General features: G+C 39.2%; 1 protein-coding gene and 1 long non-coding RNA gene across 3 annotated transcripts; one reads left to right on the top strand and one right to left on the bottom strand.

Annotated features, from left to right (window-relative positions):
- Positions 1-24,897: 24,897 nt before the first annotated feature.
- UBLCP1 (ubiquitin like domain containing CTD phosphatase 1) lies at positions 24,898-45,048 on the bottom strand. The gene is made up of 11 exons (XM_019965336.2): positions 44,903-45,048; positions 41,128-41,325; positions 40,254-40,345; positions 39,576-39,661; positions 39,378-39,493; positions 38,285-38,383; positions 35,947-35,984; positions 35,287-35,385; positions 32,349-32,465; positions 27,824-27,951; positions 24,898-26,000 (listed from the first exon to the last, which is right to left on the bottom strand). Exons 2-11 carry the CDS (start codon positions 41,279-41,281, stop codon positions 25,973-25,975), a joined length of 957 nt encoding a protein of 318 aa, XP_019820895.1. The 5' UTR covers positions 41,282-41,325; positions 44,903-45,048; the 3' UTR covers positions 24,898-25,972.
- A 149-nt stretch (positions 45,049-45,197) lies between these two features.
- LOC139184215 (uncharacterized) lies at positions 45,198-65,472 on the top strand. Of its 2 annotated transcripts, none has more exons than XR_011567781.1 (3): positions 45,198-59,571; positions 61,981-62,068; positions 63,823-65,472. It is a non-coding gene; the product is annotated as an uncharacterized lncRNA (long non-coding RNA). The 2 variants fall into 2 exon arrangements; XR_011567780.1 differs by having other exon boundaries at positions 62,943-65,472.
- Positions 65,473-72,089: the final 6,617 nt, after the last annotated feature.

Here is a 72,089-nt window from a genome sequence, read left to right as displayed (position 1 = left end):
CACCCCACCTTGGAGCAATTTCGTTTCTGGTTTTGCAGAATGGACCCTTTACCTTTATAGGAAAGTCGGTGTCTTGCTGACCTCAGGAAGTGTCGCTGTGGTCTGACCACAGGGGACTCTGTGAGGGCACTCAACTGCATCATGCCCCTTCAGGGATGGGATATTCTTGCTTCACCTTCTAACCTGGAATCGATCCTACTGGTTTCCAAAGCATCATGAAAAAAATTTCCCAACTGGTAGAGCCATAGGCAGCCCATCCCATAAGTCCAGCTCTGATGTTTATTGAGGGTTTACAGTGTGTCTGGCCAACTGCTTGGGCCCTGGGCTTGAGCAGTTCCAAAAATCCTTGTGTTGCTGCCCCCAAACAGTCCCCACTCCTGGCAAAGCTTATAAGACTAAGATGAAAAGTTAACTTCAACACCACTAAGTGCTAATATGTTCACTGTATATGGCGCCCTGGGGTGAGAATGAAGATGGATCGGTATAACCTGGAGTCACCCAAGAAGGCTTGATAGAGAAGGGGATGTGCCTACTCTGGGCTCAAAGAATGGCCAGGGCCTGCCAGTTCCTCTTTTGTTCCTCCCATGGAAAGAACAAGTGGTGGAGTTAAAGAGAATGGTGTCCATTCTCTATCTTCAAAAGCCACATGTACACATCTGGCTACCTTGCAATGGCAAGGTAATTATAATAGGGATGTTTATTTACATTCCTTATTTTAAGTGTTCCCTGAATCCCCAACTTCACTACTCTCCTGGTCTGGACAGATGTTGTGAAGTTTCTGTCATCTTAATCCAACATTTGAAACATCATCTTGTGTGATATGCCCACTCTTGAAAGCACATGACTGGTTAATAGTAACTATATGTATCCTCCTGAGTACCTTTCATCTAGAGATACCAAAACACTTACTGGGCACTTAATAAACAACACTAACCAAGAAAAATATAATTACACCTCATCAGCACAGAGACATGGGGACCTTTCCCAAAACTTCCGGCCAGCCTGGGGCACCACTCAGGTGTCCTGGCTCCACCAATGCCCAGTGCTTTCCTAACACAACCTCTTAGCAGTTGATTAATTTCAGTTACATATAAGTTATGGAGAGTTTTCCTCTTGGAAAGATACTCTCCAGGACAGTCCTTTTTATTGGGAAAATAGCCACTAAAAATTCATCAAATGTCCCAGCAAAAAGCTCAGGATGGGGAACCCAGAGCCTGGGTCCTGGACCTGGCCAGCCCTGCTGTGTGACCATGTGACCTTTGGCAGAGCACCAGACATAACCAGTTCTCACTCCCAGAGGCCTTCTCCCCATGTACCTCCTCAGCTTAAAGGTTGGGAAGCTAAGTAATCACTTTTCCAGTTGCTCTTGCTTCTTAGCAAGGCCATGAGACCCAGTTCTGGCCCATGAAGTAGAAGAAAACTCTTCTGGGGGTTTACCTGATTTAAAAAACCAGAGCCATGGCTAGGATCTCCCTTCCCCTCCTTCTTCCTCTCTTGACCAGATGAAATTTAAAATGTTTCAGAGGATACCTTGAACCCAGGATAGAAACCATCATGCTAAGACAGTAAAGAGAAAAAGACTCTGAGACCCTAGTGACATCATCAAGGAGCTGAACCAACCCAGACTTACTGTTGTGTTAGAAAAGCAGACCCATATGTGTGGTTTTTTAATTCTGGTAAAATACAAACAATATAAAATTTACCATTTTAACCATTTTTAGGTGCAGAGTTCAATAGTATTAACTACAGTCACACTGTCTTGCAACCATCACCACCATTCAGCTCCAGAACTTACTCTTCTTCTGAGGCTCTGTACCCATTAAACAACTCTGTTTTTAAAATAGAAAATGAATAAACTGAAAATTAAATAAAGACATCCTCCTAAACATTCAGATCCCCATCTACAGGAGGCTGTTGGCCAAGTCAGATAAAGGAGCCAGGTCAGCACAGGAAGGAACTGGCATCAGAAAATCTAGTTCTACTCCTTAGAGTTGGCACAACCATGGGGAGGCCCTGGAGGACTTGATCCTAATGATGCCACGTGGGATCCTGGTAATACCCTACCTAGCCTGGTAGGGTTGCCATGGTCAGGAAGCCTGCTTCAAGGACAGCCTGAGTGTCAGCAGGATTCACATGGTGGGGTGCAAGAGGAGGAAATGAGGGGTTACCTCTTGAGGGTTAAAAGCACTATGAAATGAGATCATCAGTTTATCGTGATCAGTACAGTACCCGGTCTACCATAAGCACCCAGAAAATTGAAGTTATTTCCACTGACTAGCTCTGTGACCTTGAGCAAGTTACTTAAGCACCTCAAGCCTCAGTAAAATGAGATAATAACGCTTCCTATCTCACAGGGAAGTTGTGAGGATTAAATGGAACAACACTCAGAAAATGCTTAGAAAAATACCTGATCCATAGAAGTACTCAATAAAAGCTTGTTGTTAATAGTCTTAGCATATTACTTATCACCTGAAAGAAGCATAATTTATCACTCATGCTTTGGGGAGGTGGTAAGATGGAGGAGTCATTGCTGGGAGGCCCTGATGTCTCTAAGAACCAGGTTGGGATGGAGGCGGTATTAATCAGCCAGTGGGGAAGAAAGAGGCAGTTCAGCCCCTTGAGACTGAAAACAGTCTTCAGTGTAGAATGCCTTTCTTATAAATAAAGTTGCAAAAACATCCCCATGGGGGATACCAAGATGCAATGAAAGCAGTTGCTGCCCTCAGGGATTGTAGTCTAGTGAAAGAGAAATGGGCCAAATACAGCGACTATATTAAAATACAGGCTAGCTAGCATAAGAGCATGTACACCCTAAAAATTTCTTTTTATAAAGGTTTACAGCTTCTAGGAAGAACCTGTCATTGCTTTTCACCTTCCTGGATGCAATAATTTGGCGTAAACCTACCAATTCACTTCACCTATAAATCAGACTGTAATCATTTCTTTCCATTTCATTTCAGTACAGCCCATCTTCAGGACAGAACCTGTGAGCAAAATATATTTGGACAAGACTTTCTCCAGAGGGTCATATTATACCAAGGAAATGAATTCCCTCTCTCAAGCTCGTAAAATACAAAAATAAAATCAGCTTTTGGGCTGAAGGCAGAAGAGACCAGGCGTGCATACTGAAAAGCCTCCTTATGTGGGAAGCAGAACTGATTCACATTTTCCTTCATGCAGGCCTGGGTGCCAGGGCAGCGGTTGTGCCCAGCCTCTCACCAGGTGGATGCCCATGTGTGATGGGCTGCAAGGCTCAGCAGCTGCTCACTAGTCTCCCATTTCCTTTTTTCTTTTTATATAACTTTTTTTTTTTTTTTTTTGGAGTTTACTTGCTTTACAACACTGGGTTTGTTTCTGCTGTACAGCAAAGTAAATCAGCTATACATGTACATATATACATATACTCCCTCTTTGTCACTGCAGAGCATTGAATAGAGTTCCCTGTACTCTACAGTAGGTTCTCATTAGTTACCTATTTTATCCATAGTAGTGTATACACGTCATTCCCAAGCTCCCAATTCATCCCACCCTTTCTGACCCTCCTTGGTGTCCATACATTTGTTCTCTATGTCTGTGTCTCTATTTCTGCTTTGCCAACAGGTTCATCTGTATCATTTTTCTAGATTCCACATGTATGTGTTAATATACAGTATTAGTTTTTCTCTTACTTTGCTCTGTGTGACAGTCTCTAGGTACATCCACTTCTCTGCAAGGGGCACAATTTCATTCTTTTTTAGGGATGAGTAATATTCCACTGTATATACATCTTCTCTATCCATTCCTCTGTTGATGGACAATTAGGCTGCTTCCATATCCTGACTATTGTTAAGTAGTGCTGCAATGAACACTGGGGTGCAGGTATCTTGAATTATGGTTTTCTCTGGGTATACGCCTAGCCTGAGACTTCTATCTCCTTTCATAAGGAGCACAAACTGACTCTCCCCTGCCCTCTATCCCAATCTACCTGGCATCTTCCCTGACTGCTTGCTAACTTGAGCAAGGGGGGCTCTAGGGAAGTGAGCATTCTTCCTGTGGTCCTGGAATTTGAGGGAGTAGGAAAGTTGCAGGACAAATCTTAGACAAATTACAGTGTCCAGCCAGCTTTATTCTCCTCACACCCACCAGCCGACATTCATACAGGTGGGAGGGAGTTAAAGTGGTGGCAGGGAGTGTGTGAGAGGATTGCCAATGGGGTGTGCACATGTGACCCAGGGCTCAAATCTGCACACACAACTTGCTTACCAGTGATGTGCTCCTAGGCATTTCCTTAATCTCTTTTGGCTCAGTGTCCTCACCTCTAAAACAAGTATGCTGGCAGGGCCATCACCTCCCACAGTTACTATGAGTGTTACCCAAGACCAGGCTCAGAGCACCCAGCACTCAGCAAGTACACAACAATGTTAGGTACACTTGCTGTTTTTCTGAAGTCAGACCAAAAAGAAGCAACACTAATGCCACCTCATCTTCCCTCCCTACGGCAATGAGAGCAGGTTTGGGACATGTACACAAGCCTTCCCATTCTAATTTGTGAATGTATGTCCTCCTGCCCATGAGCCCTCTCCTAGGTACATTGCCAGCTCACAGCAGTGACACCACCCCCAAATCACAGCACCCAGAGCAATGCTCCATTTCAGCAAACCATTGCATGGGTTTCCATTCAACCTTGTGGAACCAGTGGTGGCTTGCCCCTTTCTCTGAACTCCCTCTTTTTTGTGTTTTTAGGGTCCTTGGAGGCTAATCAGACCAATGGTCCCCTAGCTTGTTTGAGCCAGGATCTCTCTGGTCAAATGGAAATCTTAAATGAATTTCCAACATATACAGGGACGGGGGAGGATGGGTACCAAAGGGGCCTTAATTGTGTCTGCAGTATTCTAATTCTTTACAAGAAGGATATATTAGTAGATTTCCTGCAAAATTAAAAATTAATTTTTTATGAAGTCCTACATGTAAAGTAGACAAAAGCAGAACTGGCTGAAGCTTCCCACCCACTCAGTCTCACCTACCTACTCACCACTGAGAGCCTGGGGTGTCACCTCAACACCCCTAAACTCTACAGGGCATCGTGTGAGAACCTCTAGTTTTATAGGTGAGGAAACTTGAAGACCAGAGAAGGTCACTTGCCGGGAGCCGGCATATTGCATATTGAGTGCATATTGCATATTGCATATTGAGTGCAGCACTTTCCACAGCATCATCTTTCAGGATCTGGAATAGCTCAACTGGAATTCTATCACTGCCGGGAGCCAGCATGAGGAACTCCGCCCGTGGCAAAGGTCATGAGGAAGGAGGCTCGGCATATGCAAAGGCGGGATCGAGCCTCAGGAGTCCCCCTGGAAATTCTCAAGCATCTACCCCCCAAACCAGAGTCTGCCTACTTTCTGCTTTGTGCTCTCACCTACACCTCTGACTTTACAGGGGGCTGTCCCCTACTACCTCTCTCTGAAAAAAGAGTTAACTTATAGCTCCAGTTAATAAAGTTCTGGGTGTGATAGTGTTTCAACCTACAAACTCCTTTGGAAGTCCTCTAGCCTGCCTGAATAGGTTTTTCCAACCACATGTGATTGCTCAGAGCCTCCCAACTGTGAGAGGCATGAGATGTTCTAAACTGTCTAAATACAGATTCCTTTGAGCAGTTAAAAGATGGATTAGAAATTGTATTGGTAAAGGGTTTTTCACTTATTGGGCCAATGTTTGCTGCTAAGTCTCCATATCCCTTACCTGCTGTGTCCCTGGCAGTGTATTGATTAATATAATTAGTGTAAGTAGTAGCCTCAATGTTTGTAACCTTGGACCCTTGAGTTAATTCTTTTTCTTGTTGTAGCCCACCACACCTTTGCCCTATAGGAATGCAACTTTAATGCTTTTGGAGGGTGGCGCCTGCCTAATCACCTTTAGAGAAAAATAAGTTTTCTGAAGAAAGGGTCTTAAAATGTTAACAGGCCTCCGGGCCAGAAGATGATGCAAATCACCTAAACTTTTGCATATGATAAGTTTGCAGGAAGAAAGCCTGGCTTACTGCATGACTCTACCCCTTCCCCCATTATCCTCTATGCATAACTTAAGGTATAAAAACTACTTTGAAAAATAAAGTGCGGGCCTTGTTCACCGAAACTTGGTCTCCCCATCTCGTTCTTTCTCTCACCTTCTGGCTGAATTATTTCAGCCTCTTTTCTCCACTGAATTTCCTCACTGAGCTATCCTTATTTAACCACTCTTTATATCTTCAATTAATGCTTAATTGATCTATTGTTTCCTGATGATCGCCGATGCCGTCTCTCCTTCGAATACCCTGGATCAGCCGGGGCTGGACCCCGGCAGTCGCTGCCTGCCCAAGCACTGATTAATGTCAGGGCTCACACTTGAACTTGGGTCTCCTGACTCCCATTCTGGCAGTTTTGTTATATTAGGTTATAATTTCCAGAAGACTGCTATTAGAATGGCCAACCTATTGCTAAAGAGGGAGGCACATTAAAACCTAGGAGCTCCCACAAGCACTTTAGGACTAATGAGTTTCTCCAAATAGTCACCATGCTCCTTGGAATATGGTGTCCAGGACCCAAAGAAGATCCTCTACTCCACTCTTTGGGAGAGTGGAAAGCAAACAACAGGGCATGTACCCTATCAGACAAGAAAAGTCAGAATGTGGGCTGTCATAACACTGCCACCAGTCCTGGAGTACCTTACTGCTAATACAATAAAGTGCCCTCTCCTCTGAGCTGGCTTTCCAAGTGGAGATTTCATCTAGATTTCAGGCTAGATTTCAGCCCCAACGTGCTCCCTCCACCGGGGACTTGTGTGCAGTACACAACCTGCCCAACCATACATAGCAATTCTCGTCATGGTAAGAGGAATAGGTGCTTAGTTAGAGGAAACTGAAGGAGAGGGAGAGCTTTCACTCATTCATTTATGTAGCCAATAGTTGCTAAATGTTTACTGTGCCAGGTACATAGGTGCAGGAGAAAGTATGTTAGTAAGGTGGACAGGTCAGTTGCCCTCCAAGATCTTACAGCCTTGAGAGAGATGAAGATGAGGCCACAGACAACCACAGTGTGCTAAGTGTTAGCACAGGAAAGAAAAAGCGTTCTCTGGCATTACAAATTATGATTCTTCAGGCTGCAAGAAAGACTCTACTAAAAAGTGGCTTGGGCAATAAGGAACAATAAGGGCAACCCAATAAGAACCGTGGAGGTAAGTAGGAGTGGGATGCAATTCAGCGATTTTGTGACATCATCAAGAACTAGGACTCTTGTGAACTCCCTCCTCTACTAGTTCCAGTGTGCTAGCTTTTGTCCTCACATGTGACCTTCATGATGGCTGCTGCAGCCCCCAGCATCATGTCCTCACACTGCCATGCCCAAAGATCAGAAAGGCAGTTCTCTAAATTTTTGTGTTTTTTTTTTTTAATCAGAGAAGACAGTCTTTCCCAGAGTCCTCCAGCAGAAGCACCCATACCCTACCTACTTGAGAGGCTGGGGAAGCAAAAATCTGGCATTTTCACCCTCCAAAGTGGGAGGCAGTCTCTGAGAGCAGAAAAGTACTATAGCTAAGAATGGGAAATGGTTATTGGTGAAGCAACCAGCAGTGCCTGCCACTGGAGCACAAGGCAGGGACATAGACCCTAGATTTGAAGGTGGGCACCTGTAATAGGCAAAACTACCCGCCCTCCCCGCCCCCCCCACTAAATATGTCTGTACTCTATTTCTCAGACCCTGTGACTGTGATGAGATTATCCCAAATTCTCCAGGTGGAACAAGTATAATCACATGAGCCCTTAAGAGTCAAAGAGTTGGAGAAATGTCTATTTAGACCTCCCATCCATTTTTTTTTTATTGTATTGTTTGTTGTTTTGATATTGAGTTGTATGAGCTGTTTGTATATTTTGGAGATTAATTCCTGGTCAGTTGCTTCATTTGCAAATGTTTTCTCTCATTCTGAGGGCTGGCTTTTCATCTTGTTTATGGTTTCCTTTGCTGTGCAGAAGCTTTTAAGTTTTATTAGGTCCCAATTGTTTATTTTTGTGTTTATTTTCATTACTCTAGCAGATGTGTCCAGATGAAAGGAATGGAGACACAGATATATGGACAGAAAACAGATATATGGACAGAGGCTGGGAAGGCGAGGGTGGGACAAATTGGAAGACTGGGATTGACATATATACACTACCATGTGTGAAATAGGTAGCTAGTGGGAACCTGCTTTATAGCACAAGGAGCTCAGCTCAGTGCTCTGTGATAACTAGAGGGGTGTGGTACAGGGGGGAGGTGGCAGGAGGTCCAAGATGGAGGGGATATATGTATACATATAACTAATTCACTTCCGTTGTATAACAGAAACTAATGCAACACTGTAAAGCAATTATACTCCAACTTTTAAAAAACAATCAAAAGATGGCAGTAGAGGGAGAAGTCGAAGATTTTTGAAGCATGAGAAGGGTTTGACCTGCCATCACTGGCTTAGATATAGAGGGGCTACGTTTCCGGGAAATGGGGATTTCACTTCTACAACCACAAGGAACTAAATTCTGCCAAAATCCTGAATGAGTTTGGAAGCATATTGCTCCTCAGAATTTCCATAAAGGAATGCAGCCCTGACTTGTGAGACACTAAGCAGAGAACCCAGCCAAGCCCATCTAGACCTGTGACTTCTGAAATCTGTAAGATAATAAATGGGTATTACTGCAAGCAGCTAAATACAGGCATTTTGCTGCAGAAGCAATAGAAACTAAAACAAGATCCCAAATGAGAATGCACACATGCTGTGACTTCATGAATTAAGAATTGCCAGGTGAAAGGGCTAACATGAGCACAAGTCTAGAAAAGGGAAAGACATGTTTGGAAACCAGCAAAAATTCATTTCAACTGAAGCATAGGAGCTTCGGTTGCACAGAACCATGAAAGCATAGGGGCTAAGAGGAGAAGTGTAGGAGAAAGATGAAAAATAAAGACAGGCAGATATTTAGGAACTAAACCAGGTAGGTCCTCAAATATCAAGCATGGGCTGCATCATGATGACAACAGAAAGTCACTGAAGGGTTTTAAGCAGACAAGTCATGAGGTCCAATTTCTGTATTTACCAGTTCATTCAAGTTGCTACATGGAGAACAGATTGGGAGATGGCATGAGAGAAGGCAAGTGAACCAGGTAAAGGTCACAGCTGTCATCTGGGTGAGAGAATATGACAATTTGGACTGGGAAATGAGAAGAGAGGACTACTTTGAAAGAAACGATGGAGAGAATTGATAGGGTTTATTGCTTGGAGTGGTGAGAGGCAGAGAAAGGAAGGATGAAAGGATGAAGCCATTCATTCATCCACTCATCAGGTCATTATTTGCACTTTTCACAGTGAATGGTCCAAGACTGAGCTAGCTAGACACAGAATGTTGGTTCAGCATAAACAAGCAGTCCTTCTTTACATGGAACTGAGAGGTTTCTGATTTGATCAATTGGGTCACTGTTGATACCATTCTCTGAGAAGGGAGGAGAAGGATTGAGTTGGGAAGGAATCGAGAGGAGGGAATAAAAATGATGAGTTCCACTTTATATCTGAGAACATATATAAGGGACAAGTAATTGGAGCATCCAATAAACTTTGGATATATGGGTCTGGGGACTTCCCAGTTGGCTCAGTGGTAAAGAATCTGCCTGCCAATGAAGGAGACATGGATTCAATCCCTGGTCTGAGAAGACCTGCTGGAGAAGAAAATGGCAACCCACTCCAGTATTCTTGCCTGGAGAATCCCATGGACAAAGGAGGCTGGTGAGCTATAATCTATGGCGTCACAAAGTGTCAGACACGACTTAGCGACTGAACAACAAGAATCCGGAACTTGTAAGTGAAATTTGGGCTGGAGATAGGGAGCTGGGGATCACCAATATATACAAGAAAAATTACCTTCAGTTGCTCAAAAGACAATGCCTATGAGGAGAAGGGTTAAGAATTAGGAAATGGGGATTTGCTTTCAAAAGCTTTAATCTCCACTTTTTTTTTTTTTTTTTTGCCTTGGGACCAACCCTGAATGAGAGACTAACTGAAACCTGGGACTATCTTCTTCATCAATTTATACTGGCTAAGCCTGGCACCAAAAAGCCCAGGGGTGCTCAATAAAGGTTAAATGAATGAAGGAATGACTCAAGAAGGCAAACAAATGAAACCCAGTGGACTATTCTCTCTCAGATTCTTTGCTCTAAAATAGATGAAACACTTGCTCTCCACTTTTTAAAGTAGCTCCACTGCCCTAGAATGCAGTCTCCCATGTATTTTAATAACTGAATTTAACTCCAAATATTCCCTTAAATTAGTTGCTCACTTTTAAAATCAATTCTCTCCTTGAAGGCTAACATTTCTTTCTTGGGAGACTAAGACACAGGAAATACAGTGTCTCCAAGGAGGCAGCTATTTGATTTCACCAGGCTGGGGTGGTTGTGGGGGAATGAGCAATAAGGAAACAGGAGGGGGCATCCAGCTGTGCACTTGGCTATTCTTCACCCTTGGAATTTATATATGATATGGAGAGAAATTGGACTTCCCTGGTGGTTCAATGGTAAATAATCTGCTTGCAGTACAAGAGGTGTGGGAGGAGCCACAGGTTCGATAGGATTCTGGGTCGGGAAGATCCTGTGGAGAAGGAAATGGCACCCCACTCCAGTATTCTTGCCTAGAAAATCCCAACAACAGAGGGGCCTGGTGGCCTACAGTCCATGGGGTTGCAAAGAGTTGGACACAACTGAGTGACTAAACAACAAATGGAGAGAAATTGACCAAAGGTAACCATTTCACATTCTGTAAGAAATCTTCAGCATTGACATCCAGAAGTGTGTGTAGTGGATAGGAATATGGTGGTATCAGAATATAGAGGCTTTAACCCACCCAGCATATACTAGCTGTGTAAGCCAGGGAAAGCTACTTATCTACTCTGTGCATCAATTCTCTCAGCTATAAACTGGAAGCAATAATAACACCTCCTGCAAAGTGATGGGGTGAAGATAAAATGAGATAATGCAGAAGAGCCCAATGTTCTAAGTTCTCAGTAAATGTTAACTAGTGTTATGGGTTTGTTAGGACTGATGTAACAAATACCACAATCCAAGTGGCTGCAACAACAGAAACTTACTGTCTCACTGTTCTAGAGGCTGGAAGTCCAAGATGAAGCTGTTGGCAGTGCTGATTTCTTCTGATGGTTGCCAGGGAGGATCTGCTCCATGTCTCTCCCCTAGCTTCTGCTGCTTTGCTGGCAATCTCTGGAGTTCCCTGACTTCTGCTACATCACCCCCATCTCTGCCTTCATCTTCACATGGGATTTCTTCTCCCTGTGCGCCTGTGTCCAAATCTCCCCTTTTTGTAAGGACAAGTTGGATTAGGGGGATACCGAACTCCAGTATGGCATCATCTTGACTTAATTACATCTGCAGGGAAGGACCCTGTTTCTAAAAAAGGTGACACTCCTGAAGGTATTAGAACTTCAACATGTAAATCAGGGTGGGGGGCAAATCCAATAGACAACAGCTAGTATTATTACTGTTAACTTTAATACTATGCTCAGTTCAGTTACCATATAAATATATCTATCTTTCAAGTTGTTATTTTGAATTCATTTCAGACAGAAAAAAAAAACTTCAAAAATACTATGTTGCCTTGTAACTATTACCCAGCTTCTCCTAATGTTATCATCCATAATCTTAGTATAAGAATCTAAATCAGGAAATTAATGCTGATACAGTACTATTAACTAATTCATAGACCTTATTAAAATTTTTCTAATTGTCCCACTAGTGTCTTTTCTCTGTCCAAGAATCTAATCCAGGATCCAATACTGCATATAATATCATATCCTCATAATCCAATCTAAACTGTTTGGTCTTCCCTGCTGTTGCTGCTACTGCTGCTGCTAAGTCGCTTCAGTAGTGTCCGATTCTGTGCGACCCCATAGACGGAAGCCCACCAAGCTCCCCCGTCCCTGGGATTCTCCAGGCAAAAACACTGGAGTGGGTTGCCATTTCCTTCTCCAATGCATGAAAGTGAAAAGTGAAAGGGAAGTCACTCAGTCATGTCCGACTCTTAGTGACCCCATGGACTGCAGCCTACCAGGCTCCTCCGTCCATGGTATTTTCCAGGCAAGAGTACTGGAGTGGGGTGCCATTGCCTTCTCTGTGGTCTTCCCTAATCATTTGCTATTGCTACAGTTTGAAGAGCAATGACCAGTTATTTTGTAAAATGTCTCTCAATTTGGGTTTACCTGATTATTTCCTTGTGATTAAATGTGGATTCTGCATTTTTGCCAAGGATCCCACACAACCGATATTGTGGCTTCTCAGTGATCTTGTCAGGCGATTCAGCATCACTCAGGGTTGACGTACTGGAGCCTTAGGACCGCTCAGCACCTGATGTCGGTGGTGTCCGCCAAGCTTCTCCACTGTGGGGTTCTATTGTTCCCTGAGGATTAATATAGCTACCTTGTGGAGAGATACTGGGAGGCTATGTTAATATCCTCCTTCTCATCACACTTTCACCCACTGATTTTAGAATACAGTGATGATACTTGGCTGCAGCAATAGTTTTGCCTAATGGTGATTACCTATTTCCATCATTCTGTCTACATTTACTGATTATAATTTTACCATAAAGGAGGCTTTCTCTTCTTCCTGTATTCTTTTTAATAACACATTCCTACATTTGAGGTTATCAGAGGCCACCAAGTTAGTTTCTTAGGGTTCCTTAGTATCTTATTCTTGGGTCTGCCCATTACTGAGGTATTCACTTATGTGCTAAAACAAACAAAAAAAAATCTCCTTTGTTTTGCATTTAAACCTCATAGTTTCATTTCCCATTAATAGAATTTTTGAGGGAAGAGTATGCTAAATGCTTTTCAGGGTGAAGAGGATGTTTAAATTATTCAAGAGAACTGCTTTTAAACAATTTGGATGTACCCATTTACACATTAAAATTAATGCTAACTAGATATAATTTTCATCTAGTCATTAAAAGAAATCCCAAAGCATTCCAGAAATCCTTATTTAGCCTAGTGTCATACTAAGTACTTGAAAACAAAATCACTTTTCTTAAAAAAAGAAAAATCATGACTTTGCCTTTTATGAAAACATTTATAAGCACTAACGGTGAAGCTGCTGGCTCCTCTTTCCAAGCACCCACTTCTTTTGCTTTTCCTCATCTATCAGGCATCAGAGTCTTTTCTAATGAGTCAACTCTTTGCATGAGGTGGATTGGGGGCAGGAGGAGAAGGGGATGACAGAGGATGAGATGGCTGGATGGCATCACCGACTCGATGGACGTGAGTCTGAGTGAACTCCTGGAGTTGGTGATGGACAGGGAGGTCTGGCGTGCTACGATTCATGGGGTCGCAAAGAGTAGGACATGACTGAGCAACTGAACTGAACTGAATCTATCAGGCATTCATTCAACAGTCATTCACTGAGAACCTATGGTATGCCAACCTCTTCTCTAAGTGCTGAGACCAAAGACCTGCCCTGAATACCTGCCCTGTGGAGCTTCCAATTTCACGAGGAGATAAACTACAAACAAAACAAAAAATCCCACTGCTTTGAAGAAACATGAAGTGAGCTCGAGTGAGGAAATAGAGGACAATACGGTAAGAAAGCCTCCATTCAGGTAGGGTCAACCAGTGGGATGACCCCTCAGACAAGGTAGGACATGACAGAGACTGAAAAGAAGTGAGGGAGAAGCCCGGGGTGGGGGGCAGAGAGGATTCCAGCAAGTGCCCCAGGTTTCAGTTCTGTCTTAGGAGCAGTGATTGGGTGCGTCTGCCAGTGGGAGTGGTTGTGGTGTGTCCTTCCCCAAACTGGTCCACTGATGCTCTATTTACAGACAGCCTTCATCTGTTAAGTCTTCAGCTTTTTGTGCCTTCCAATTTCCCTCCCTTCCCCTGCTTAATTTTTTTAACATACAGTTTTGAAAATCTTTCCTCATCTGGAAGAATACTCCATGTAACTAGATAGATAACTAATATAGATACATATAGGGTTTTGGTTTATTTGGCTTCACTGTGTGTCAGGCAGACAAATTTGCATTTAGTAACAGAACTTCACTGGATAAGAGAAACACTGAGTACTGACCCCCCAAAAGACTAATATATAGAAATAACAAATTTGTGACTTTACACTCAGCCCTAGATCCACAAAAAGAACCATTTCACTTTTAAATAATGAAAAAGTTATTTAAATATATAGAAACAAACTCTCATATTAGGCTTCATTTTCCTAACTTCATAAACTGAAGCTACTAAAACTTAAATATCAAAATCTTTTGACAGCTATAATGAGTATAATTCACACAGCTGTGCAACCGACTACTTAAAGCATAAATTCAATGGCTGTAGCATATTCACAGAGTTGTGCATCCATTACCATTGTCAATTTTAGAATATTTTCAATACTCCATAAAGAAACCCAGCACCCCTTAGCCATCAGCCCCAATCCCACCATCTCTCTCCTCCCCCTGGCAGTCCCAGGCAACCACTAATCTACTTTCTGCTCTGCCTCTGTGGGTTTGTTTATTCCGTTTCACATAAATGAAATTATATGATACACAGTTTTCCAACTTCCTTCTTTTCCTTAGCATGTTGTCAAAGTTCAAACATGTTATAGCATGCATCAGTACTTTACTCTTTTTATCACATTGTGTTGATATGCCACATTTTATTTATATATTCATCAGTTGATGGACATTTGGGTTGTTTCCACTTTGGGGCTATTTATGAATAATGCTGCTCTGAATATTCATGTACCTAATTTTAAACTTAAGTAATTCTGCTTTAGGGCTTAGATGCATCCAAGGAAAGTGAGTATAAAACAAACTTTATCAGTGATTGCCATTCTTAAATCATGTTTTCCCAAGGAAAACATTCCCTAACAGCCTGATTTGAAAGCATTAAGTCTCTCTGAAAAAACTGTTTGATCCTTTCACACAAACATATTTATTGCATGGCTACCCAATGCAACATACTGTTTATGCTGGATTGATAAACTTGAACTATTAAACAATGTTTTTCCCTGTATTCCTTTGCACCTCTTGTTCTGCCCCCTCTTTGAGCCATTCACTAAGAAATATGTGGGGAACGGATACCTCAGAGAAGAGCAAAGTAATCAGCTTTGGGCTTTTGAATCTCAAAAGCCAGGCAATAAATTTGGAAACACAGGTGATGAATTAGATCAAAGCTTCCTCCCACAAAGATTAGGTTCTTCTGGAATTGAGGGAGTGTAGTAGGAAAATGCAATGGCACCCCACTCCAGTACTCTTGCCTATAAAATCCATGGATGGAGGAGCCTGGTAGGTTGCAGTCCATGGGGTCGCTAAGAGTTGGATACGAATGAGCAACTTCACTTTCACTTTTTACTTTCATGCATTGGAGAAGGAAATGGCAACCCACTCCAGTGTTCTTGTCTGGAGAATCCCAGGGACGGGGAAGCCTGGTGGGCTGCTGTCTATGGGGTCGCACAGAGTTGGACACGACTGAAGCGACTTAGCAGCAGCAGCAGCAGCAATAGGAAAATGAGCCCAGGATGGGGACAAGGAGAATTCCATGAAGGTTCATGAGATCAGAGAGCAAAGCAAATGCAGGCCTCTCTTCTCAGGTAGTGTCCACGAGGGGTGCCATGATCTCAGAGAAGAAATGGCTGTGTGGTGTGCCTTAGGCAGAGAGAACCTAGACAGCCCCGCAGAGTGATACTGTGGCTCAGCTTCCTCTTCGGTGAAGGGAGAAGGCTGACCTGAAGAAGGCTCCTGAGTGGCTCTGAGGTACCACAGGGTGTTGGCTCCACAGAATGACTCAAGGCTGAGGGAAGCACAGGAATTCTGTACATTCAGCAGAAGTTCAGACATAACAAGGAGCATCCCTGGACCTGGCGTGGAATGGGAGTTAAGGTGGCAACAACTCATGTGGACCAGTGACCAAGGTCCAGAGCAGATTTCGGAGACTTTAGCAAATACAAGTGTGGCTAATTGAAAACCTAGAGCAGACCCCTCCCCATCTCAATCCCATGCCCCAGGAATGTTGTCAAAATCCTCATTACCTGGATTACAAGATTTTATCCCTTCTGGAGATGGCTTATCTGTTTTCACTGGCCCCCCTATCTTTGCTACCTGCCTGTCTTTGAGTCTGACCTCACCTTGAAAGGGGAAGGAAGGGAGCAGGGCACAACCATTAAAAGAATGACAGAGCCAGGACACAACAAAAACTGGTTAGAACCAATGAGGCCCAATGGGGCAAAGGACTTGACTTCTAGCAGACTCTTCCCCAATACAGCCTGGCAGATACCTTGTTGCAGCCTCGTGAGACCCTGAACAGAGGATCCAACTAAGCAGTACACAGACTCCTAACATCATGAGGGACTAAACGGGTGTTGTCTTAAGCCAGTAAGTTTGCAGTAACTTGTTATGTAGCAATAGGAAACAGAGAGGTTGTGTTTCTTACCTTAGACCCTCATATAAGTTGTAGCACTGGAGATCCAACCTGGGTCTGTTGACTCCTATGTTATTCAGAGCCACCTGTTGCATTTATGTGGTGCTTTCAAGACTGTTGCAGATCTCAGCCTGACTCCAACATAGGACTCAGTTAAATTCCTCTAATTACTCAAATCAAGACCTTCCCTGACTTGGATCACCTGCAGGACCTCTCTACCTTCTCAAGTAGGCTGCGGCTGCCTGATGGAGTAATGATAATATGGGCCCACCTTGGGAGCTAACATTTGAGAAGTGTCGGTGGTCAGTGGTCCTAGCAAGACTTCCTACAGGCCAGGGCCCCCATGCACATTTCCTGCACCCCACCGTGGGGCTGGATGTGGGGGTGCTTAGTTAGTTGCTCAGTAAACTGGATGGTGGCAGGCAAATGGCAGCACTTTGTTTTTGATGATTTGCTGCTCAGTGGCATCTACATGATACCTATCAGTGTCCTCTTAGTCAAAAGAATCATCTAGCCTTGAGCTCTCAGAATTCCCTAAGAATATCAGTTTATGAGAAGGAATTATGGAGTTTAGACAGGTGCTGTGCACTTTTATTATTGTTTGGTAAAGGCATTTGTAAACTATATGAATCAATTTACTACTAAAGAAGATACTAATAAATAGATGATAATCTCTCCTGTGCATCATGAGACATAAATGTATAGCAGAGGAGCCATCCAACATTGCATCAGTAACTAGAACTTACAAATTTCATCTTTACAATAAGCTTTCATGAAAATATTGTGCTTATTTCAATATACATCCCTCAAAGGTAGATGGAAAAAATTAACATACAGGGATGCAAAAAGGGAAATACATATAGTCGTGAGTCTCATTATGGTTGAAAGCATTTAGAGCAAATGTTTCAAATAATGACATTACATAAGTGTATATTTTATGGCTTGTTTATATATTCATTAGTTAACTCATATTTGTCTTGTATCTACCAGGCCTACTATGTACCTGGAAAGAATTCAAGAGGAAAAGAAATATAGTCTCTTCTTCCAGGGGCTTTCCAACTATCATTTAAGTGCAGTTTAGTTACTCAGTCATGTCCGACTCTTTGCAACCCCATGAACTTCAGCATGCCAGGCCTCCCTGTCCATCACCAACTCCCGGAGTTTACCCAAACTCATGTCCATTGAGTCGGTGATGCCATCCAACCATCTCATCCTCTGTTGTCCCCTTCTCTTCCTGCCTTCAATTTTTCCCAACATCAGGGTTTTTTCAAATGAGTCAGCTCTTCGCATCAGGTGGCCAAAATATTGGGAGTTTCACCTTCAACATCATTCCAACTATATGGATCTGAAAATAACCACATGGGCTAATTCAAGCACATAGAGCCCCTAGGACATATTTTGACATTCTTGTACACATATTCCACCAGCACACATGAACACTGACAAAAACCTGAAGTACATCACAGTGTTAATCATGGCTACCTTGAGGTGGTGAGATTTTATGTGATCTTTAAAAATTATATGTACTTCTTAAATAAAATAGCCCTTAAAATGAAAATAATCATGCATTGCTATTAAAGATCTTTTAAACCACTAGGTCTAGGAAATTCCCTACTGGTCTAATGGTTAAGACTTGGTGCTTTCACTGCAGTGACCTGGGTTCAGTCCCTAGTCAGGCAACTAAGGTTCTGCAATCTTCGTGGCCTAAAAAAAAAAAAAATTAACAACTAGGTCTAATGTTAACTAAACAAACCCACCAAACGATGCACATCTATTCCTCCTGAGCAGAGCCACTTAAGGGAAAATAAAGAATATTAACATTCAGAAAATGAAGATCATGCCATCTGGTCGCATCACTTCATGGGAAATAGATGGGGAAACAGTGGAAACAGTGTCAGACTTTATTTTTCTGGGCTCCAAAATCACTGCAGATGGTGATTGCAGCCATGAAATTAAAAGACACTTGCTCCTTGGAAGGAAAGTTATGACCAACCTAGATAGCACATTCAAAAGCAGAGACATTACTTTGCCAACAAAGGTCCATCTAGTCAAGGCTATGGTTTTTCCAGTGGTCATGTATGGATGTGAAAGCTGAGCGCAGAAGAATTGATGCTTTTGAACTGTGGTTGTTGGAGAAGACTCTTGAGAGTCCCTTGGACTGCAAGGAGATCCAACCAGTCCATTCTAAAGGAGATCCTGGCTGTTCTTTGGAAGGACTGATGCTAAGGCTGAAACTCCAATACTTTGGCCACCTCATGCGCAGAGTTGACTCATTGGAAAAGACTCTGATGCTGGGAGGGATTGGGGGCAGGAGGAGAAGGGGACGACAGAGGATGAGATGGCTGGAGGGCATCACCAACTCGATGCACGAGTTTGGGTGAACTCCCAGAGTTGGTGATGGACAGGGAGGCCTGGTGTGCTGTAGTTCATGGGGTCGCAAAGAGTCAGACACAACTGAGCGACTGAACAGTCCCACATTCTTTTTTTTTTTTAATGTCTTGGGAATTCCCTGGCAGTTCAGTGGTTAGGACTCTGTACTCTCACTGCCGAGGGTAAATACAAAACAAAACAAACAAAAATGTCTTCTTAAAGTTGAGTGATATATACAATAGTGTTTAAGTGTTCCTTCATTCTCCCCCACTAGTAGAGGGGAGTAAGTTCAGGCTTATTTTCTGTTTTTAACTAAAATTTCAAAAACTTTACAGCTGTGCCTATTCTTAAAGATCTGATTGTAATACAGTACATTTGAATCCGTTTGCAGATGAGACTCCAGAAGGCTATAAGAGGGGGTTTCAAGAATTTGGAGTTGAAGAAATACCTGGCAGAATTTAGCCACAGGCTTATGGCACACACTGTAACCCCATTAGATGGTGCAGAAGAAGTGACAATATATTGAGCATAAGTGCAAAATACTCTGTAAATGGCATTCTTGGCTGTTTGTGTATGAAATGGTTAGAAGGGGATGTTCTCACTGCAACTCCACAGAAAAAGAGGAGGCAGTCTTTGATCCATCTTCCTGAGTACTCTCTTGTCACAGGCCAAGCATGCTCATGCAGGACACCCATCCTAGGTCTAATTCTGGACAGCACTGAGGCCTGCTTCACTGCAGGTAGTGGGTAAAGTGAGAAAGGCTCTTTATGTGTTGGCTTTGATATGTTGAGTTATCTATTCTTCAAATGAAATTTCTTACCAAGTGGTAAAGCCCAGAGGGCTGAGTTTGCTATAGGTTATCTTATGTTGAATCTGCATAACCACCTGTGAAGTAGGTTATTTTTATACCAACTTTACAGATTAGGCCAGAGAAGGCAACAGAACCCACTCAAGTACTCTTGCCTGGAAAATCCCATGGACAGAGGAGCCTGGTAGGTGCAATTCATGGGGTCGCTAAGAGTTGGACACGACTGAGCGACTTCCCTTTCACTTTTCACTTTCATGCATTGGAGAAGGAAATGGCAACCCACTCCAGTGTTCTTGCCTGGAGAATCCCAGGGACGGGGGAGCCTGGTAGGCTAACTGTCTATGGGGTCGCACAGTCTCGGACACGACTTAAGTGACTTAGCATAGCATAGCATACAGATTAGGCCCAGGGACTGTGGCTGAGAGGCCATAAAATAACTCCTTGATTCCTCCCACCCCCACCCCCTCCCACTGTTCACACATTTGTTTAATCTCCAAATGTGGGAGGGATCTGTTGCTGGACTCTAACAGAGCATTGCAAGAGTGATGGGCTGTCACTGCCATGATAACTCCATGTCACAGAGACAAGGCTGTTTTAGCATGTGTAGTCAGAGACTCTCCCTGCAGGTTTGATGAAAGAAACATCCTCGTGAAACCTGAGAGGAGACGCACAGTCTGTGCACTGCTGTGTGCTCCACATGGATCACGCCTAATATCACCTCCATCACTGGAGACCTGGCTCCTGGCACAGGGCCTAGCACAGAAGACAGGCTCAATAGGTAGTTGGCAAGTGATGCAATGAAAGAGTGAAAAAATGCCAATTTTCCTTTGGTCACTTTGAAAATTTTCACCTGGGTAACATCAGTAGCCTCCTGATACTATCCTTTTATCCTTTTCCCCCTTTATAATCTGTTCTCCACACAAGAACCAAGATGATCTTTTAAACAACAAATCAGGTTCTAAAATTAGATCATAGTGATGGTTGCACAACTCTATAAATATGCTAGAAAACATTGAACTGCACATTGAATTCAAATGGGTGGATCTTAAAGAGTATGTAAATTATATCTCAATAAGGTTGTTTAAAAATTGTCATTCCCTTGCCATATGACTCAGGCAACTCAAATCAGGGCTGGGTAACAACCTAGAAGGGTGGGGTGGGGAGGGAAGTGGGAGGAAGGTTCAAATGGGAGGGGACATGGGTAAGCCTATGGCTGATTCATGTTGCTGTTTGGTAGAAATGAACACAATACTGTGAAGCAATCACCCTTCAATTAAAAATACATGAATTTTTAAAAATTGTCATTCCCTTAAAATCTTTCACTTATTCCCATTTCACTAAGAATTGTCACTGGGAATTCACCAGGTTACTTATAGTAGACCTACACAATCCAACCTATCCCATGGGCTCTGCCTCCCTCTCCATCCTCAGCTCTCCTCAGCCACCGCTTGCCTCCCACCAGTCCCTGAATCTGCCCACCTAATTCCTGCCTTAAGGTCTCTCACTTGCTCTTAGCTTTGCCCACAATACTCTTCTTCGCAGTATTCTGAGTAATGCCTCTTATTCAGGTGATCCCACATTAGCCCCTGCTACTGTCAGTCACTACTCTACAACCCCACCACCCCACACACTTTTTATCACGTTACTATATTTTTATAGCACTTCTTATTCTTTGAAAAAAAAAAAAAAAGGTTTGAAATTGTTTTCCTTACTGGAATATAAAGTCTTTGGGAGTAGAGAATCTTGTTGTTTACCTTTGAAGAACACATCGGAAACACACAATAGGTACTAACAAATCCATGCTAAATGTTGATTTCCTGGTCCCTCCACAGTTTATTCTGCCAAAACTAACATGTACCCTAGTATCCTTGTGTAAGAAAAAAAAATGTTTAAAAAAATTCAGTGCTTTGGAATGATATCCTATTTTTTACAGGCATGGCAAAATTAGCAAGCTTCTATCTGGGAACAGCTGGGTTCAGTGAAAAGATTAAAATAATGTTAATATTCCTCTATACAAGACATATTATAACACTGTGAAAGTTTCAAACATATCCAGCAGATCATCCATTCACACCATTATTAAGTGGCATTTGCAGACTAAAAGCATTTGGATATCTACAAAAACATCTGGATCATAAGAAGAGTTTCCTCATTCTACTTTCATTGATTATTTAGAACTTTCAGAAAGCCAAGGTAATATTGTAAAAAATAAACCTGAGAAAAGTTTTCCTTTTAATACTATATTCTTGTTAATTGTAATTTCAAGAATAAGATAGTTCAGTCACAGCCACATGTCTGAACTACTTTTAATAATATCTGATTCACACAAGCCTTTGCTACTTCAAAGTACTTACACATTGTCTCATTTGACCTTTGCAACAGCCTATGGGGTCACATCATTAAAATTTTTGTGAAGAAGGGAAAGCTCAAGGAATTAGAGACACTTGCCCAAGGTACCAGTAAGGAGGGATTCTTTTCTGACATTTCTCTTGCCCTTTCTTCTTAAGGAGAACATAATTTGTTATCCTCACAAATTATGCAACAAAAAGTGATAGCTATCAAAAGTACTCCAGGATATCAAGAACTGGGAACAGTAAATAACACTGCTATGAATATTGGGCTGCATGTACCTTTTCAAAGCAATCTCAGTGTCCATCAACAGATGAATGGATAAAGACTATGCAATGAATAATGAATGAATATACAATGGAATACTACTCTGTGACTAAAAAAGGAAATTTTGCCATTTGCAACAAAATGGATGGGCTTGGAGAGCACTATGCCAAGTGAAATATGCCAAACAGAAACAATACTTTATGATACCACTTATATGTGTAATCTAAAAAATACAACAAACTAATGAATAAAACAAAAACAAAAAACAAAAATTCAGATTCACAGATATAAAGAACTAGTAGTTAAAGCAGAGAGAAAGAAGGGGTGGGAGGCAACATAAGTGCAGGGGAGACAAAGGTACAAACAATTAGGTATAAAATAAGTTCTTATACAAGGGTATATTGTACAACATGGGGAAGACAGCCAATATTTTATAACTATAAATGGAGTATAACCCTTAAAAATTGTCAATCACTTTATTACATACCTATAACTCATAAAATACTGTACAGCAACTATACTGCAATTTTAAAAAATCTCAAAGGCATTATAATGAGTAAAGAAAAAAAAAAGACCTGTGAACAGAATTGAGAGAATTGCATTCAATCAAAAATTGTTACTTTAATAACCTATGCATTCATCAGTTTGGTCTTTAGCATCACAGATTAGACACATATACAATCTAATTTGTGTTTCTTGTGGCTATATTGACTTATACAGTATCTCTGGTTTTGGTATTTTTAAAGACTGTTTCCCCAGTTTATACAAACTCTAAGTTCAACTTTTCAAAAGGAAATCTGTGTTTTAATAAGTAACACTGTGTATCAGGAAATATCCTTAAACCAGCATTTAAAAAGTGCTTGCTTACATCCAGTTTTGGGAATTCCCTCTTGGTCCAGTGGTTAGGACTCCATGATGTTACTGCCAAGGGTGTGAATTCAATTCCTGGTTGGGGAACTTACACCCCGCAGGCCATGTGGCATGGCCAAAACTCAGAAAAAAAAGAAACATCCAGAGTTTAAAAAAATCACTAGAGTGGGAGGTTTTAAAGATCTTATGTTCTACATGGAATCTCATTGACCTTAAGTAATTGACACCCTTTTGTAAACCTACAGGATGCCTGATACTGATTTCTTTTCCAATTCTTAAAATGCATTAGTTTCTCAGTCTTTGATAAATCTATCCAACTAATTATCAAGGATTTCCCCTTAAGTGCTATATACTTAGCATTCCCACAAGACCCACACAGCTTTTTCCAAAGTTAATCCTAAAAACTAATATATCCTTACATAAATACCTAAGCATTTAATCTCTAGAGACACCACTTGGGCTGCTATTCCAGCTAAAACATTAATAAATTTTGATGTACCAATACTTTAGGGGAAATTAACAATCTGTCCCTATGAGAGAGTTCTATTGATTATCTGGGATAAAAAAAAACCTCAACCAGTTTATTTACTTTTTACGTTTTACTACTATTCTTGGCAATTGTCATCTAAAAACCAAGCAACACCCTAAATGATCTGCCTTTCCCATGGTGTTTTGCATGGTCTTCTTCTTTCCCAGTCTCGTACAGCTTCACCTCCTCCCCACAAGACAACCATCTTCTATGAATGAAAAACAAGATGCGGTTCCTTAGTATTTTGACTTGCTTATCTATTGTCTTTATACAACTAACTCCTACAGATAACATTAACCCAATAACTTGATTTTCATAAAGGACCTGAGGGGCTACCAGGTCTCAAACAGCCCTATAAACCAAATATTTAATGATGTTCTGCAGTTTTTAGATTAAATATACTTTGTTAGGCACTAATGTCTGAAAGTTTGGAATATCTGCATATATAAAACTAACTTTCTATTTCACTAGAATATGCATCTGAATTAAGCCATCTCTTGGTTCTGTTGTGTACACCACATACACAGATACATATAGATACATCTGTTCAATAAATCATGAGATGCTGAAGACTAAAATTCTCACACTACGAATGTATAACCACACAAGCACATGTGATTCCAATAAGCTGACAATGACAAGGTTCACTCAGGACTGCTTAATTTAACATATCCACTAATAAACTTTGGTTTAGGATACAACCTAACGGCAGAAAAAAAATTTTCTTGAATCCTATTCTGCTTTGCTTCCTGAAGCTTGCTAAGTTTTATATTCTAGTTTACACTGATTTAGAAAATGTTTGCTCTTTATCAACGTATATAAACAGTTTGAAGTTTTCAACTTTCTTAAAAAGATCAAGCCCTTTCCATGCCTAACTTAGAATAATAAGCTGCTTTTTACAGTGGGAAAATGTGCCAAAGAAATACTCTAAAAGATTCTATTCTATCTTTAAATATTTAAATTTAGCCTAATTAAAATGCTCTCATTGAATCATTTTAATTAAGGGTTCTCAAATGCTTCTATACTCTATATCTTTATAATAACCACCCCAAACAGTTTATCTTTCTGAAAACATGGTGCTTATTAGAAATAAGTAAGCTAACTACCTAATGAGTTGCTAAAATCAACTCCAAATGCATGAATAGTGATAAACACTTTTAAAACTATACACATTTAATTTTTTTCAAGAAGTGCCTACCTGAACCTAGTGTTTGTTTCATGATTCAACAAAGAGGCAAAATATCTGGGATAATATAGAGCAGATAACCAATGTCTTAAGAAAAGAAATTTATTATTTACACCACTGAAATAGTCCCCCATAAGAACAATATATACCATGTTTATTTGAAAGAATCAGATTCCTTTCAAATAGAAGAAGTCTATAAAGCAATACTGTCAACACAAAACAGTGGTCACATTACATATCTGCAGGCACAAGCATTGCAAATAAATTTTTTTTCATCTTATGGCTAGGTATTTTCACTGAAACACAGTGTCTGCACTTCTACAAGACAGAGCTGGAACAGAACAAAAACTTTTTGTTCATGCTTTTCAGGGCTGAACCAGTGATACATCCCATTTGAAAATGTACTGCTTTTAGGACAATGGTTTGAGGCAGGAGTGCTTCTACTTGGCCACCACAAAGAAACACACTCTAGTTCTGGACTTCCATTCCTCAGTCTTATGTTTACTATTTGTCATACTATGACATATGTGTATCACAGCAGACGTTTTCCAGTTTTACTCAAAGAACACTGACACACATACAGACCCAAACGAAACAGGTCAGAATTTAGAAATGTAAGTAGTGGAGTAAGAAGATAAATTGTGTTTATGACAAAGGAATAAAAAAAAAATCTTGGTGATTTTAAGCAAACCAAATTAAGTTCCTTACTAAAAACATTTCTTTTTTTGGTTTTAAAGAGAAAAACAGTAGTTTCAAGATGGGTTTGGGCTTAGACAACACATTGAGACAAAAACACAAGACATACTTGTTTCCAAAGTCACAAAATAACATTGTTAAGTATACATTTCTGCCACTTCGTGTGTGTGGCGGGGGGGGGGGGGGGGGGGGGGGGGGGGGGGCAGTACTCACTACTCTATGCTGGAGAAAATATTTTTTAAGAGTTACAGTATATTCATATGGGGGGAGCTTTTTTCTTTTTTGGCGTATTGCTATGATCTTCAAAAAATATAAAATTAAATTTACAAAAAAACTGGAAGACCAAGTATAAGCAGTTGGTATTTGCTGCAGTGTCCAGCACTATCATAAAGATCTTTAGCATAAAAGCGAGAAGTTGTTCCTGGATAATCAAGTATCTTCAATAACTGCCAGTACAGCTTGTAACTACTGTCCTTGCTTCTTTGAGAGATACCTGCAAGAAATCAAAATAAAGATGTCTAAGCTGTATTACACTGAATTCAAGTTAACAATCTAACACTCCTCCCCAAAGAAAGTTGATTATTTTAATAACAAACCTTTTCAAGATAAGTAATAACTGTTAATAATCCCTAACATGCATTAGGAGAAGGCAATGGCAACCCACTCCAACACTCTTGCCTGGAAAATCCCATGGACGGAGGAGCCTGGTAGGCTGCAGTCCATGGGGATGCAAAGAGTCGGGCACGACTGAGCGACTTCACTTTCATGCACTGGAGAAGGAAATGGCAACCCACTCCAGTATTCTTGCCTGGAGAATCCCAGGGACAGAGGAGCCTAGAGGGCTGCCGTCTATGGGGTCGCACAGAGTCAGACATGACTGAAGCAACTTAGCAGCAGCAGCAGCAGCAGCAACATACATTAATTATGTGCCAAGTACTGCTCTAAACACATGCATTAATTTATTTAGTCCTCACAATATTCTATGAGGAGTTTTCAACGAGAATTTATTTCTATTTTACAGTCACAAGAGGTTAAGCAATTTGTCCAAGTTCATACAGCAAGAAAGTGGTGGAGTTCAGATTGAAAACAAGACTCTGGAGGCTGCACACTGTCACTACATACTGTCTTACTTCCAAATGTGAAACCAATGTATTAGCCAATATTCTAAATTTCCCCCAAAACTCAAAGTCCATTTAATGATCTTCCTGCATAAAGGTAGTCAGCCAAAGCTGCTAAAGAACTCTGATCAAGAGTGTAAAGATGTTAATTCACTAAACAAACAAATTTTTCTTCATATTATTTTATAGGAGTGTGCAAACAAACTAAAATTTTTACATCTCTATTTCTCCCATTTATGAATTACTATACTCAGAGCTATGGGGGTGGAGAAAGAGTTCTTAAAATCAGGAGATCTAGATAAGTCTTGATGGTAAAACTTGCTCACAATGGTGTCTATTATTCCTATGACTTAGTTATTACACCATTTATAGGAACTGGGGATAAAAATGACAGTCCTAATATTATGAGACTCTAGTAAGAAGCATATTACAAGTTTATGTAAGTATCTAAGTATATCTAAGTAAATAAGTGTACGAGTGATCTGAAAAGCCAAAAGTGTAATTCAGCCAGAGTGTTATATTACATGAAGTTTCTTTTGTTGCTGTATTAGTGAAATCCAATCTTTAAAGATCTACTTTGAAAAGAATACTTGCAGTACATAATCCTGTCCACACCTCCAGAGGTTTATCCTACAAAATCTTGATGTTTACATGCAATCTATGTGTAGATTTGTATTTAAATTTGTGCTCAGAAAAAAAGACTAGAAGACAAGACATCAAGCTAGTATCTTTCATAATCACAACTGTTTGCCTAAAGGAATTAATTTTCTAATTTTTCTGCTACAGAGAGGTTACTTGTAATTTTTAACAAAAAACATTTTAGCATATTTTATTTTATCCTGACATTACTTTACAGTATGAGAACAGGGACTACATTCTCATATGATTCATAAAAGAGTGACCCACTAAATGTTACAAAATAATTAACAGGTAGCATTAAAAACATGCACTAGCCTTTGAGAGCCTCTCTACTAAAGAAGTACCGAAGGTCTTAAGAGATGTGTGTTTATGAACAAGTTAGAGGTTAAGACGAAAGCGAAAAACAGTTCCAGGGGAGATGTCACTAGATTACAAAACAGCTTTAGAATTTACCCATTTTAAATAAAAAATAAGAGTTATGTGTATACCACAGATACCAGATAATTTTTTCATTCATTAACGTACAGATGAAATAAATGATTAAACAAATGACACTTACCTTTCCCAGTATTTGTGATTCAGGTCCAAAAAATCATCTAGTTTTGCTATTTCCTTGAGGTATTGGGTTAATTTTAAAAGTTCTTTGTCTTTATCTCGATTTAGGTGTGCTTTCATAAAAGGTCTTATCTATTAGAAAACAGACATTATCCAATAATTCACATTGCAGTAAGAAAAATAGTACAAACTTGTACATTTAAGTTACAGTCAATGAAATTAATATCACCAAGGATGTCAATACTAAGAATTACTTTTATATTATCTCACTGACAGTCATGGTGTGTTTATAATAGAAGAGCCCTTCCACCTAATTTGTCTTCTATTAGCCTTTCAGTCTGAACTTGACAACACCAGCTATCTTACAGCACTTCAACCCTACATGGCTTCTCTACTTTGCAGAACTACTTAAGACTTTTCCCCCTTCTATCTAGTTGCTTCTTACTAATTAAATAATCTCATCCACGTCACTTCATTCATTAAAAAGGTACACAATACAAGCTTGATTTATAGAAGAGTGAGATAAACTTTTTTAAACCATAAATTTATTATTACAAATAATTTCAAAGACCAAAAACTGATAAAAAACTATCAGACAATAAAATGCAATATTACATATGCATTTAACCCCAGAAGTCCTCCACATAGTTGTTTTGTTATTTAAAAAAAAGAAAAGAGAAAACATTTAAATAAATTTAAAAAATCAACTTTGTATTATAATACTAGAGAATAAAACATCATTATCATATATTAGTATGGAAGAACAAACTAATGATGAAAAATAAATGTCTGATTATTTCACATCAGTATTTTTCTATTAAATTTTTATATAACTAAGATATTATGCATTGGTATAACCTGTTTTCACTCACATTTTATCATAAGTATTTTTCTTTATTATTAAAGTCTCTATTAAAATATTTTTAATTATATGAGTTTTTCCATAAAAAGTGGTCATGGTTTCTGAATTTTTAAGTTCAATATATTTTATTATGATAAAAAGTTCATTTCAAAAGCATCAAAGTCAGGATGATGGACAGGGTTGAAGACTATAATTAGTAAGGAATTTTATATCTTGACTTGAATGGTAGTTACACAAGTTCTCTGTAAAATAATGTTAAACTATACATTTTATGTACTTTTCTTTATGTTAAAGTTCTAATAGAGTTCTACTTTTTAAAACAACCTGCTCATCTATATACCACTCGATAGCATTTCATAAACCTTTAACTAATTTTAGATGAAATAATGTCTAGGATTTGCTGCAAAATATCAAAGAGAGGAAAACAGTTAAGGTATAGAGCAAACATTCATGAATTAACAAGTTGTTTAAATAGGATGATGCATACATGGGGGTTAATTTATACAATTCCAAGCAGTTCTATGTTTGAACTTTTCCATTATAAAAAAAAAATTGTTTTTAATCAAACATACTCCTATAAGAAGTGAATAAATCATTTTAGTAAAATATTAATATATCCTTATCGTGACTGAGAGAAAATGCACACTGGTCAATTTTACATAGGGACATTTAAAAACATGACATTTGATCATTGTTACATATTGAGAACAATGAGCCCATGGGAGTGTTACTGTGTCAATCAAGAGTAGAGGTTTAACAAGAATTTTTATATACTGTGTCATGGGAAAAACACAATAGCAGCTTGAAACCAACAGAAGAAAATACTCCCATACATCCCAGGTTCTACTTGCATCAAAACAGCTTAGGGCCAAGGACCTCCACAGCTGTGAGTCAGCGGGTGGCTGACTGGCACCAGTAAGAGCTGTCAGAATCTGCACAGATGCAAGCTCTTGTAGGAGATCCTACTTCCAAACAGGCAGTGCTGCTTCACAGCAGCAGCAGTGACTGCTGGAGATCAAGAAGAGTCTCCGCAGGGGCTTGTGTAAGCTCTGCAGCTACGTATAAACAGGCATGATATCAGAATGTGGTGACATGAGTTTTTGCACAATCCTGGGCAATACTGTAATATTTTAAAGTATTTCCTCATGTAACTAAAGGTTGTAAAAGAAACACACTAACTTCTAAACTATTAACATACAATGTACCAAAGTGATTTCCAGTGTAAAAGCAGGAAAAGATTTAGACTGAAAGAGAAAGTACAGATTCAGTGCCTAATAAATAAGACTTTCAACCCAAGGCCCTGCTAAGCTACTTTTACTTTCTAAACAATTGAATTGGTCTTAAGCACTATTAACAAAACTAAAATAACCCAAAGATTCTAGATCTAAAAGTTAAACCAGTTAAGTGGAAAAAATTGACTTCAACTGTTTCAGTATAATCACTGTTCCATTCTCAAGAATAATCTAAGTGATCAACATATATTATCCCTACTGCTGCATAACCAAAAAAACATTTTTAGGAACTTAAGGATATTTAGATGATCTACATTCTCTTATATTTCCACTTCCTTATATAGATAATAAAAGTGAAGTTCAGAGTAACTACTGTTTATGCATGACCGAAACTCAACTTCCTTAAGTTCAGTACTATATTTATAACTGACAAAGCCTCCTATGTTATATTTCAAACCTTAAGATTAACAAACTTTTATTATAAGAAGTTAACTACTTCAAAAATAAGCAGTCTTTAAAATCTCTGTGAAATCTTTGAGATTTCTACCAGAAGTATTATGAAACAGTGCTAACAAACACATAGTTTAAGAGTATTTCTCAATTTCAAAACCACTTCTATGTCAATGTGGGCAGAACATTAATTACTACTTTCTTAGAAGGAGTTTTCAAAAGGAGACATGAGAGAGATTACCTACAGAATGCTTAAAAATACCTCTCCTGAATTAGAATTTTTGGAGGTGGAAACTAATATATTTTTAGGAACTCCTTCAGTGATTCTACTGAGTACTCTGGTTAAAAAAAAAAAAAAAAATCTTGCTCTAAAGTACTAGAAATTTGTATCATCATCTTGCTGTATCCAGAGATGAGGAGGGCCCAAATGTTGGCTGGGAAAATGTTTCTTCTAAAAACACACATGAAAGTAATATTTTTTTTTTTAATTTAAGCTCTTCTCAAAAGTCATTCCCTGTCTTACTTACATGCAGAATCTAAGAAAAAACAAAAACAAAACACACACACAAAACCAAGCTCATACCTAAAAGAGAACAGAAAGAACAGATTGGTGGTTGCCAGAAATGGGTAGGTGGGAGAAACGAAGAAAGTCAAAAGGTACAAACCTCTAGGTATAAAATAAGTCATGGGGATATAAGGTAGAGCATAATAACTATAGTTAGTAATACTGTATTGCATACTTGAAAGCTGCTAAGAGAGTAGATCTTAATGTTCTCATCACAAGAAAAAAAATAACTCTGTATGGTGACAGAAGTGTGGTGATCATTTCACAATTTATACAAATATCAAATCATAAATTATATTGTACACCTGAAACTAATATTATACCTCAACCAAAAAAAAATTTTAATCATTCCCTGAATACCATGATTTTACCTCCTTTCCAGTACAGATACCATTGGTTTCATACAAGATTCAGCTTAGACCAACTGAATCTTTGCTCAAGACTGAAGAATGTACTTTTGTGTCTTACACCTGGTAAACCACACAGGGGAAAAGCACTTCTCCTAAAGCCTCAAACAGAAATCATTTTTTTTAAAGGGGAACATAACCACCAATCTATCCCTAGTACTTCTCTTCCAAGTCAAGAGTTTTTATATTTGTGACAATTCACTGCCTGGATTAATAAAAATTCCCTCAACTATCCTTCTTGTACACCGAAGACCACATCAATAGTCTGCAAGGATAGCTTCAAAATGTATCTGCTTCAAGTTTTTCTCTTGTCTTTTAAAGTCATCAAGAATTCAGCTTGTGGAAAAGTTGAGGACTGAGATTAAAAATATCTTAGTGTCAGGATTTACACTTCAAATGGAGATTTCATTTGCATTAGTACCATAATATCAAGCTCTCTTTTCCATTTTCATATTGTACTGACACATTGGCAGTCACAGGTACCGAAAACTTTAAGTTTCAATTTCTCTCTCACCAATTTTACACTGCTCACACGGTAAAGAAACTGCCTGCAATGAGGGAGACCTGGTTCGATCCCTGGGTTGGAAAGATCCCCTGGAGGAGGGCATGGCAACCCACTCCAGTATTCTTGTCTGGACAATCATCATGGACAGAGGAGCCTGGCAGGTTACAGTCCATGGGATCACATAGAGTAAGACATGACTTAAAGACTTAACAACAACAACAATCCTTAATCCAACAATGTCTGATGCTTTCACTTTTGATGCTGAAAGTCAATGTCAGTAAGCTCATGTTGTTCCTCAGAGCTTAGTGAAAATAAAACATCTACATGAGTTGGTTAACTAAGGAGATACCATGCGAAAGAGAAAATGTTCAATTTTATACGAATTTTTCTAAACATGTAAGTTTTTCTTGCCAACACATTACCTGAAAAAATTTATGAAATTCAATAGTGCTAAAGTTCTACTACATATACCAGCATATATGAGAATAGCAAGTAAATTATGTCTTACCTTTAGTCCATTCTGTGGGTTCATTAGAAAATTTCTTCCTATGTCATCAAACATGATGGTGTTTTTCTTGCTGTAAAACTCCGAAAACTTTCCCCATATAACACCAAGAGGCTTTACCTTAGAATAAAAACTTAGATTTAACTTAAATTTCATTAATAGTTCATCCTTTCTTAGAAGCAAAAATACTGCAAAATGCCTACAGAACTATGCCAGTGTTCCTTTACCACATGACAGTGATGGCTCTGTGAACAGACCAGAACTGAGAGGCAACACACTTTAAGAGACAATGTATCTCCCAATGTTAACTTCTGAAAGGTCTGCTCATGTCTAATGGAACTAAGCCCATTATAACACTTTCAATAATTTTAACACAAAGATTTGGGATCAAAATAAGAGTATTTAATTTAAAAAGTAAGAATCTAGTAATTATTTAGAGTCTGCTGAGCAGTCTTATGTCCCCAGAACCTGAGGTTTCACTTGGGTTCTGTTTTCAAAACTAGCAAACCTTAACAACAATGTTTCTGGCTCTTTTACTACAATATTTAAATATTTTGTAAAGCAAAAATTGACTTTCTCTTTAGTTCAGTAGTACACGTGCACAATTTCTAGAGCATTTGACTGCTTAACTTCAAAAATACCATAATTTGTAAATTCTTTCTTGTATTTCTGAATTCTTAAAATGAGCCTTCAAAAAGATAATTCCTCAGATATTCATATCTGTTGATACTTGCATAAATTCTCTGTAAAACCACATGAGAAGTAACAGTGATTGCCTATACGAAGGACAGTTAAGTGGCTGGAAGGTTCAGGACGGAGGAAGACTTTTCACTACATACTTTATTTGTGAATCACGTGAACTTTTTTTATACATTCAAAAATTTTTTTAATACACTAACTTTTAGAAGTTAAAAGTTTTTTCTTTTAGAAGAAATTTGCTGAATGCAGGAGTCTCATTTGTGATACGAGATTACATGCTATTAACTATATGAAATTAAATGGTAGTAATAAATGGTGATAAGAGTTGTCATTTTAAAATGTTTTCTTTTTTTCCTTCTATAGTTTATTTTAATATGGAGAAAGTCTCTTTTCCTATCTTAGCGTTCTTGCTACTACAAAAAATGTTATTGAAATATTTTAATGTCACTATAATTTTATTTGCTGTATGTGTTTGCACTATCTGTTTACTACTGAAACAAACCCCCCAAATACTTGAAGACAAATATATTGGAACTGAAACAACAAACCAGATTTTTGGTTTTCCTAGCCAACATAAAGTCTCAAGAGATAAGACAAGAGCTCTATGACAGCCAGGGTTAGCAATCCTACATCCTCCTAAATAGAGCTGTCATTTTGTAATTAGGTCAAGCACTATATGTTCCCCAAAACATGCACTACTTTGTTCTCAATTAGAGAAGTAACATTGCTGACTGTAGGGAAAAAAATTGTGAAAACACAAAAAAGGACAAAGGAAAAATTTTAAATATCTATAATCCAGTTAGTACCAAAGATTACAACTAGATATTCCGGTATATTTACCTCCAGTCTTTCTGATAAACAGCGGCAGCCTCAAAGAGTTCACAGATCTTTTGTTAAGCTAAGGGAAACCCTGAACCAAACAAAGGTTAAAAAACTATTTTCTAACAGTTTGCAAATACTGCTAAAATACTTCTTTCACTTTAATAATGTATCATGAAAAAATTTTAAAGCACTAAATACTACATCAAATAGTTAGCCGCATTCCATTAAAGGGGTGAACAAAAATTTATACAATCAACTGTCTACCATGGTGGGGATTTGTTTATTGAGGATTTCTTTTTATTCCTTTTTCATTATTAGAAACATTCCTATGTTTAACATTTGCCACACTTCTTTTCCCCGTTTAGATTTAGTAAATGTACCACTTCAGCAGATAATAAATTACATTTTCTCCTGATGTAGATTTAATTTCCTTTACTGAAAAATCCCCATGCACATAATTTGACTTATGATGGACAATTTTAATACTGTCTCTTCTAAATTTTCCTAGTTTGCTAAGTTCTCCCCAATTCCTATTAGTCTGTGTGTTTCCAAAAGGCATGGAACCAGGTGTTCTCATCTCTTTATTCCCAACAGTGCCCATTGCAGGGCTTTGCAGATACTAGAAGTTCATAGTATGACTAGTTACTTCATGAGTAAACAAAGTGAAGAAACTTAATCTTTTTAAGCACAAATCTTTTTTGACGGTTCTTCTTATTTTCTTTAGGCCTTCACATACGTCACCCCAAAGACATGCATCATGATGTATCTGCTTTTATTTATCAGTTTCATATAGGCCAAGACAAGTATGTTCTGGTCTGTTTCTACTATCTTCCCTGAAGATATCCAGTATTTTTTCTCATCTACTCTGTCTCCTCTACACTGTTGGAGAAGGCAATGGCAAGCCACTCCAGTACTCTTGACTAGAAAATCTCATGGACGGAGGAGCCTGGTAGGCTGCAGTCCACGGGGTCGCTACAAGTTGGACACGACTGAACGACTTCACTTTCACGCATTGGAGAAGGAAATGGCAACCCACTCCAGTGTTCTTGCCTGGAGAATCCCAGGGATGGCGGAACCTGGTGGGCTGCCGCCTATGGGGTCCCACAGAGTCGGACACGACTGAAGCGACTTAGCAGCAGCAGTAGCAGCAGCATTCTGTCTTTAGCAACACTGTGCTGCTATCATCATAGGACAATTAACCATGACTTTTCCTGACAGCCCTTCCTTAAGCTTCTTAATTTTGTCACTAAAATTCAAATCTATTAACTTGAAATACAGCTTCCTCCGTCAAAACTCAACTGATACTTTATTATCCAGTCGGATTTCTAAACTCTTTGTGTAGTTTATTCCATCAATACAAATGCAAATAATATATCAGAAAACAAGCAAGTCTTTAAATAAAAGAAAAATGACTTCTTACATCTATTAATCCTCTCCTCGGAGTATGCACTGTTATCATAGCAGCACTGTCCAACATGAAGGTAATCTTGTAATTTGCATTTGTACTCACTCCCAGCTCCTATAAATATAAATGTTCACATGGTTAAAATATAATAATGTAGACAATCCCAGGCTTTATGAATAGCCCAGCATAATTTCCCATTATACCATCTTTCTATCCCCCTGGCTACCACATCTTGATCAACAACTGGCAAGCATTTTAGTTTCACTAAGCAGATTGAGTAAATGGTAGTCCAAAGAACTCTAGTCTATTTAGCTTCCAAATGAGGGGCCCTTTTCAATATACTACCAGAAACAGGTTACTTCCTAATTCACTATTTTAGAAGAGCATCACTCCTTTAAGCATCACATATCAGACAAAAGAAGGAAAATAAAGTGTTAGCATAAAATGAGGGAAAGAGGAACAGGAGCTTTGCTGTACTTTATCTTGAAAAAGACATAGGTAGGTAATCAAAGCAAATCACCACTAAGCAGAGTTGAAAAACACCTCTAACTCCTGATATTGGCATTTGTTTTGATACTAAATGTCCTCCAATCACAATGAAATTAATTCAGAATTTTCTAAAAAGACAAATGCAGTTTCAAAATGTTCTTAAATGGATTGTTTTCTAACACTTACTTTCATTTTAGCTTCAATCCACTTCATATTTGTTGCAGCTAAAACATGAGGAATGATAACACAATATATATGAAAAGTTTGAACTTAATTTAAAAAAATCTTTCTTCTGTATAAATTAGTTTCTAAGCAATACTAAAAGTTCAAATATACCACAAATAATCCCTAGCATAATTTATGGTTAATTTTCTTTTAATTATTTATAAAAACAAACTTATTTTACTGTGTCTTCAAGACAACAATTTTTAACTTTTCTCTAAAAGATACCAGTCACCAATGCTCAAAGGAACTCTGAACCTAGGAAATTCATAAATCAAGCCCTAATCACCCTTTTAAAAACAGCCCTGCTACTATTCTCCATCAGTTCTAAACTTGAATTTAGGGTGCCTGGATCTCCATTTTTTTCTATGTTCCCCCTGCCAGGTAACACACAGGTGGCGGGGGCGGGGGTTGTGTGGGCGGGGGCGTGTGTATGTATGTATGTCAATATAAGCAGATGAATATGTATGTACGTCAATATAAGCTAATGAAAATTACAATTTTTCCAGGTCTGGCAAACTTAGTGATCACTGAGTCGAGCAGCTTTTAACAAGTCTAAGACAACTAAATTCATAAACTGCATCTATGTTATGTACCTGCTCACTGTCAGTTACCAACCTCTTTGAGATCACTGACATTAAAATTCAACCTTCAGCTTCATGTGCATTACTCATCTCAAGTTACTGGACTTAAACTACATAGGTATTACAAAGTAAAATATTTCAAAAGGGAAAAAGGAGTTCAATTATTTAAAGTGTGTATACACATGCATGTATGTTATTTTTTAAGGGCAATTGAGGTACCTAAGTTCTTGGAATAAAAATCTTTAGCACACATAAAATAACCAAAATCACCTTACACGCAAAATTGGTCAGCTGAACTAAAATTTTAGAGAATGATGTGTCTACAATGACAACAAATCATGTGATAGGGAAAGATAACTTTTTAATTCAGTATATATTTTGAATCTGTAATTCCCAGATGAAAAACAGATTCTCAGCTAATAAAAAGGATTTCTTAACTATTAAGCAATTATTACATGTCAGACACATTACTAGTTGCTATATCAATATTTTATTCTTATAACTATCCTGAAATATAGGTTTCCTTATCTTCATTTCTCAGATGAAGAAGCTAAGGCTCAGAGTGATTAACTGACCTGCCCAGTATCAGGAAGGTCAGAGCCAGAATTAAAACCTTAGTCTACTTAGCTATAAAATGAGATGCCCTTTTCAATGTACTACTATGAAATTTATAAAAATAACCTATTTTAAATATATGATTGTAAAAAATTCTCAAAATCCATAAGTCTACTCTAATAACAGTTAGAGGATAAACGTTTTTCTCAAATGTCATCTCAGAAGTCAGAATTGCTGAACACAAAACTGTTTTTTAGGAAGCTTTCTCCTCTGTATCTTAAAAATCAGAAAATTATATGTTTAAGTATATATTTAGTTATAACAGATATGCACTCATGTTAGTACTAAACTATTGAAATACTCTGATTAATAAGAGAAAATACAAAGGAAATTTACAGACTGCAGAAGTATGTAGCCTCTATAATCAGTAACCTAATACAGTTAAATGTACCATCTTTAGCTGATGGCAGTTTATTAATTCACAATTAGGATAGCTCTTTTCTGCTTATGACATTGCCAAGAGAAAACTTAAAATGTTTATGGGAAGGTAAGATGTAAATCAATACACCACTCCCCTTTCCTTTTCAGAAAATCATGCCACAAAAAAAATAATGTCACCTCAACTGAACAGTGTGCTCGGTAATGCAGTAAATTTACTTTTCTGGAGCAAACTCACTCTTGTCATAGACCTACAAGTTCCTGGGATGGCAGACCACAACTTGAGTCACACTGCTTTAACCCACTTATTAATTTTCCCTAAGTAAATTCACATTGCCTTTATTTCTGAACTATATCACTGTAAATTTTTTTTAATACATATGTTTCTCTAATGTTCTGAGACTAGAATAATGAAGAAAGGAGAAAGCAACAGTATACTAAAACATCAAAGATTCTATAGGAAATATCAGAAAGAAAAGATCCTTATCAAAGTGGGGTCTTGTAAAAACAGGCCATTTTATTTCACACTATAAACTACTCTCATCCTATATTTAAGTATTTCAGTGGTATTGGCAAATACATGTATACGTTCACACTGTGATGAAAGTATCAAACATGCTTCATCAGAAATTTGCAAAATAAAATTTAAGTCACATTTTATAAAGCAAAGTAATATAAGCAATAACCTTATTTTCATGAAAATCTAAACAAGAAATACAGCTTACACCAAATAACAATGTCATAATCCTCATATGCAGATGTTAGGAATTCATGAAGATATGGCCGCATTAATTCTACCCCAGTCTCTGCACAAGACCTATGGTCTAAAAGAAAATCAGTTAGAAATGATGATTAGTTTATTATCATGGACAAGTATCTAACATCAATTAAACTTCTGAAATATAACAGAAACACTCAAAATACTAACTACTTCGGACTAACTTCTATCAGCTGACAGCGGGACATCTTCAAAGCACACGATTCACTATTCTTGCTCCAACTTTAACTGATCAATTCTGTTCAATTTGCAAAGAGTCAATACCCAGAATTCAGGCTTATATAATAAACAGTACGTTTTCTTCTAATCTCTAAAACATAGATCTTATTTTAGGATATGAAAAACAAACTAGGGCCAGATATACTCACTTTTTAGCCATTCACCTTCCAAATATAATCATATTTCACCAAAATGACAGATTCAATTAATTTAATAATCAAATTTTAAAATAAATGTACACTAACTTATGACATGTACTTAAAGGTTAGGATTAGAGGTAAATATGATCATTTTAATGTCAGGAGTTAACTAATTATTTCTGGCAATATTAAAGGATGAAATGAATATCTTTTTTTGTTGACATGAAGTATCAAATGTCAAATTCTTAAATTCAAGAATCTGTTTTGAACATAACAGAACCAGAAATAAACTATCAAAAATGATTTTTAAATAATCCTCATAAAATGTTAATAAATAGCTAACGGCTTTATTAAAGTATCACGTATTCACAAACTAGAAAATCACCAGACCAAAAAATACATATATTTAACTCACAATGAATACAAAATGATTGAAATGTTGAATATATCATTAAGTAAACATGAAAAGGATATACATATAAATATCCAGGAAATTAACACATAAAAAAAGATCTCTAGATCTTGGGATTACATATGACTTCTTTTTTTTGCTTACAATAAATGATTTACTTTTAAAATAAAAAGAAATGCTTTCAAGTAATTCGTAGTGCAAGGAAAACACAAAAGGGGAAAATGCTGTTACGGGTAACAGACGATGAAGCACCGTTTCAGCTGACTTACCAAATAATGTATAATCAACATCTAGTACCAAAAGTTTTTTCCCTTCCCTGGGAGGATTCAAAATTTCCACTTTGTACTCTTTTACTCTGCGGGAAATTTTCAGTAGGTTTTCCTCCCTAATGAAAAATAAAATCAGACGAAAAGATTCACTTTTTCTTGTATTACAACCAATTCCCTTTGATGATGAAAAGCACTCACCTATTTTCTACTTCAACTACTTCATCTTCAATATCAAAGTCGTTAACAACGTCATCATTGTCAGGAGGTGGACCTAAGACATCTTCCTATTAAGACGAAAAACAGTATTGCTTTACCATATTATCTTTAACATAACAAATATATGCATAGCATAAAAAATTAAGAGATACAAATTGAGTCCAAAAGTCTTGCAAGCACACGCTATGGGAAAACGTCCACGTTTTACGTATGTTCACTGGGCAGATTTACCACGTTAAATTTGACCATTATCACTACTACTATACTAAAAGCTACCTGTGTACACGGACAAGTTCCCCAGTGTTTGCTTTCTGCTGAGTTAATACCACATTCACTGTGCAGTTTTTACTTTCTATTGACTATTAAACTGACAATTTTACCACAATTAAAACTATGATGTAACAGTGTGATATAAATCATAATATCTTCAGCCTCGGTGGCTCAGTGGTAAAGAATCCACCTGTAATGAAGGAAACGTGGGTTTGATCCCTGGGTCGGGAAGATCCCCTGGAGGAGGAACTGGCAACCCACTCCGGTATTCTTGCCAGAAAAATCCCATGGACAGAGGAGTCTGGAGGGTCGCAAAAAGTCGGACATGACTGAGCGACTAAGCACGCACGCATCTTCAATGGGACAAATGTAACAAAAGTAAACATTTACCAAGCTCTCCTCACGAGTTCCCATCATCATGATTTTAGTATTTGGTTTCAGTTTGAGAGCTCCAAGCTTAACATCATTTTCTGCAGGTTTGCCTACAATACAAGCAAATGACTGTTTTCTCACTAAAGTTCAGGTGCTGGTTTCACTATCCCATTATACAAAACCCTAACATTAAAAGATTCCACAGCAGGTTCTTTTCCCTTAAATTAATAAACGATTACTGCTGAATTAGCAGTTTCTAACACACTATGAAGAGCAATTAATACAAGGTTGGGTTTTTTCCCCCAACTCCGTCTTAGAGGAACATCTTTAATTCAACTAACTAAATAAACTCATGTTTTATTCTTATTCTGTTGTTCAAGATGAAAATAACTGTTTTCCGGAAAGTCCTGAAAATTGACTGCCTGGGATAACTGTAGATTTACTGCTACTCAGAACTCACTCTTCAATGATAAAACAAACAAAAACACCTTAAAAGTGCCTTTTAACTGAATATGAACATTGCTGATAATTTCTAAATCATTATTACTTTCAAAAGAGAAAAGGTTATTTGGAGAGAGTAAAAGGCCCAAGCTGTAATGAAAAGACTGTACTAGAAGACAGATATTACAAATTACACTCTTTACCTGGGACTTCCATGTCCAAGGTTTAACAAGCAAACATCAACCGTCAGAGGAAATCAACAGTAATCTTAATAGTGGTGTTATTTCCAAGTATCCTTAAATACTCTTATTGTATCACTAAAATAGTTTAAGGGATATCCCTATCAAAGAAACCTCCAGGGGTAAAGACTTATTAAGGTGAACTGGTAATAGCTAATGTAAAGATTTATAAATATATCAATGCAATAAATTTGAAGAAGGAAGAAAATTACCTTTAACTTTGAGCCCAAGTAACTTCTGGCGTTCTGGTAGCACTCCTGTAAGGGTCTTCAGAAACTGTTTGAGATCCAGCACAGTATCATCTTCCGAAAGTGTGGTCACTGAATATTCCTGTCCACCCCATTTTACAATGATAGGAAGAGCCATCTTTGAAACATATGATAAGGCAGTTTTCCTTCTGAAAAAGATACCTAGAAAGAAAACCATATACATGTTGAAACAGACGTATCAAAGATATCATGGTCATACAGCAGAAACTAACACAACGTTGCAAAGCAACTATATTCAACAAAAATTTTTAAAAAGATGTATCAAAGCTCTAAGTCTTATAAACTGCATCCTTTGAGTCCTATTTTACAACTTGATGGTACAGAAACAGGATTTTCTACTTATAGAAATGTTATCAGAACACCAAAAGTTATTAGGAGTCAAAGTTAAAATTCCTCCATGCTCCCAACTTTTAGCTTAGTTACAACCCTCTAATATTCTATCAGATTATTCCTGTTTGGAAAGCTGCCATCATGAACTACATATTAGGTTTGTGCTACAGGCAAATTCCTCCATGATGGACCATCCATGTTCATTTACCATTTGCAAGGTAGGACAGTGAGTTGTTAAGAGCACAAACTGTTGAGTCAGATTACCTGAGTTTGGAGTTCAGGAATCCCACTTATTAGCTATTTAACCTTAGAAAGTTAATTGACTCTTAGTGCCTAGGTTTCCTCATCAGTAAAATAGGGATGATAATACTACCTACTTCTCAAGGTTCATGAGGAGTAAGTTAATTTTTGTAAGTCACATACTACCTGGCACATAGGTAGCACTATGCAAGTAAGTATTGGTTAAATAGTTTCAAAAATTACAACTGCAGTGTTTTAGGCACAGCATTAAACAAATGGTAAATGGCCATTATTTATTTCAGATTTAATAAACAGGGCTTCCCTAATAGCTCATTTGGTAAAGAATCCGCCTGCAATGCAGGAGATCCCAGTTCAATTCCTGGGTCAGGAAGATCCACTAGAGAAGGCATAGGCTAGCCACTCCAGTATTCTTGGGCTTCCCTTGTGGCTCAGCTGGTAAAGAAACCGCCTGCAATGCGGAAGACCTGGATTCGATCCCTGGGTTGGGAAGATCCCCTGGAGAAAGGAAAGACTACCCACTCCAGTATTCTGGCCTAGAGAATTCCATAGATTGTATAGTCAGACACAACTGAGCGATTTTCACTTTCACTTTTTCACAGGGGATGAGATGGTTGGATGGCATCACTGACTCGATGCATATGAGTTTGAGCAAGCTCCGGGAGTTGGTGATGGACAGGGAAGCCTTGCGTGCTGCAGTTCATGAGGGTCACAGAGTCGGATACAACTGAGTGATTGAACTGAACTGAATACACAGAACAGTTTTTACACAATCTCATTTAACAAGGTTGTTTGGTAAGAACTGTCTCTCTTTCACTGTGAAGGAAACAGAGAGTTTAGAAGTGAAGTGAAAGTCGCTCAGTTGTGTCCGACTCTTTGTGACCCCATGGACTATACAGTCCATGGAATTCTCTAGGAGTTCAGAGAGGTTATGTAATTGGCTCATGCACAAACAGCTGATAAATGAACAGGTCTTCTGACTAAATCTCAAGTTTCTTCCCCTTGTGTCTCTCTTGAATTGAACTTAAGGTACCAAAGATCAGTAAATACAAAACCCACAGGCACAGATAAAGTACACAAAGATTATACAGCAGCTGCCACTCATCAATGATAGCAGGTAGGTCTTCCCCGCCATAAAGCTTTCTACCAGTTTTCATGTTTGTTCCCCCAGCAGGTCAGAGAACTAGATCTTTTTCATCTCAAAGTAGTGGTATTTCCAAATGCTGTCATAATATATTATGACTGCACTCTTCAAGTATTACAACCAACAAGAAAGAAGGCAAATTCTGAATCTTAACATGGAAATGTAATTTGGAAACTCAAGATGTCTTCAGCATGCCCATTGAAAAGAGCACCATAAATTCACTTACATTCATTCTATGTTTATAACCTGCTCTACAAGAAGGTATGCTACTTTAGAGCAATGTATTCTATTTGGCAAGAACGTGCTCTAACAAATGCTATACTCCTCAAAAAAAAAGCCAAATAGGCCTTTTGTGTCAAACTGAAATACCATTTAAATATTATTTTTCTGTGAGAAGTGGAAATAAAAATGAAAACTTACAAGAGCTAGGAATGCAAACAGTGCTAATACAGCACGTTGTATTGGGCAGAACAAAACATTTGAAGCGAGATCACCTCAACTCTAGGTGGGTGCAGACAAATCATTGTGCCTCTAGATGAGTGTTCTCAAAGTGTGGTCCCCAGACCATTCAACAGCACTGACCCCACTTGGTAACTTGTTAGAAATGTAACTGGGCCTGGAAAGAAGAGACCTAGCACTTCGTGTTTTAACAATCCCTGTTGCCACCTCCCCCCCATCTTTGAGGCATCTTAAAGTTAGAGAGGCTCTTCAATTTTCTCAGCCTTAAAAAAGAAAATGTGCCAGATGGCATGGGCTCTGCGTGCTTAGTAAAGCAGTATACAAATGTTACATATCACCTATGCCACAAGTGGATTTCCAAACTGACAACTGCTCTAAAGGACTAGGCACAATAAAACAAATACCATAAAAAAGTTTAATGCAAAAGCCCTTAAAACTGTTTTTCAAAGTTATACTGAACTTTACTCCTTGAATATTTAGATTATTCACAAGAATGGAGCAATGCAATGCAAATGCACGAGTCATTTTCTGTTTTCACATTTGGCCTTTCCCTACACAATTCTAATGTTTTGTGTCATTCCAGATCTTATCAGATTTATAAAGTGAAAAACGATTTTGGGGGTAGGTATGGCGATCCAACCAAAATAAGTTAGCAAGGAACATACCTTTATGGTGGTGAAACTACGGTCAAGAACGGCTGTCTGGATAAATTCTTCCAACCTAACATACAGTGGTGACTTGTCTAGTCAAGGTAGTAATGTTTACCATGACAATAGCGTTAAGCCCTGCAATAACAGCTGTGACAGCACTTATAAGCAATACAAATGGTGGTGAAAATAGAAAAATTATAATATGCTCGACAATTTTATTGAATAATCTCATTTAATCTTCACAATCCTAAAGTGACAACTACTGTCTTCACTATACAGACTAGAAATTTGAAAAAGAAAAACAAGCTGCTCCAGACCACACAACTAAAAAGTACCAAAGGCGGTCAATTTGAAAGGACCTTCAGCCTAAGTTAACACCTTAGGAATTGAGGGGAATTAACTTTTCAACCTGCCTACTATTGAAGAACTGCCAACTCGTTCTCTGGACAGCACGGCTGCAGCAACTGCGAGCGAGTGCAGAGAAGCAGCAGCTAGGGGACAGCACAGAAGACAGGCAGAGACCCCCAAAACCCAGAAGGGCTGAGATACGTTCAACAGGGAGGGGGAAGAAATGGACAAACCCCAGACGAGAGAGGAATGAGACGGGAGGACGCAAAAACCCAGAGAGGCGCGGAAAGCCCTCCACCCAGGCGAGGAGGCTGGATGCGAGGGTGGCGGCCCCTGTGATGAGCGGGCCGAGGCCGAAGGCCTGGGCCGCGCACGGACCAGGGTAGCCGCGGGCGGGACGCCCTAATGCAGCCCCAGCCGGCCTGCCAGGCCACAGTGAAGGTCGCGCACCGAGGACAGCAAAGCTGCGGTCCTCCAGCCCAACGGTGTTTCCGCGGGTAGTGGGCAGGGATGCCCAGCGTCCCCTCACCTGGAGCACAGCTGAACCGACAACAGCGGATGCAGGAACCGACCGCAGAGGAACCCACGGCGACCGGAAGTGAGAGAAGGGGACCGGAACCGGCTAACGAACCGGAAGTTAGAGTTTGAAACGGAAGCGCGCCAGAGACGGGACAATCTCTTCCTTTGTTTCTCTTCGTGTAGTCATACTACGTAGTCGCCGCCAAGAACTGCCTCACCGCGACGTGGGAAGCAGGCCTTTCGGAGACTGTGACCGGTGTACACACACCTGCGACGCCTAGCTGGCTGTGGGCGCGCGCCAGTTCTGCGCATGCGTCCCGCTGGCGGGCTCTTGGGCGGGAGCCGCGGGAGTATGACGTCTGTGGTATTATTTCGACAAAGTCGAAGCTGGTTCGGAGGCAGTGCACTGAGGCTTACTCGGGTGAACGGAGATCCTCGTGGGAGGCGGGCCTAGGACTCGTGTGGCTTTGTCATGTTCCGAATGAGGCCTAAAAGGTGATGTTTGAGGACTGAGGACTTGAGAACTCGACCTGTCACCAGGGGCCACTAACACTAGTAATTTCAGGAGTTAAGAATTCTACCCGTTTTACCCAATCTCAGAAGAAACAGGATCGTCAAGAAAGGGGCAAGCCCAAGTCTCAGAGAATCATGCAAGCTGATCTCGTTATAAGAGCTGCCATCGAGATTACTGTAGTCTTGTATTGAATTATGTCTACCTGCCCATTGCCACCTCCATTACCACTTCCCTCATAATGCTAAGAAAGCCAATTACAAACCCTAACAAAAGAATTACAGACTTTAATGAAAATATGGAGCACCCGCTATCTGGTACAGTGAATTCCCAACGTGCATCCCTTTATGTTAAGCAGGAAAATAATAATAAGTGCCCACTAGATTGTTGTCCGGAGAAGGCAATGGCACCCCACTCCAGTACTCTTGCCTGGAAAATCCCATGGATGGAGGAGCCTGGTGGGCTACAGTCCATGGGGTCGCTGAGAGTCGGACACGACTGAGCGACTTCACTTTCACTTTTCACTCTTATGCATTGGAGAAGGAAATGGAAACCCACTCCAGTGTTCTTGCCTTGAGAATCCCAGGGACAGGGGAGCCTGGTGGGCTGCCGTCTATGGGGTCGCACAGAGTCGGAAAAGACTGAAGCGACTTGGCAGCAGCAGCAGATTGTTGTCTGTGGCGGCAAATGTATTAGGCTTTGAAAAGCAAGGGAAAAGGTGAAAATAATATTGGCCTCTACGTATGCACTAGTCGGGGCTTCCCTTGTGGCTCAGCTGATAAAAGAATCTGCCCGCAATGCGGGAGACCTGGGTTGGGAAGATTGCCCTGGAGAAGGAAAAGGTTACTCACTCCAGTATTCTGGCCTGGAGAATCCCATGGACTCTACAGTCGCAAAGAGTCGGACAGGACTGAGCGACTTTCACTCACATGCACTAGTCGAATTACTTGTATTTTTCTTTCTTCTTGATAGCATGTAACTGATCCATGTTTCCCTTTTGGCTGTTGGAAAGGGAGCAAAGAGCCAGGTTTTGTGTCTTAACAGTTTTTAATTAAGACACAAGAACTCTGTTTTCCTCCCCTTTTTGGGTAATTCTTATTGCACTAGTAATGATACCTGCTCATTTTTCTTAATGAAGCGTATTTGCAAAAAGTATTCCCTCTAATTTTAAAAAAATAAGAAAGGGAAAACCCAAAATTAATGGAATTTGTACAAAAGTCACATATTAGCAATCTAGCTAAAGAGATGGTCAAAATACGAAGGACTAGGCAATGAATTACCTTTCACCCCAATGTTTTTTGCTTTATTCAGGTTCTAAACAGCTTCTTAGGCTATGGTTTTTCCATTAGTTATGTATGGATGGGGGAGTTGTACTGTAAAGAAAGCTGAGTGCCGAAGAATTGATGCTTTTGAACTGTGGTGTTGGAGAAGACTCTTGAGAGTCCCTTGGACTGCAAGGAGATCCAACCAGTCCATTCTAAAGGAGATCAGTCCTGGGTGTTCTTTGGAAGGAATGATGCTAAAGCTGAAACTCTAGTACTTTGGCCACCTCATGCGAAGAGTTGACTCATTGGAAAAGACACTGATGCTGGGAAGGATTGGGGGCAGGAGGAGAAGGGGACGACAGAGGATGAGATGGCTGGATGGCATCACCGACTTGATGGACGTGAGTTTGAGTGAACTTGGGAGTTGGTGATGGACAGGGAGGCCTGGTGTGCTGCAATTCATGGGGTCGAAAAGAGTCAGACACGACTGAGCGACTGAACTGAACTGAACTGAACTGAAACAGCTTCTTGGCAACTTTGTATTTTTGCCATTGCAGTTAGAGAAGATTGTTTCTGTTAACATCAGTTAAAAACATTTTTAAGCTTCACTATTTCTAAGCAACAAAATTCACAAGGAGGTTCTTTTTAATCACAGAATAGACATTGTACAAAGGGTCTGATAAATCTCTTATTACTAAATGTAAATAATTTAATAATTACAAATTACCTAGCCAAGTGTTTAACAGTAGTATTTCTCAGAGAATAATGGTTGTGGAGTATTTTACAAATGGTTCATGTAACAGATGATTTTTAATTATGCCCATACCTCAGTTCCTCCAAGTCTGTTTATATTTAGCTAAACATTCATTAAATCAAAAATAATGTTGAGAAAACACTTGAGGTCAATTGAAAGATATCATTTGAGTAAAAGAACTGGACTTGGTAACTAGGAAAGAATATAATACAATGGACCTAAAAAAGGACTCACAGCAACTCACAATTGCCAATAAGAGAAAAATTAAATGTCAGCCTGCTCTTGCTCACTAGAGTTGGTCTTCTAATGGATGATACACTTGTGCCTCACTCATCCTTCCCTGCAGCCACTGAAGGTGCCTGGGAATTACCCCATAGGGTTTGATAGATTATCAGGTCTAAGAGACTAAAAAGAAATATGTAACAGTTTCACAAAATCTGATATCACAGTGAAGATTTCACAGTGAAGACAAACTGATATCACAGTGACTATGCTGGGATTGGAGGACAAAAGGACATTCCTGACCCCCAGCTGGAAAGCTGTCACCCTGTTTGCATCTCCATCTTTCTCTTTACTTCCTTCCCTTTCTCAGGCCATTTTCTTCCTCTCTTTCCAGTTGAAAAACATCCTCTAATTTCTTAAAAAATGCAGTGCACTGTAGCACTTTGTCTCTCTCTTTGAATGTTTGTACACTTGTTTTTTCCCTGACTTCAGTCAGTTTGCTGAAAATGGTTAGAATCTGCCTCATAGAACCGACTCTGCAGGCCCTCAACTCACCCCTGGCAAGAGTACTACTGCATGTATCTACTCATCTTGCTTTCCCAAATGACTACTTAAAATCTCAACTCTCTTCCAACCTCAGATCTTCTGATTTATATCCTTACTTTTGGTAGATGACATTGTCTTGTATTTTGCTAAGGAAATAAGCAGTCTCAAAGAGGAATTGCCTGAACTTCAGACCTCTAAATCTACAAACTGAATTATAGCTTTACTTGTCCTCACTTCCTATGCTTGTTTCAATGTGGCATTTTCCTTTTACCTGAAACCAATTCATATTTGTGCTGTGGCTCCTTCTATTTCAGGAAGCTTTCATAGAAAATCAGTTATCCCTCTCTCTTGCTGTGGTATTTTTAACCTCTTTTCTCTCTGCAGTCTCATTTCTATTAATAATAAACATGCCGTGGTATCTTGCCATAACTACTATCCTCTCTTTTCACAGTTGGGCATTTCAAAGCATTGTTTGCATTTGTCTAAACCTGACATTATAATTGTGTATTTCTTTCAGTTTGTTTAGTGACAGTTTTTACTATACTGTAAGCTTTCTGAGGAAATGGATGTCTGCTCTATTCACTACTATATTCTCAGAGCCTCACATGATGGTGGCTAAAGAAAGTACTCAAATAAATACTTGGAAATGAATAATAAATGAAAAGAATTTCAAGTAATGAGATATATATACAATATATATTAATATATATAGTATACATATTATACATATAATAGTACACACTTGTGATTATAATGATTATAATTTGTAAATGACTTTGGATGCACAGGAACGTTCTGAAATACACACCAAATGTTAACCATTCATGGCACCATAAGTGAATGAAAGAAATCACATGGTGGCATCATAGAGCAGGTGAGTTTCACCTTATTTGTATTTTCCTGTAGTTGAATTTTTTATAATAATTTTACATTCTTTTTCTCTCTTATTAAAAACAGTACAGGGACTTCCCTGGCAGTCCAGTGGTTAAAACTACACACTTCTACTGCAGGGAGCACAGGCTCAATCCCTGTTAGGGAAGCTAAGATCCCACATGCCCTGTAGCATGTCCCCCCCAAAAAAAAACAATAGCAAAAATAATACAGACATGTCCTTACCACTATTTTTATGCCTATCTTTGAAAACCTTTTCTGTACTTCAGGTAAGGGTATACAGTTTATACATGATATTTTAAAATAATTGTAGATTTATAGGAGGTTTCAAAAAGAGATCATGTGTACCTTTACCCAGTTTTTTTCTAATGATCACATCTTAGATAATTATAGTATAATATCAAAACCAGGACATTGACATTGCTACAATATGTGTGCATGTAATTCTATGCCATTTTATCGTATAGATTCACACAGCCACTACTGCAATCGATACAGAACTCTTCCATCACCACAAAGATACCCCGTGTGCTGCATCTTCATACTCACAGAAACCACCATTTCTTTCACCATTTCTAACCCTCGATCACTAATGTTTTTCTGATTTTCTAATTTTCTAATCATTAACTAATGATTTTCTCATTTCCAGATGTTATGTAAATGGAGTTATGCAAGTATATGCCTTTTGAGATTGGCATTTTTCACTCAGAATAAGGCCTGTGAGATCTTCTCAAGCAGTTGTGTGTATCTATAGTCCATTTCCTTTTATGATTGAGGATTTCCAGGTGTGGATTTAACACAGTCTGTCTAATCATTCACCTGTTGGACATTGTGATTCTTTCCACCTTTTGGCTTTTACAAATAAAATAGACCAGTTGTATGTAATACAATTATTGATATTTTGAAGCTTCAGTCTGCCACTTTATTGATTTCTGGTTTGGGTGGTTTTTCTATGTTGTCTGTCTTTCTGTTGGTTACTTGAACATGATTTAAGAACTCCATTTTTATTTGCCTGTATTATTTTAAAGTGTATCTCTTTATATAAATTTTTATAGTGATTGCTCTAAGTATTATATGTACATAACTTATCAGTCTATCCAGTTCAGTTCAGTCGCTCAGTCGTGTCCAACTCTTTGCGACTCCATGGACTGCAACACGCCAAGTTCACCTGTCTATCACCTACTCCCAGACCTTGCTCAAACTCATGTCCATTGAGTCAGTGATGCCATCCAACCATCTCATCCTCTTTCATCCCCTTTTCTTCCTGTCCCCAATCTTTCCCAGCATCAGGATCTTTCCCAAGGAGTCAGTTCTTTGCATCAGGTAGCCAAAGTATTGGAGTTTCAGCTTCAGCATCAGTCTTCCAATGAATATTCAGGACTGATTTCCTTTAGGATCTCCTTGCAGTCCAAGGGACTCTCAAGAGTCTTCTCCAACACCACAGTTCAAAAGCATCAATTCTTCAGCACTCAGCTTTTTTTATGGTCCAACTCTCACATCCATACATGACTACTGGAAAAACCATAGCTTTGACTAGATGGACCCTTGTCGGCAAAGTAATGTCTCTGCTTTTTAATGTGCTGTCTAGGTTGGTCATAGCTTTTCTTTCAAGAAGCAAGTGTCTTTTAATTTCATGGCTGCAATCACCACCTGCAGTGATTTTGGAGCCCCAAAAAATAAAATCTCTCACTGTTTCCGTTATTTCCCCATCTATTTGCCATGAAGTGATGGGACTGGATGCTATGATCTCCATTTTTTGAATGTTGAGCTTGAAACCAGCTTTTTCACTTTTATATACATAATATCTTTTTAAGTTTATAAGTATATGTGTAAGTTATGTATAAGTTTATATATATAACTTAAATACATTGACTTATCTCTCCTCTTTCACTTTTTTCAAGAGGCTCTTTAGTTCCTCCCCACTTTCTGTCTTAAGGGTGGTGTCATCTGCATATCTGAGGTTATTGATATTTCTCCCGGCAGTCTTGATTCTAGCTTGTGCTTCATCCAGCCTAGCACTTTGCATGATATACTCTGCGTATAAGTTAAATAAGCAAGGTGACAATATACAGCCTTGACGTACTCCTTTCCTTTGGAAACATTTGTTGTTCTATGTCTGGTTCTAACTGTTGCTTCTTGACCTGCCTTACAGATTTCTCAGGAGGCCGGTATAGTGGTCTAATATTCCCATCTCTTGAAGAATTTTCCACAGTTTGTTGTGATCTACACAGTGAAAGGCTTTGGTGTAGTCAATGAAGCAGAAGTAGATGTTTTTCTGGAACTCTCTTGCTTTTTCTATGATCAAGTGGATGTTGACAATTTGATATCTGGTTCCTCTGGCTTCTCTAAATCCAGCTTGAACATCTGGAAGTTCACAGTTCACATACTGTTGAAGCCTGGCTTGGAGAATTTTGAGCATTACTTTGCTAGCATGTGAGGTGAGTACAATTGTGTGGTAGTTTGAACATTCTTTGGCATTGCCTTTCTTTGGGATTGGAATGAAAACTGACCTTTTCCAGTCCTGTGGCCACTGCTAAGTTTTCCAAATTTGCTGGCATATTGAGTGCAGCACTTTCACAGCATTATCTTTTAGGATTTGAAGTAGCTCAACTGGAATTCCTTCATCTCCTCTAGCTTTGTTCAAAGCGATGTTTCCTAAGGCCCACTTGACTTTGCATTCCAGGATGTCTGGCTCTATGTGAGTGATCACACCATTGTGGTTATCTGGGTCATGAAGATCTTTTTTATATAGTTCTTCTGTATATATTCGTGCCACCTCTTCTTAATATCAGTTATTTGGTGATAGTATTTTACTAGTTCCAGTGAAGTATAAAATCTTAACCTTTACTCTCTCTAGTTCATGTGTGTTTTAATTATTTCCTCTACTTACATTGAGAGCCATATCAAACAATATTATAATTTCTGTTTCAATCATCAAATATAACTCAGAAATTTCAAGCAGAAGGAAAGTCTGTTGTCATTACCCATGTTTTTATTCTTTCCACTGTTCTTCCTTCCTGGTGTTCCAAAATTCCTTTTTGTTTAAAGAACTTGTTATAAGTTGTTCTCTTAGGATAGGTCTGCTGGGAACAAATTCTTTTAGGCTTCCTTCATTTGAGAACGTTTTGACTTATCCTTTATTACTAAAGCATATTTTCACTGGTGGCAGTTCTTTTCCTTGGGCACTTGAAAAATGTGCGACTTTCCTCTGCCCTCCATAGTTTCAGAGGAGAAATCTGTCATTTGAATTGTTTTTCCTGCTATTTATAAGCTGTTGTTTCTTGATGACTATGCTGTGTCTTGGTGGAGATTAATTTAGGTTTATTCTGTTTGAAATTCACTCAGACTTTTTATTCTATAGGTCTATGTTTTTTTTTCAAGTTTGGAAAATTTTCAGACCTTATTTCCTCAAATATTTTTCCTGGTTGTGGTAGAAGTCCAGGTTCCTCATTATGCTCCTTTGACACCCCAGGTGGGCAGGAAAGGGCACCCCACTACTCTTGTACAGGAATGAGGGTGAGGGTTCTTTACCAGCCTCTACTGATAAGAGTTGGGAATACCAGAGCACCTGACCTGCCTCTTGAGAAACGTATATGCAGGTCAGGAAGCAACAGTTAGAACTGGACATGGAATAACAGACTGGTTCCAAATAGGAAAAGGAGTACGTCAAGGCTGTATCTTGTCACCCTGCTTATTTAACTTATATGCAGAGTACATCATGAGAAACGCTGGGCTGGAAGAAGCACAAACTGGAATCAAGATTGCCGGGAGAAATATCAATAACCTCAGATATGCAGATGACACCACCCTTATGGCAGAAAGTGAAGAGGAACTAAAAAGCCTCTTGATGAAGGTGAAAGTGGAGAGTGAAAAAGTTGGCTTAAAGCTCAACATTCAGAAAACGAAGATCATGGTATCCAGTCCCATCACTTCATGGGAAATAGATGAGGAAACAGTGGAAACAGTGTCAGACTTTATTTTTTTGAGCTCCAAAATCACTGCAGATGGTGACTGCAGCCATGAAATTAAAAGACGCTTACTCCTTGGAAGGAAAGTTATGACCAACCTAGATAGCATATTGAAAAGCAGAGACATTGCTTCGCCAACAAAGGTCTGTAGTCAAGGCTATAGTTTTTCCAGTAGTCATGTATGGATGTGAGAGTTGGACTATGAAGAAAGCTGAGTGCAGAAGAATTGATGCTTTTGAACTGTGGTGTTGGAGAAGACTCTTGAGAGTCCCTTGGACTGCAAGGAGATCCAACCAGTCCATTCTGAAGGAGATCAGCCCTGGGATTTCTTTGGAAGGAATGATGCTGAAGTGAAACTCCAGTACTTTGGCCACCTCATGGAAAGCTGACTCATTGGAAAAGACTCTGATGCTGGGAGGGATTGAGGGCAGGAGAAGGGGACGACAGAGGATGAGATGGCTGGATGGCATCACTGACTCGATGGACGTGAGTCTGAGTGAACTCCGGGAGTTGGTGATGGACAGGGAGGCCTGGCACGCTGCGATTCATGGGGTCGCAAAGAGTCGGACACGACTGAGCAACTGAACTGAACTGATACCACCTGAGTTGGGAGGCAGAAGGGTGCTTCATCATTACTCCACGCAGCCTCCACTGGAAGAAAGTCAAAATTCTGGCTTCCTGCTCAGTCTTCTCTTACATCATCCTGGAAGAGGGTTGGAGTACCTCTTTATAACCTGGCATGGGTGAAGGCCTAGACTTCCTACTGGGCTATTGCTGACAGAGGTGATAGAACCACCACTTTCCCTGTGATGTTTGCCTGGAGTGTGTCGATTTGTCAGCAGTCTCCAAGAACACTGCTTTGTTCAATGATTCACCTGAGGACTCACAGACTCAGTTTGTTGTATTCACAGTTGAGATTTACAGCAGCAGGTAACAAGGCAAAACCAGCAAAGGGAAAACCTTCATGGAATGAAGTTCAGAGGAAATCAGGCACAACATTCTAAGAGTTCTGTCTCAGTGGAATGGCCCAGGCTGTGCACAGTTTTTCAATCATGAATTGTGACAACACGATGATGTGTTTTTTCCCTGGGAAACTCTAAAAACAGTACCCAAGGTTTTTTGGAGGGCTGATCATGTAGGTACTCACTTCCTAATACTAATTCCAGACTCCCAGAAGGAACAGAGGGGAGCATAATAAACCACATGGTTTCCATGAACAATCTAGGCACAATGAGACACTCTTCTCATTTAGGAAAGGTTTAATATCCCTTGTAGGGAACTTCCATGTAAATTCCCATGTAGGGAACTATCGGTGCAGTTCCCAAATGTCAGCAAAGGGCCAACCTTGCAAATAGACTTTCTGCAGACAACAGGCTCAGGCTTTCAGTGTTTACTCTTCTTGCACAGGTGGTTATTAGCTAAATGCTTTCTCCCTTGCTAGGCTCTGGCTTTCCTGGTTCTTTGTCTAGAGAATACAGGCTTTTTTTGTCTGAGCCCACTGGCATTTCTGGGTTGCCTGTATCTCTAGCAACTCCATCTGAGAAATATGAAATAGAAAGAAAACTCATAGAACTCACTGCCTTGTCTTTCCAGGTAACTAGCCAATCTGACTTCTCTCCACCTTTCAGTTTTCTTATATTTGTTTTATAATGTCCAGGGTTTTTAGCTGTACTTGGCAGAAGGAATGGGGAGAAATGCAACTACTGTGTCTCATCTTGAAGCAGTAAGTCTCCATTACTTCTATAATTAAGAAAAAGTGATTTAAAAATTTTTTCATTTTGAAAACAAGTTATATATATATACAAACAAAACTCACATGTATGTATACATATATATATTAAAAATAGGTTTAATTTTTAAGTTGAATTAAGAACACTTAACATGAGATGTATCCTCTTAGAAAAATTCTAGGTCAGACAGTACGGTATCCTTGCAGACAGTTACCCATGCAGAGTGTTAACTGTAAAACCTTTGCTTCTGGTTTACAACCAAAGTCATGTGCATAGGAGACCATATCGTCTCAGTCACAGAAGAAATAATTATAAATGTCCCTAACCAACAAATTTTAGACTAATAAACTATTTCTGAGATGAAAAATTTTGTAAGATATACTGCTGTTGCTGCTGCTGCTGCTGCTGCTGCTGCTGCGTCGCTTCAGTCGTGTCCAACTCTGTGAGACCCCATAGATGGCAGCTCACCAGGCTCCCCTGTCCCTGGGATTCTCCAGGCAAGAACACTGGAGTGGGTTGCCATTTCCTTCTCCAGTGCATGAAAGTGAAAAGTGAAAGTGAAGTTGCTCAGTTGTGTCCAACTCTTAGCGACCCCATGGACTGCAGCCTACCAGGCTCCTCCGTCCATGGGATTTTCCAGGCAAGAGTACTGGAGTGGGTTGCCAACTGCTACCTAATAAATATTCAATTTGAAGTCTTAAACAAGAACATCAAATTGTTATTCTGTTGCAATATTTCAAATTATGAGGGCAGTTTGATTTGTTTTTTATATCCACAGTGACTCATAAGTAGATAAATTAATATTTCTCAAACTTGCAATAAATGTTAATGAAATATCTAGGCTGTTGCAATCCAAACATTTACAAGCAAGCTTTGATTACCAGTAAGTTGTAATGAATAGGTTACCATTGTTTTGATCATTATACTTCTAATTGTCAGGAAACATTTCTTTAACCATGTATTTGTGCCCAAAGAGCATTAGTCAGGGTTCTGGAAGCAGGCTTTAAATTATCCTCCTGACTTTGAGGTAATCAATTTCTACTACTTCAATCCCTGTTTACAAAAATGAGCTAATTGAATAACCAAAATATGCTTTTAAATTCTGTATTTTAAATCTTTAGTTTTTAATTCAGTAGTTCTCAAACAGCCACCCATGGACCTATGTGTGTCATGATTTCCATCAATCTTTCACTTTCAAAATTAGAATTATAAGGATCACCTACTGCATTATCATAAAGCTTAATGGAAAAATCATGTTCTTTTTTATTGATAGCTTTTATTACTTCTCTCATGTCTGTTTATCTTTCCTGGAATTTCCAGAACTCCATTATTCATATTGAAGTAAGTGTCATAGAGTATTTACATTTAGTATTTAAAATTTCATTGATGACATGAAAGTGGTACATTTTTTTCTTGATGGTATATAAATATTACCTCAAGTGATTTGTTTTGAAATCTTATTTATGGTTTTACCTAATAGAAGCCTAATCAGGCTAGCTTGTGCTACAAAAGTGGGGACTGGTGTGGGGAAGAAGCAAAATATTGCAAGGGCGTAGTACCTGACAGAGGGTAGTAATTGAATGTTGCTGAACCAGGTACCAAGGCAAGTTTAAGATCTTTTGCAATAAATTCATGGACCTTTATCCTTAGAGTGTTACTATTCATATAATTTTCAGTCTCTAATATCACTTAGCTTCAAATTCCAAAATCCTGGGATCAGATCTTGATGGCATAACTTAGGTCACATGTCTATCTCTGGACCAGTCAACTCCTTCAGGGGCATCGATTTCTGCCTAAGCCTGCCCCTGGCTACTGGGGAGGGTTCTTAAGGAAAACAGCCTCCCTGTAGGTCAAACAGCCACTCCTGAAGTATCTTCTACACTGATTTTTAAGGGTGTCAGTTCTCCTCCCAACAGGTCTCAATATTGTTCTTTTCCTCTTCTTAACATTCTGGTTAATTTAGTATTCATTTATCTACTCTATTCTTCAGTAATAGTCACATTTTATCAGTAAGCAAATCATTCATTTTCATCTTCTCTATCACCTCTTTGGATATATCTAATTTTATTTTATTTTATTTGAATGAATATTTACATTTTTTAACACCATAAAATTCACCATTTTAAATTACACAATTCAGTGGATTTTAGTATATTCAAAACCATCACCACCATCTAATCTGAAAAACTTCCATCACCCTGAGAAATTTTGGGGTTGGGTTGTTCTGTTTCCCCCTACCTCTAGCCCTCGGCACCCACTAATTTGCTTTCTGTCTCAATGGGTTTGCCTATGATGGACATTTAGTATAAATGGAATTATGCACTGTATGGGCATTTATGTCTGGCTTCTTTCACTTAACTGTTTTAAAGGTTTATCCATATACTCATGTGTATTAGTATTTTGTTCCTTTTTATGGTTCCATTGTGTGGCTATACCACTTTTTGTTTATTTATTCATCAATTGATGGACATTTGTGTTGTTTCCATGTGTTGACCATTTAGATAATGCTGCTATAGACATTTGTGTACAAGTTGTTGTGTGGACATACTTATTTTCAATTCATTTGGGTAGATGCCCAGAAGTGGAATTTTCTGGGTCATATAGTAACTCTATGTTTAACTTTTTGAGGACCTGCCAAACAGGATTTACACAAATTTTAAATTCTACCCCCTGCAAATGTATTTTATGCTATCACTGTTACTAACATAGAAAGAAATATTAAACAGTTCCAAATTAGTTCACAGCTCTCAAATATGGATATATTTTAAATCAACATAAATCTCTCCATTATTTTTTTTTCTTAAAATTGCCCCTCAGAATTTGATTTCATGTGAATAGCTCCAGTTTTGAAGTGAGTCACATTACTATTCTCTTTTTGATGTAGTGAATCTATAACTCTTCTTTCTCTTCATTAGTTTCCCATAATAATATTCCTAATTAGCAATAACAGTGATAACAGCTATTATTTATTCATGTAAACACCTTAGGTACATTATTTCATTTAATTCTCATAACCTTATGGTCAGATTGAGGTTTTTTTGCCCCAAAACAACAAAGAGCAGAATGTATATTCTGCATTTTGCTCATTGTTTGAGAAAATCACTGGCAGCAGTCTGTTTAAAAACACAATTCATTACTTGATGTTCTACATTTAACCACAGTTTAACTCAGTTTTTGCCTCCTCAAAGGCTGGAGAATGAAACCTTAGGACTCCAATAAACAGTCTCAGATGTATCATTAGCATTGCTTTTCAGTCATATTGATTTTTATTTCTAAGCAATGGTCAGCACATCTGACATCTGGTACTATTCCTTCTAGATGTCTTCTGTATCCACTGACTTGAACATGACGCTTTCATGACCATGAGAAATGAATCTTCAAATATTGCTTATAATTGCTCTTTGGTTTTGTTTGTTTGCTTTAATAAGCTGCTCCAATGATCCTTCCATTTCTCAGTTATATCCAATTTCTGAGTCTGTTCTCTGAAGTGCTCACTCTTTGATCATTCTGCTGTTTCCTTTAATATTAAGTTACTCATCACTGACACATGCCCATATCAATATGTCTAAGAAATGCCTTTCCCAGGTTAAGTATTATCATTACCCCTGTTGTGCAGATAAGGAAACGGAGACATAATAATGACACACCAAGGGATTAGTAGAAGATTTGCACACATGCAGTTTGACTCTAGAGCAGCATTATCCAATAGAAACATACATATTTTGAGCCATATATGCATAGTTTTTAATTTTCCAGTAGTCACATAGAACCAGTAAAAATAGGAAATATCCATTTTAATAGTATTTTTATTCAACCCAGGGTATCCAAAATATTATCATTTCAAATGTAATTAATATAAAAAATTAAAGAGATATTTCTTTTCTTCATACCAAATCTTCATACCATACATGCTTTTCTTCATACCAAGTCTTTGAAATTCATTGTGTCTTTTATACTCAGGGCACATCTCAGTTCTCATTAACCATATTCAAGTGCACAGTAGCCACATGTAGCTCGTGGCTACTGAACTGGACAGCAAAGCTTTGGAGTGTGCCTTTTTAACCTTTTATTCTGCCTCCTCCAGTATTCTTCTATACTGTTATGTCTTCATTATGAATTTTTAAAGTTTCTTTGTATTTCCTCAAATTTTATCATATTAGAATTGAAATAATCCATAACTTGGGCATGGAAATTTTTTAAATCACACCATTCAGAAGGAAAATTTTAAATACCCCTTCCAAACACTTAGAATGCTATTATTGCATTTATAATTCATTTGTGGGGGGAAATGTAGTTTTTGGTATCTTTTAGTCTTTAAAACATCGTAAAAAATTAATTAGTATCTATGGGTTCAAATTTAGTATCTGTGGCTTTCCTGCTGGTTCATTGGTAAAGAATCCACCTGCAGTGCAGGAGCTGCAGGAGACATAGGTTTGATCCTTGGGTCAGGAAGATTCCCTGGAGGAGGAAATGGCAACCCACTCTAGGAATCTTGCCTGTAAAATCCCATGGACAAAGCAGTTTGGCAAGCTATAGTCCATGGGGTCACAAAGGGTTGGACACAACTGAAGCAACTGTGCGTGCACGGGTTCAAACTGGAGTTTAACTCACTCAACATCTGTTGGACACCTGCAGTGACACAAACTACCAGTTGGCAGAAGGAAGACAAAGATTCCTTTGAAGGAGGGAATGCATATGGGAGAGATAGAACCTGAGTGTAAGCACATCTGTTACCTGCTTCTCCCAACTCTCCTGCAGAGGGAAATTCCAATCTTAATTGTCAGTGTGCATGGTAAGTCTTTGAAGTACATCGCAGGCAGACATTTTCCCCCTTCATTTTAAAGGTATATTGTGTCTTTAATCAGAAAGTAAAAGAAAACCCAAATCCCCAAGAATCTATTTAGCATAACTGACATAAGAAAATTAAGAATGTAGCTGTTTCCTAGATTACCTCTTGTAAGTCGTACAGAAGAGGAAATTATTTTAGCACAGCTTGTTTTTAGCCAGAATTTGTTTTGATAAGTGCATGAGTCTTTCACTAGAGTAAATTCAGCCACTGGTATAGAAAACTAGACTTTGAATTTCAAATGTCTTTATGTGTTGTAATTATACAACACATAATTGCGTACGTAAAACTCAGTTGTAACTGAGTTTTACATAAGCAATTACAACTACAGTTCATGTTATCAGGGACTTTAAAGTAAACTTGTACAATGGAAATGTCTTCATGCTGTCTAGAGATAGAAAAAAATGGCATTCACTTTTACATAAATTTATAAACACTAATTTTAAAATTATAGTTCTGTTGAACTTTCATTTGAGCAATTGTGTAATCACATAACTATAGCAGAAAAACTAAAGAAAACACTGAAGAATACTTTAGGGGACAAAATTATTGTGTTTTTCAGTATCGATAGAAGAGACTTGTTAAACAGCAACATCAAAAAATAGCATACTTTATGTAGAAATTGGAAAAAAAAGGAAGCAATTTACTAATAAAATTCCTATTCATATAATATATATTTCTAAAACATCCTGAGAATTATATCATGCTTCCACATGAGCACTTCTATGCTGCTAAGTCACTTCAGTCGTGTCTGACTCTGTGCGACCCCATAGACAGCAGCCCACCAGGCTCCCCCGTCCCTGGGATTCTCCAGGCAAGAACACTGGAGTGGATTGCCATTTCTTTCTCCAATGCATGAAAGTGAAAGCAATGAAACTAAAAGAGAAATAGTCAAATTATTAATATACTAGATTGAGAGCAAATCACTGTAAACACAAAAACCAGTGGCCAATGAAAAACACATGGAAATATCCAGCTCTTTACTTGGGGCTAAAAGAGATACTCTGAGGATAGATCTAAGCATTAGGAACAAGTTTGACATTACAAGAGAGACTTGATCTTTGAAAAAATGCACCAGAACATATTCAGTTGAAAGTAGCTGCAACCAAAACAGCCTTAAAATATACATTTGCTAGTGCATAATTCAAGGCGGCAATAAAAGATGGTTTGGATCAAAGCGCCTATCCTTAGGAAAGCATACCGTACTTTCATGGGAAGCTAAAGAATGAAAAGAAAGAATAAATGAACTTAATAAACAGGAAAAGGTAGAGAGGATGAGAGAATGGGCTGCTGTTATAGAAAAAGAAAACATGGACAGGCTATTGGGACTGAATATAATGAATGCTTCAGACAATGAGACTTCACAGTATATTGACAATTTTTTTTTTATTGAGGTGAAGTTCAAATAACAAAATTCATTTTAAATATAATTCAGTGTCTTTTACTAATTCACAGTATGGCCCAGCCCATCCTTTGCTGTAACAATAAATATCTCTTAGATAAGTTCTGGATTTTGGTTTTTGTCGACACAACTCGAAAACAGAAGTGATGATGCACCTTCTAATGAGTCTATTTTTGAAGGTCAGAATCATAGAAAAAATGCATCTTTGGCACCCCACTCCAGTACTCTTGCCTGGAAAATCCCATGGACAGAGGAGCCTGGTAGATTGCAGTCCATGGGGTCGCTAGGAGTCAGACATGACTGAGCGACTTCACTTTCACTTTTCACTTTCATGCACTGGAGAAGGAAATGGCAACCCACTCCAGTGTTCTTGCCTGGAGAATCCCAGGGACGGGGAGCCTGGTGGGCTGCCGTTTATGGTGTCGCATAGAGTTGGACACGACTGAAGTGACTTAGCAAAGTAATTTGGATATTTTCTCTTTTAGTATCGTTCCTATTAAGCAGTCATTCTAAGACTCAAATTTAAGATAGAATTATAATAATAATTATAATAATTCTTAAGGTATTGTTTTATAACTTTAGACTATTTAAATATGAAAATGAAGTGTTTACTTTTTAAATTTTACAAATTAAAATTTGTAATTTATAAATTAAAAGTTAATTGATTCCATTTCATTCCTTTTGTTAGGTAGGGTAATTACGGTATTTTTGTTGTTGCCGAGTTCACTAAAACAATCCAGAAACACAGAATTTTACCTTCTAAAATATTGCTATTAATAAAGAAGATTGAAAGCCTCCAAATTCTATCTGAATGAGACTAAGCTTGTAAAAGTATTGATCTTTCTTTTAGGGGTGCAAAAATTCCAATGATCAGTCCTTTGTTTTTAGTTGCATGAAGTTTTATTCTTAATTATTAAAAAATCTATGACTGCAGTTACTGTTGTATCTCACAGCAATTGATGGGGATCTGTGCTCCAGTATGAGAAGCATTGTTGCAGTTAACTTCGTTCTTCAGCAAGCCACTAGGCGCCCTTACCTCAGGTAGGCTTTTATGAATTCACTTAACTCAGGTCCTTGATTATAAATTCCAGAGAAGCACAGTCCTTTCCTTTAGAGATTCACTGTAGTTTGTAATCACCTGCCTATTTCCACCCAGAGGTAGCCATCCTGAATTTTGTGTTAAGAACCCATGCTTTACTTTAGAATCACCGTATTTGTGTGCACTTTTGATACAGAGGTAAGCAGTAAAGGACAGGGAAGGGATCTAAGCACTAAACATTCTCAGCATCCTTTAAATATTGGGGTTCCTAGGATTCTGCCCTTGGTCCTCTTTCTATCTCATGTTTCTGGGTGACTTTAGCAGATGATTTCATCCATCTTTATGAGTTTCAACTTCCACTTTAGTAGTGATGATTCACAAATTTATGTCTTTCCTAAACTCCAGACCCACACATATAGCTACTGATTAGACATTTCCACTTGTTGGTTCCATAATGCTTCAGACTCAGTTTCTCTAAAGCGTAATCACCAAGCGAACTCCTTCTCACGGTATACTTTTTCTGTATTTATTCAGTTGCTCATGGCCAATATTCAGAAATCACCCAACACTATTCCTTTCTTCTGATCCCTTTCCTGATTATAATCAGTCACCCCAAATCCTGGCAATGCTACCTCATTTACATCTCTCAAAGATGCACTCTAAAAATTTATTAAACATATATTAAAAGTATTAAAGATATGATGTGGGTTGAATTGTGTCCCCTTAAATTTGTATGTTGGTTTTCACATCTGTTATCTAAATGTCACCTTATTAGGAAATAGGGTCATTATAGATCAGGTCGTACAGGAGTAGGGTGGTGGCCTAGTGCAATATGACTTGTGACCTTATAAAAAGGGGAAATTTGGGCATGAACAGGCATGCAGGGAGAGTGCCATGTGGAGATTAATGCCAAGATTGGGGTGACAGAGCAGAAGCCAAGGAACACCAAAGATTGCCAGCAAACAAGCAGAAGCTAGGAGAGAGGCATGAAGCAGATTCTCCCCGTGGTCCCCAGAAGAAATCAAGCCTGCCTTCATCTTGGACTTCAGGCCTCCAGAACCCTGAGACAGTACATTCTCTTGTTTAAACCATTCATGTTGTGATACTTTGTTTCAGCAACCCTAGAAAATGAATGCAGTATGTGTACCTCTGACCAGAATTTTCACACCTGATAGTTGATCATATGCAAATTATTGCACAAGTGAACAAAGGAAAACAATAGTGTTTATAATTGGGTAAAAAGGGAAACTGGAGAAGGAACTGGCAACCCACTCCAATACTCTTGCCTGGAGAGTTCCACGGACAGAGGAGCCTGGTAGGCTACAGTCCATGGGGTCACAAAGAGTCAGACACGACTGAGTGACTTCACTTTCTTTCTTTCTATAGTTTCGTTTGGAGAAGGAAATGGCAACCCACTCCAGTGTTCTTGCCTGGAGAATCCCATGGACATAGGGGCCTGTTGGGCTGCGGTCTATGGGGTTCAAAGAGTCAGACACAACTAAGCAACTAACACACACACACACACAACAAGGGAAACAACCCAAGTGTCTTATAATGGAAACAACGTTCATAAATTATAGCATATTCAAACAGTGGAATACCATGTAGCTCCTAGAATTGCTGATGTGCATATAAAGCCTAAGAGAGAAAGACATTCATAATATAGTTAAGATGCTTGAATGTTGAGGGGCTCCAAAACTATATATAATTTTACGAGGTCATTTTTTGTCATTTATATGTTGTGTGTTATAAATAGGGAAAAGTCTGAAGGTATATCAACATGTTTACAGGAGTGGAATTTCAGGTAATTTACATCTTTCTCTTTTTGCTTATTCATATTTTCTTGAGATGTGGTTAAGAAAGTATTTTTATTTGTTAATATGTGTTTATTTGGCTGTACCGGGTCTTTGGCCCTCGGGGTCTTTGTGGCCGCATGTGGGATCTTTAGTTGTGCCACATGAACCCTAATGCAGCTTTTGTGATCTAGTTCCCTGAATAGAGATCAAACCAGGGTCTCCTGCACTGACAGCGCAGAGTCTTAGCCACTGGACCACCAGGGAGGTTCCAAGAAATTAACCTTTAGTTTTCTATTTCCCGACTACCCTCTCATAAAGAGGTTGCTCTCTTTGCCTGCATAGATTCACAATCCTTCTCTACCTTGGGAGGGAGGAATAAAGAAAAAAGAGGAGGAGATAAAGAAGGAAAGGGAAGTTAAACAAATCTATTAAAGAACTAAGTTAGAAAGATTAGGGAATTTAGAAAGTGAAATATCAGTACAAACTGTAGGAAAAAACGTTTTGGGTAGGTAGAAGTGTAAATGAGAGGATCCAAAGTACTGTGGGGTGTGAGGAGAATGTAGAACAGAGAAGAGGGCAGAGGAAGAATGTTCCTGGGAGTTAGAAATGGATCCTCTATGAAGGTTTTTGAGCAGTGCAACTTAAAGCTCAGAATTTTATTTGCATTCTTTTTAGCTGTTTGCATTGTACTTCTTTAAATGAAATATATAGAGAAAAACCCAGTGAGTCTCAGATTTACGAAGTTTATGTTGTTATTTTTCTATATTAATAAACATACAGACTCCATTTTACAGAGTTAAGTATGTAAGAAGTGTGACTTTGTTTTTCTATGCTGCTGCTGCTAAGTCACTTCAGTCATGTCCGACTCTGTGCGACCCCAGAGACGGCAGCTCGCCAGACTCCCCTGTCCCTGGAATTCTCCAGGCAAGAACACTGGAGTGGGTTGCCATTTCCTTCTCCAATGCATGAAAGTGAAAAGGGAAAGTGAAGTTGCTCAGTCGTGTCTGACTCTTCGCAACCCCATGGACTGCAGCCTACCAGGCTCCTCTGTCCCTGGGATTTTCCAGGCAAGAGTAATAGAGTGGGGTGCCATTGCCTTCTCTGTTGTTTTTCTATACCTGAAACTTAATTTTTATTTTTTGTTATTATTCTACCTGGTGACAAAAGCTTAAATAATGTGAATTTTTCTGAGATTTAAGTGGAGACAAGGGTTGAGGGCACAGTCTTAAGTAATGTTGAGTCACATGTGAGGCACATCCGGGCCTCACCCCTTGGAATAATGGCGTCTTTGAAATGTGCCTCATCCCACCTGGTCTTTGGTCATTATCCAAGACCCTGTCTTTACTGGTCTAGTGAGTCTCTTCGCTGGGCACATGCTGTTTTTAAGTCAAGGGGGACTCTTACTGGGTTCTTGAACCACACTGGCCATGTCTGCTTTACTCTCTTACACACTGGGCTGAGGGTAAACTCTGAGATCTTGTCACCTCCCTAGCTCAGTATGGGACTTGGGTAGCAAAACCACAGATCCACTTAAGCCATACTATGACAGTCTGTAATTCCCAAGTCCTTCTGGGGTTTTGCTGTTGAATTCCAACAGTCTAGCCATCTCATCCCCCCACACAGATACAATGAGTTTGACTTCTTTTCTCAGTTCAGTTCAGTTCAGTCGCTCAGTCGTGTCCGACTCTTTGCGACCCCATGAATCGCAGCACGCCAGGCCTCCCTGTCCATCACCAACTCCCAGAGTTCACCCAGACTCACGTCCATCGAGTCAGTGATGCCATCCAGCCATCTCATCCTCTGTCATCCCCTTCTCCTCCTGCCCCCAATCCCTCCCAGCATCAGTCTTTTCCACTGAGTCAACTCTTCGCATGAGGTGGACAAAGTACTGGAGTTTCAGCTTTAGCATAATTCCTTCCAAAGAAATCCCAGGGCTGATTTCCTTCACAATGGACTGGTTGGATCTCCTTGCAGTCCAAGGGACTCTCAAGAGTCTTCTCCAACACCACAGTTCAAAAGCATCAATTCTTCGGCGCTCAGCCTTCTTCACAGTCCAACTCTCACATCCATACATGACCACAGGAAAAACCATAGCCTTGACTAGACGAACCTTTGTTGGCAAAGTAATGTCTCTGCTTTTCAATATGCTATCTAGGTTGGTCATAACTTCCCTTCCAAGGAGTAAGCATCTTTTAATTTCATGGCTGCAGTCACCATCTGCAGTGATTTTGGAGCCCAGAAAAATAAAGTCTGACACTGTTTCCATGTTCCCCCATCTATTTGCCATGAAGTGATGGGACCAGATGCCATGATCTTAGTTTTCTGAAGGACACTTGCTAATATTTAACTCTTTGGAATTATCTGAAATTCTCTTTCTCCCCTTGGTCCTGGAAAGTCTTGCCACAATTTTGTGCCATCCAGATTCTTCTTAGGCCTCTTAGTATCCCTTTACTATCTCTTTCTTGAACTGTTGTTCCATCTTTTACCTATGAAATATTCAGCTTCCCAGTGTTCCATCTTCAGCCCACTGTCTTTCTCAGTTTTCCCAGGTTACCTCTTCCACTCCCAAAGATTTGACTACCATCTCTAAGCTGCTACTGCCTAGTCACTTCAGTCGTGTCTGACTCTGTGTGACCCCATAGACGGTAGCCCATCAGGCTCCCCCGTCCCTGGGATTCTCCAGGCAAGAACACTGGAGTGGGTTGCCATTTCCTTCTCCAATGCATGAAAGTGAAAAGTGAAAGTGAAGTCGCTCAGTCGTATCCGACTCTTAGCGACCCAATGGACTGCAGCCTACGAGGCTCCTCCATCCATGGGATTTTCCAGGCAAGAGTACTGGAGTGGGTTGCCATTTCCTTCTCCAGAGAATCTTCCCAACCCAGGGATCAAACCTGGGTCTCCCACATTGTAGGCAGATGCTTTACCATCTGAGCCACCAGGGAAGTGGTAATAAAAACCTAACTAGTCCCAAACTCTGTTTGTATCTTCTGGAAGCCTTTCTCCTGCATTTTTGTTTCTTTCCCTCTCTCATTCATTTGGTAGACATGATTATAAACTTCTAAAGTTATCAAGGAAAAGTGCTTAATGCTCTGAGAATGTTTACTGGAAAGGATGGAGAGTGAAGATATAACAAAAGATCCTCTCGCTGAGCTATTTTTGCCACCAGCATCTGGTATCTGCACATATCAGGAAGCTAAGTATGTCATTTCCTGGCCCCAGATTTTCAGGAAAAACATGCAGAATTCGTTCAGTGGAGGTGCCTACCTTGACAGAGGGGAGTGTTTTATTACTGCTTAGAACTGTTGCCAATTTAGTCATTATTGCTTTCAAATACCCAACAGAAAGTACACTCCCTTTTTGCCTGCACCTGGGGCAAAACACTCCAGTTGCCCTCTCCTTAGTATACCATTGAACATTTGGAGGTCTCCAACTTCCTCGCCTTATTCCCTTCTATAATACCTTTCAGGTAAGGACCCGAGTTAGGGGCTACCTTGGTGGTCCAGTGGTTAAGACTGTGCACTCCCAGTGCTGGGGACACAGGTTCCATCCCTGATGGAGAGTCCCTGCTTGGTGCAGCTAAATAAAAAATAAAGCTGAATCACTGTGCCACTTCTCACTTCTGTGTCTTTTGTCATGTTCTCCCTTCTGCCTGAAATTCCCTCACTCCATGCACACACTTCATCTGGTTTCCCGCTATCCATTAAGCTTCAGATTAATATCATTCCCCCAGTAGCTGCCTCTGTTCCTCCAGTACTGAGTTGTGTGCCCTCCTTGAATTTCCATAGCATCTTCGAAATACTACTGAATTCTTGCATTGTCCAGTTTGTCCCCTAATCTGTTTTTGACTTTATCTGCCCCAGCTGGTCTTCCCCAGTGGCTCAAGGGTAAAGAATCCACCTTCATTGCAAGAGACACCATAGATGTGGGTTTGATCTCTGGGTTGAGAAGATTCCCTGGAAGAGGAAATGGTAACCAACTTCAGGATTCTTGCCAGAGGAGCCTGGCAAGCTATAGTTTGTGAGGTTGCAAAGAGTTGGACACGACTGAGCACACACGCTACCCCCAATGACTCTGCCCAAATTATTCATTTTATCTCCAAAATCTAGGGAACTACTTGTCACATAGAATGCCTTCAACAAAGGTTTGCTGAAGAGTGGAAAATAATGAAATCATTATTTTATTTCATTATTTTTTTCCCAGTTCTTTTGAGATATAGTTGACCCACAGTACTAAGTTTAAGGTGTACAGAAGGATGATTTGACTTAAATAATCATGAAATGATGACCACAACAAGTTCAGTGAGCATCCATCATCTCACATAGATGCAAAAGAAAAGAAGAAAAATTCCTTAATGAGCAATTCCTTGATGAGCAATGCTCATCATATTAATCACCTTGTGCATCATATCCCTAGTACTTAGCTTATAACTGGAAGTTTGTACCTTTTGACCACTTTCATCCAGTTTCCCTTTTCTCCCTGCATCTTGTAATGTTGGGGGCCAGAGTGAGGTACTCCGCCCGTGACAAAGGTCATGAGGAAGGAGGCTCGACATACGCAAAGGTGGGATCGAGCCTCAGGAGTCCCCCTGGAAATCCTCGAGCGTCTACCCCCATAACCAGAGCCTGCCTACTTTACTACTTTGTGCTCTTACCTACACCTCTGACTTTACGGGGGGCTGTCCCCCACGACCTCTTTCGGAGAAGGAGTTAACCTAGAGCTCCAGTTAATAATAATTCCTGGGCGTGATAAGACTGTTTTAACCTACAAACTCCTCTGAAGGCTCTCTAGCCTGCCTGACAGGCTTGTCCGGCCACATGTGATTGCTCACAGCCTCCCAACCGTGAGAGGCACAAGATGCTTTAAACCCTCTAAAAACAGGTTCTTTAGAGAAGTTAGAAAACTATAAGTATAAGTATAGTGGGCTAATTAGAAATTGTATTGGTGAAGGGTTTTTCATTTGTTGAGCCAATGTTTGTTGCTAAGTCTCCACATCCCCCGCCCTTACACACATTAATGAATATATAGAAGAAATAAGTATTAACCTTTGATATTAATCACGTTAGACCTTAGGCTAAGTAAATTCTTTCCTTAACTAAAACCCACTACACCCTCACCCTGTAGGAATGTAACTTTATTTGGGTGGCGTCTGTTTTGAGAATAATCAGCCCTGGAGAAATAAGTGTCCTGGTTGATTGACCGCTGTCACAAGGAGAGGGTCGTAAATTGTCAGCAGGCCCCCCTGGCCAGAAGATGATGTAATACCCCTAAGACCTCTGTATACATTTGTATGAAGCACCTGACTTTGATAAAAGTCAGGACTGCTGACCCCGCGTGACTTTTGCATAACATCTCAGTGTATAAAAGTAGACCATGGAAAATAAAGAATTGGGATCAGTTTCTCGAAATACTGGTCTCCCCATGTCACTCTCTCTCTCACTCTGGTTGAGTCTCCATCTGGAGCGCGGAACCCACCATGCTTACTAATTATGCCTGGGCTTCTAAGATCCGACCGGGGAGGCCTCAGTGTCTCCTCTGCTTCGGGAGAACGGAAGGACGCCTGCGGCCTACGTAAGTGGTGCAAACTTCTTGTCTTGAAGTTTTATTGGTCTCCCAAGTAAACCAAGCTACTCAGCCTCTTTTCTCCACTGAATTTTCCTACTGAGCTATCCTCATTCTATTACTCTTTATATCCTTAATTAACGTTTAATTAAGCTATCGTATCCTGATCCTCGCCTATGCCGTCTCTCCTTCGAATACCCTGGATCAGCCGGGGCTGGTCCTCGGCATTGTAATATCTTTTTCCGTGAATTTATGTTTAAAGTATACTTGATCTACCACACTATGTTAGTTTCTGATGTACAACATAGTAATTCAACATTTCTGTACATTACAAAATGATAACCCTGATAAGTCTACTTATCACCTGTCACCATTCAAAGATAATACATTATTATTGACTGTATTCCCCATGCTGTACATTTCATCCCAATGATTCATTTATTTTATAAGTGGAAATTTGTGTCTCTTAATTTCACTCACCTATTTCACTAACCCCCCTTTATACCCGTCTCCTCTGGCTACTACCTGTATGTTCTCTGTATCTATGACTCTGTTTCTGTTTTGTTATGTTTGTTCATTTGTTTTGTAGATTCCGCATGGAAGTGAAATATTATATTTGTCTTTCTCTGTCTTATTTTACTTAGGATAATACCCTATGAGATTCATCCATGTTTTTCCGAATGGCAAAGTTTTATTCTCTTTTGTAACTAAGTAATATCACTACAAACAAAGCTAGTGGAGGTGATAGAGTTCCAGTTGAGCTATTCCAAATCCTGAAAGATGATGCTGTGAAAGTTCTGCACTCAATATGCCAGCAAATTTGGAAAACTCAGCAGTGGCCACAGGACTGGAAAAGGTCAGTTTTCATTCCAATCCCAAAGAAAGGCAATGCCAAAGAATGCTCAAACTACCGCACAATTGCACTCATCTCACACGCTAGCAAAGCAATGCTTAAAATTCTCCAAGCCAGGCTTCAGCAATATGTGAACCATGAACTTCCAGATGTTCAAGCTGGTTTTAGAAAAGGCAGAGGAACCAGAGATCAAATTGCCAACATCCGCTGGATCATGGAAAAAGCAAGAGAATTCAAGAAAAACATCTATTTCTGCTTTATTGACTATGCCAAAGCCTTTGACTGTGTGGATCACAATCAACTGTGGAAAATTCTGAAAGAGATGTGAAGACCAGACCACCTGACCTGCCTCTTGAGAAATCTGTATGCAGGTCAGGAAGTAACAGTTAGAACTGGACATGGAACAACAGACTGGTTCCAAACAGCAAAAGGAGTACGTCAAGGCTGTGTATTGTCACCCTGTTTATTTAACTTATACGCAGAGTACATCATGAGAAATGCTGGACTGGAAGAAGCACAAGCTGGATTCAAGATTGCCGGGAGAAATATCAATAACCTCAGATATGCAGATGACACCACTCTTATGGCAGAAAGTGAAGAGGAACTAAAAAGCCTCTTGATGAAGGTGAAAGTGGAGAGTGAAAAAGTTGGCTTAAAGCTCAACATTCAGAAAACGAAGATCATGGTATCCGGTCCCATCACTTCATGGGAAATAGATGGGGAAACAGTGGAAACAGTGTCAGACTTTATTTTGGGGGGCTCCAAAATCACTACAGATGGTGATTGCAGCCATGAAATTAAAAGACGCTTACTCCTTGGAAGGAAAGTTATGACCAACCTAGATAGCATATTGAAAAGCAGAGACATTACTTTGCCAACAAAGGTTCGTCTAGTCAAGGCTATGGTTTTTCCTGTGGTCATGTATGGATGTGAGAGTTGGACTGTGAAGAAGGCTGAGCGCCGAAGAATTGATGCTTTTGAACTGTGGTGTTGGAGAAGACTCTTGAGAGTCCCTTGGACTGCAAGGAGATCCAACCAGTCCATTGTGAAGGAAATCAGCCCTGGGATTTCTTTGGAAGGAATGATGCTAAAGCTGAAAGTCCAGTACTTTGTCCACCTCATGCGAAGAGTTGACTCATTGGAAAAGACTCTTATGCTGGGAGGGATTGAGAGCAGGAGAAGAGGATGACAGAGGATGAGATGGCTGGATGGCATCACTGACTTGATGGACGTGAGTCTGAGTGAACTCTGGGAGTTGGTGATGGACAGGGAGGCCTGGCATGCTGCGATTCATGGGGTCGCAAAGAGTCGGACACGACTGAGAGACTGATCTGATCTGAATATGTATATACATACATATATGTATGGGCTTCCTATATATGTATATTATATATATATATATAATAGATAAAGGAAATGTGATATATATCCATTCATCTATTGGTGGACACATAGTTTACTTTCATATCTTGGCTGTTGTGAATAATGGTGCAATGAACACAGGGATGTGTATCTTTTAGAATTAGCATTTTTGTTTTCTTTGGATAAATACCCAGCAGTGGAATTGCTGGATTGTATGGTCATTCTGTTTTTAATTTTTTGAGGAAACTCCAAGTGTTTTCTATACTGGCTGAGTCAACTTGCATCCCACCAACAGTGTATGAGGATTCCCTTTTCTCCTCATCCTAGCCAACACTTGTTTGTTGTCTTTTTGATAATAGCCATTCTGACAGATATGAGGTGATATTTCATCATGGTTTTGATTTGCATTTTTCTGATGATAAGTGATGTTGAGCATTTGGTGGTCATCTGTGT

Source organism: Bos indicus, chromosome 7 (assembly GCF_029378745.1).
Source record: "Bos indicus isolate NIAB-ARS_2022 breed Sahiwal x Tharparkar chromosome 7, NIAB-ARS_B.indTharparkar_mat_pri_1.0, whole genome shotgun sequence".
Classification (NCBI taxonomy): Eukaryota; Metazoa; Chordata; class Mammalia; order Artiodactyla; family Bovidae; genus Bos; species Bos indicus.
The sequence above is the reverse complement of the archived record's forward strand: the minus strand, read 5'-3'. Positions and strand labels throughout refer to the sequence as shown.

Bases quoted from the DNA above. Each gene is read 5' to 3' on its own strand.
- UBLCP1 (XM_019965336.2), bottom strand. From the start codon at position 41,281: ATGGCTCTTCCTATCATTGTAAAATGGGGTGGACAGGAATATTCAGTG. The intron at 39,662-40,253 runs GTAAATGTTTAC...TCGTCTTAATAG, and splicing joins GAACTCGTGAGGAGAGCTTG to GAAGATGTCTTAGGTCCACC. The intron at 39,494-39,575 runs GTGAGTGCTTTT...ATTTTTCATTAG, and splicing joins GTAGTTGAAGTAGAAAATAG to GGAGGAAAACCTACTGAAAA.